We start from the raw sequence: 65,344 nt of genomic DNA on the forward strand, positions 1-65,344 counted from the left end.
CCATTGTTTCGTTTTTCAAAGAATATAAAAAGCTTTTGTTTGCTATTTGAATAACCTTGTTGATGTTTTGTGAACTTCTTTTGTATCTCTGTTTTTTTTTATGAGTTTGTGAGCCAAGAGCTAGGCTCTGTATTTATAACCGAGAGAAGATGTATGATATTGGATGATCTCTCTGCTGCTTTGTCATTTACCACTTCTTCCTCTTTTTCATTTTATCCATTTTCGGATATACAACAGCTAGCTTTTCATTTGTTTTCTATCACCATCATTCATCCTCTCTACTTCTCCATTGAGTAACCGTGTGTACTTGTGGTCAATAAAGCACTCACAATGTGCAATTTATAGTAATTAAGCATAAGGAAGATGCAAAATTTCAACAATCTTTTTCAAAACCATTGCACTTCTCCATGCTTTCTAGCTTTTTTTTGCTTCTGGAGGGAGGTTGAGTGATGAACATAAACGATCAACACTTTACTCATATTTTTACTATACTAAGAAATATTCCAATGAATTGGTTTCTCGCAGCACACACCGACACACAAGTTAACAACTTTTACGATGCATGATCCAAACCTATTATTAATTTGGTCTTAATTAGCTTTTCTTTGCGTGCTAGTGCTGACTTTACTTGTTCAAACTATATATAAAAAAATGTGACAATTAGATCGAAGAAGAAATGTCAAAAATGTGTATGGTGGAACGATCTAGACTTATTAATATTTTCAAGGACTCAAAAGTCCAAACTATTCTTTGTTCTTAGCTAATCTTTGGTGGTAGTCTTTGATTCTAGTAAAGACGAGTCATTTGTATGTGGATCAATTTAGAATTTTTTTTACTATTCTAAATATTTATAGTGGCACACAAGTTTCAGACTCAAAAATCCAACTAGTAGTATATGATCTTAATTTGCTTTTGTGATCCGAGTCTAGTGGTTCAAGTTGACCCTCTTTTATCAAATAGCCACCAAGTATTTATGATTGAGTAAGTTTAACAAAGTCTTTAATTTTAGACTATCTTTCTTTATTTTTTCCTTATATAAAATATATGTTAAGAACTCAAGAATTCATTTATTTACTCAAATTGTTTAGGTTATAGTCCTTTATTTTTGTGAACTTTGTCAAAAAGCACTGATGAGCGTCTTCTAATCTCCTAAACATTACTTTGTGTTTTTTTGTTTACTTGTTTCGCAAGAAACCAGCTTTGTTAATTAGTTCTTCTTGTGCGTTGAACAAATAATACAGAAATGGTTTTGTAACTAGACAGGGTTTTCACCATTGTTTTTCTTATAATTTGAAAAATTTAAAGTTAAGAATCTCTTAAAGTAGTTTTTTTTTTTAAATCTGTCCTCTTCCAATAGTTCTGAAAAATAAAGAAAAGTTTGTTTTGAAAATTATAACTTTGTGTAACTTGTAATACAAGTACGAACAAACTTCTGAAACGAAATGAACCAAAACAAAATCAAACAAAATGAAACTGGCACTGGTTAAACCAAATCTTTCTCTTCTTTCGAACATGGATAGAAAAATTATATTATAAACCTAAACTTAAGTAGTGCACACAATCAGACCTACTGAGGGTTACCCACGCCACTAAGGGGTCTTCGAGAGATTCTTACTGCTTACCCAAGCAGGAAAAGCCCTCGGAAACAGCTCTGAACGTCAGAAAATAGTCATTCCGGACAACTGCGCTGGCTGAATGGGAGAAGCACACCTATCAATAACTCGCCCGAGGGGTTCCTCCTTTTAGTCGAGTATGTAAACAACCTGAAACTATAATGAAAAACCATTTCGTACTTTTATTCTTAAGCTATAGAGTTTACATAACATACCTACAATGCGAATATCACATTCATCAAATCATCTTCTTAAATTTTGAGTAGTATACTTTTCTAGCTTCATTCATATAATTAGCCGTGCTGCAAAATACAACATCATATAATCAGAAGATAACACTTATGATTCCAATCAAATTTTACAAACTCTCAAATCATCATTAAACTTTATAATACAGAGAGCTCATGACAATATCATAATACCCCTTTCTGAGGTATGCCTTTGCCAATGTAGGTTTCAAACACAATGGCATTTGTTCGCATTGTAAACCACAACAGATAAAAGTTAAGAAAAATATATCAGATCACAAGAACCTTAGAATAACTATAGCAATCAATAATTTAACCTTAACACAAAACCCAAAAGCGTCAACAACGCAAGAGGAAGACGAATTGTCTAATAAAGCTTCAATCCTTTTACAATGGTTTCAGGGGGAAAGAAGAGTATTTTTCCAACCATTTTTCAAAAATACCCTTTTTATTTATCTTTTTTCAAAAATACATATCTAAATATGAAAGATTATAAAGTTTTATATGGGAGAAAAACCGAAAAATACGTCACTTATTTTTTATTTGGATGTTTAATACCTCATCTTTTTTGGTTGGAACAAAAATACTTCGTTTATTTTATTTTGTCATAAAAACCTTTGTTTATATAATGGTTAGAGAATTTATACCAACTATTTAACAGATGTTAACGCCGTTACAAAATTATCTAACAACCTTGTAATATCAAGTTTACCTTCACTCTATTAATTGAAATTTTAATCTGATTAATTTTGTTATAGAAAGGAATTTAATTGGCATAGGTAATTTAGAAAACAAAACTTTAATTCTGACCTAAATACAATAAAATCTCTATAAATTAATACTCGATAAATTAATAATCTCTACAAATTAATAATTTTCTCCGGTCCCAAGTTGGGACCAGTATAATTTAAGACACATTTCGATAAAATAATAAGATAATATTTTTTTGAGAATCCTTTGTAAATATATGGTCTCATCAATATTATAAATTAATAATTAGGTAAAATTTTCAAAATATATGTATATATAGACACATTATTTTTTGTTAGAGTTTATTTCTAATATTTTACTATATAAAATTTTTTTAGAATTCTCTTTCAAGACATAATAAATATTATTTTCTTTGTATTGATTATATAAAATACTAATTATCATGATTAAATCTTATTTTTAAATATTTTTTTGAAAACACTTTCCAAATTAGGAAAATCTCTATATAAATTAATAATTATTAATTTATCGATAAATTAAAATCTCTATAAATTAATAAATTTTCATGGTCCCAACATTATTAATTTATAGAGGTTTTACTGTATGTGTTTAACGGACGTTTCGTATAAATTAACAAAGCCCACTAACGAAATTTGGTTCCAAAGGAAAAATCAGAAGTTGGGGTTCCTAGATTTTAATAAATTTATTTTGTTGGTCTTTTTATCATTTGCCTTATGGCTCGCTCAAGGAGAGGAGAGTGTTTAGAAGAAACGATCTCAATAACATTTTAAAAAAAAAAAGACAGAGAAGCACCTAAGTCACATTGGGCAAGCGGCTTTACCACTTTGTCCGTCACCATGTGAAGAAGAAGAAGGACAAGAAAACAAAACCTTGAAGCAAGACAAAAGAAACCTATTTATTTTCTAAAAATACGAAGAAGGGGTAAGTGATATGGATCTAATTTTGGTGGATTGATATATACAAAATTGTTGTTGGATCTTGGATGAATAGAAAAGGTTATTGGCTTGGCCCAAGTTAGATCTATGTTTATGACTATTTACACCGACCTAGAGTTGGCTTTGACATGTATAGAAAATGTGATTGTGTTTTATACGACATATTTATAAACATGATGCTAAAATGAAAATATGATTTTACAGCTCAATATTAAGATGCAAAGGCATATATGGTTATTTGGCATCGCTAATTTAAAATTGATTTACCATAGATTATGATTTATGACAAATGCTATGTTTTATTATTTCATTCATATCACCACATACATATATTCTAAAGTCAATTATTACATGCATAATTGGTTATGATAAGAATAGTTGTATTTTTATATTACGGGCTGATGATAAAGAAATAAAAGCATGCACGTAAATCTAACAAGAGACATCGTCATGCACGAGTTTTTATTCCATTTCAGCTTTCGAAAAGAGAAAGCAAATATAAATCGCTTTAACCTTTTCTTAAATTGCAAGTTATTAATGCTCGTATTTAATCGTATTATTTATTTGTTCCTCAAAGAAGATGCAAAAACTTTAAAATTTCTCTGGAACATCTTCTATCCATATATTCGGAAGGGAGGTTGTTTACCTTAAATTCGTCATAACTGGGGAATTGATTGATACTTACTTAAAAGTGGCCATAATTAGCAATTTGGTTGAAGATGTACAAGACCTTCTGTATTTTTGGGGGCTAGGATTCATCTCTTTGAGACATAGATTCAATTTCAAATGGTTATTTTACCGTAAATATTTTACCGTTGAAGTTAAGAGATAGTATATCGTTATAGTTACTGTGTTTAAGAGTGGTAAAAATTAATAATATCAACATTTATCACTAAATACCAATGTGTGTCTAGATGTTAGGATATTTAGGAAAGATTTTTCGGGTTCAAATATTTTAGATCTAGAAATTTAATGATATTTTTGGAAAATAAACTTCATAATGAATCAATTTAGTGGTAATGTACTTTAGAGAATTTCCCAAACGAAAAATACTCTAAGTGAAAGTTTATTGTTTTAAAATCTTAAAATCTTACAATTTTCAATATTAGTGTACAATTAAACAATACTCTACATTAGTTTCACTAGTTTATCATAATTTTAATTCAAAACTCTCCTTTCTTTGTAGTATAAAACTAATTAAAAATTAAAATTTAACTATTTATCTAGTAAACCAAAAAAGAAAATTCTAAAATTTCTTTAATTAGAAAAGATATAAATAAACAAAAATAAAATAAAATAAAGAAGAAGACAAGAACGAATAAAATCACAGTGATTTTCACTTTTCAGTGTTTTTTTTTTTCTCCCTCATTACAAAACAAAACTAGTTCTGTCTGAAAAAAATTAAAGCTTTAACTCTCTTTCTCTCTCTCTTACACTGTTACTGTCGTCTCTCTGTCTCTCCAGTAATCCCCACTGCTCTAAAAAAGAAAAAATCATTAATTGCTGAAACCATCTCTCTCTCTCTCTCTCTATCTCTCTTCTTCATCTTTGAAGCAGCTTCTCTTAACTCTTTTACCGTTTCGTTTCCTCAAGATTGATAGATCTGATTCCTTTCAAGAAATGAGACAGAGAATAATGTCGGAATCAGTCAACTAGGGCTTTTTTAAAAAAACAGGGTCAGCGAGAAAAATGAAGAAGTATAGCAGAGAAGTGAGTCCAGAGAGAGCAAAAGTATGGACTGAGAAGTCACCAAAGTATCATCAAAAGATTAAGAAAGTCCCAATTGTTTATTACCTCTCCAAGAATCGTCAACTTGAGCATCCTCATTTCATGGAGGTTCTCATGTCTTCTCCCAATGGTTTATACTTGAGAGGTAATAATAATAGTAATCATAGTTTTTAGAAGATTTTGAAGAATTGTGAAGATTCAATTTGTGTTCTTTTTTTTGGAGTTTTGCAGATGTTATAGAGAGGCTTAATGTTCTTAGAGGTAGAGGAATGGCTTCAATGTACTCTTGGTCTAGTAAAAGGTATGTAACGTTCTTGATTTTGACTTCTTTTGAAGCAAGAAGAGTTTCAGATTCAATTTTTTTTTTTTTTATTCAACTCTGCAGAAGCTATAGGAATGGTTTTGTTTGGCATGATCTATCAGAAGATGATTTGATTTTACCAGCTCATGGGAATGAGTATGTTCTTAAAGGTTCTGAGTTATTTGATGAATCCAATTCAGGTGAAAATAATATTTTTTTGTTTTTGTAATCATGTTTGGTTTCAATGAAGAGGCTTTACAAAAAAAAACTATATTTGTGCAGATCAGTTTAGTCCAATTGTGAATTTACCTAGTCAAAACATGAAGCAAATAGTTGTGGAGCCACCATCATCTAGAAGTAACGATGATTCGTCTTCGTCTTCGAGTATGAATAATGGGAAAGAGACTAATAAGCATTCTCAAGAAGATGATGAGCTTTCTCCTGCAGCTCTTCGCTCTGTCTCTTCTGGTGTATCGCCTGATTCAAGAGACGCGAAGAACTCATCTTCTTGGTGTTTGGCTGAGTATAAAGTGTATAAGAGCGAGGGACTTGCAGATGCTTCTACGCAAACTGATCAAATTATGAGTGATTGTTCTAAGAAACCAATAGAGACCTTTAGTAGAGGTGTTTCAACTGATGATGATGGATCATCAGAACCTGAAACCAGCGAAATTAATCTAGCGAGCGAGGCTTCTTGTGCGGGGAAAGAGAGGGAGAGTGCGGAAATTTCGAGAAACTCTGTCTCGCCGCCTTTTTCCAATAGTGCTTCTTCTCTGGGAGCAAAGACTGATACTTTAGAGTCTCTAATAAGAGCTGATGTTAGTAAGATGAATAGTTTTAGGATTCTTGAACAAGAAGATGTTCGAATGCCTGCTCATTCGCGGCTTAGGGCTTCGAATATGCTTATGCAGTTGATATCATGTGGTTCAATATCAGTCAAGGATAACAAGTTTGGCCTTGTCCCAACTTACAAACCGAAGTTTGGCCACTCGAAGTTTCCGTCTCCTTTCTTCTCCTCATCGTTTATGATGGGAGATCTTGATCGTTTGTCGGAAACACCGAGTCTAATGGGCTTGAGACTGGAGGAGAAAGAATATTTTAGCGGGAGTTTGGTCGAGACAAAGCTACAGAGGAAGGATGCAGTGGATGGTAATGCTTCTCTTAAGCGTTCTTCATCCTACAATGGTGACAGGTAGATTTCTGAATCACTAGAAAACAAGTTCTTGATAGTGATTGTTGATTCTGTTGAATTGGATGATGTGTTATGTTTTGATGTTATGTCTGTTCTTGTTCTGTCTTTAATGTTTCCACTAAAAATACAACTTCAAGTGTGCCATTTTTGTTCTAAAGTTTAGTAAAGTCAATCTCTGTGAATTCTTGAGGACACATTTCATTTTGACTATTTCAGGGCATCCAACCAAATGGGAGTAGCAGAGAACGGAGTTTCAAAACCCGGTGGTTCGAAATACAATCCAGTATCGAGAAAGGCTTCTTCTATATTAAGCAAGCAACAACAGGGTAGTGAGTCCATGAGATCTCCTGTCTCAGAGAAGAAAAGAAACTCATCAGAAATTACAACCAAGAACATTCCATGTGCCACTAAAACACATGACGTTTGCAGTAAAAGAATAACCGAATCTTCGAGGAAGCCCGATTCGTTCAGAGAAGATGAGGAGAAAGTGATTGACGAAAGGTAAAACATTAACTTCTTGAATTCCTGTTCAATGTATTGATATGAACATATCATTCTTATTTTCATATCAGGTTTATGTAAAGCCTATCTGTGTATCTTGAACAGGCTTGCTTCAGGAGCTCGGGTTAGAATCGAATCGCAAGTGCCTTCAGAGGAGCCTTAAACCAAGTTTACAAAGAGGGTTTTGAAAACTAAAAGACCCTTTTGCTGGTTTGTTTTTGTGGCGGCAACTTTCTCCATTTTGATTGTAAATCTAGAAAGGTGTCATGTAAAAGAGAAAGGGGCAAAAAAGTTTCATAAAAAGCCTAAAAAGATCAGAGAAAGAGAGAACACTAAATGGTGGAATTGGACAGTCCCCAGAGAAAAAGTTGTAAGTAAATTGAGAGAAAAGAGTTTGGTAACAAAAGGTATTAATGTTTTGATGTGATGTGAGATGGAGAAGATGGACCACTGTTACTGTGATTGGTGTGGTCATTGTTTACTGATTGGTGTGGTCATTGGTAGGTTGGTTTTATTACTAATTCTATGCCGTTTCGGTTATCTGAATATATCAGAATCTGACACATGCCTTTATGATGTTCATGACTTATCCATTGTTGTGTTTCTTAAGATTTTGCTGATAGGTTACAGCAAAATTGAATTTGTTCCATGTCTGCATAAGTGAAGAAGACTGAAGAAAAGGTGCTGTCATATTTACTGGGTCAATAGACAATAGTATAAAGTAAAATAATGTTTATGCTAGTTGACATTCAATATTCATATTTTGCTTCACAAGTTTATTATAGACTGTATCTAGAGTTATGTTTCCAAAGATGTGATAGGTCACACCAATATTTAGTTTGTTCCATATGTGACATAGTCATCATGATGCATATATACTGCAAAGATTGTCACTGTAGTTGTGGAAGTTTTGTAAAAGTGGAGAAGTTGCATTAGTCAAGGGTTCTTGAGTTGTTGTTTTTTTTTTTTGCCTACGAACTCCATACACTAGTTTATCGTAATTGATTCTCTTCGTGAGAAAGCCAAACAAGTACCGACAAACCTACATGGGAAAAACAATAACTGCGTGCCCTTGCACATTTCGCGAATTTATCGGCACTAAGATTCTACTTCTGGAGATATGCCTAATGTTGAAATCAAGATCATATTATAGAAAAGCTTGAGAAGATTACAACACCAACGGTACATGATAAAAGACTCGTCAGCAGACAACATAATGTTTTCGAAGACAAAGAGATATCATAAACTCAAACAATGATATAAAGTAATAGTGATAAAAACTCGAGAAATGAAAAACATTAGCAATCATGCAGGTCATTTGTGATGGTCGGATAGAGATTTGTATGATTGCTAATGTGATTATATGAGTTAAGTAATTACTAATTAAGTTATCACAAGCTCTATAATGTTTGGTATAGATTTGTATGATTGCTAATGGTTTTTGACACTGCCATTGGGAATCTGTTCATGGATGTAGTTAGTATCAAATAATTTAAATGCATCCAATATAAAACCAAAATTCATAAATTTAAGTTAAATATTATAAATAAATTAAATGCGTCCGATAATTGAAATGCATCCACTTGACTAATATTATGTATGTTTATTAGTGACTTGTTTTGTTTTTGTCAACTCTGTCTACAATAGCTTAAAGTGGCATGATATTCCCTCTTTTCCAAATCAATCCAAATTTTTTTAAAAAAATCACACATATTAAGAAAACATATTAAAATGTATAGAAAATTTATTTTTATCTTTGTCAAACAGTTTACACAGATTATTTAGAAACAAAGTAAGTATATTATTATTAATTATCATTAACAAATAAATATTTCTAGAAAAAAAAAAATCAAATTTTTGGTTTTTGAAATAATTCATTTTAATAAAACATAGATTAATTAAGAAAATAGTAAGTATTTTTAGTAATGTCGGCTATGTTACTCAATCGTTTAATTTCTCTAATATAAGTCAACAGCTAGAAGGAATCTGTAAAATTGGTTGACCAATTTTATTTTATTTTACATTTTATATACATGATAAAATATGACAACTTAGTTTATAAAAATAAAAATAGTTAGTTATTATCCTCACCCGCCAAGACTCGATGTGTTTACTCAATATCATTTGTCTGTTTGTTGAGACAAGAACCAAAAACCGTGCATTGAACAGGCTTCTTCATAATTTAATTACGAGTATCCATAAATGATTAGTATTTGGAAATGATATACTCAGAACTGGCATAGACTGCGAAAGGTAATTTGATTTGGATGCAATTACGATTTGAATGTGAAAGTAATATAATTAGTTAGATTTATAAATGGAGATATGATTTAGATGCGATATGATTACATTATATTCTCAAATGACAAAACGAACTAAATGCGATTAGAAAACAAAATACAAATTAACCATTTATTAAATATCTATATTATATATTAAAATAAAATAAAAAATAAGAATGAAAAATCATCATTTTAATTTTTATGGTAATTCATATAAGAAAACAATATAATTGATAATCGAAAGGCAAAAAAAATGTATATATATATATATATATATATTTATATTCAAAATAATGACTCAAATGGTATATGTGAAACTAAAATAAACTATATATAAAATGCGCAGATATATATCCAAAAAAAAAAGAAGATGAAAGTATTTGTAAAATATGAGAATCATCAAATTACAATCTCGAATTTTGATTGACATTAACAGTTGTGATAAGCCGTTTTCAAATTTTATTGCTAACATTAAAATTAACCAACACAGACACTAATATGTAATCTATAATGTATAGACAGTAAATTATAAACAGTACACTGACATATGTACGACTAATAAAATTTTTGGTTTAATCGAACCCAAAACTAAACACTTTTGAACGATCTCTTTTTTAATACGGTCTGATATATTCAAATAAATATTCACACAACCAAAACTATAAAATAAAGTAACAATTAAATTAAAATTTAAAAATTATATATTTAGCAGGAAGTGGATGGATAAACTTCTATTCTGATTCCTTTCATACAATTTAGATACACAAACAAATAAATAATATATAGTTTAGTATTGTGAACCGAACAGCCTAGCAGCACCAATAATAGCATGTCGATGAGAATGTCAATTACTTTTTATATCTTCTTCTTGTCAACCACAATTTGGATAAATACGTGTTATATGTATATATATATATATATATATATATATATATATTTTATGTGATATATATGTTGTGATATACGACTAATGTTTTGTGTTTTATACTAATTGTTTTTCTAAATATTCGTTCAAATTTTGAATCTGACTTAATATTTTTGTAATCTACGGCAATAATATAGACCGAAACAAGCTTACTACATTACGTTACATTGAAAGCAATGAGAAAAAAAAAACTCTTAAATGTAAGAAAGAGCAATCTATCATGTCCAACATTCGCAAAGAAAAAAATATAATATATCTAAAACAAAAAAGAGGAGTTTGGATATGAAATATAATTTTTTTTCCCTTACTAGATAGAAGGTTTGAACCTTAGGCCATAATCCTTTTAAGATTTAGAAAAAACCGGATAAAAGTCCCTGATCCAAATGGAAATATCTACTAATTTCGTGTTTGAAGAAAATCGATCTCTGGCCTAAACCTATCAGACAATTCTTCATTCAAATAGAAACCACTGTACCAAAACCACTTAGTTAAATATAAAATTTTATAATGTTTAGATAGAAATTAGCACTAAACGTTTATACATGTCAAAAAGGCATACTAAATATTGAATATTGGTGAGACAGAAAATATGGGGAATTTCAAAAATACCCTTTATATTTATAGACACAAATTATCTTCATATGTGTGTAAATTTATATATATATATATATATATATATATATATATATTTCATAAATACTGTATAAATATCTTTTAAAAACCTTATAAAAACTTTATAAATGCCGTTTAAAACTTTTTAAAACCTTATAAATATTTGGATTTAGTCTTTCAGTAGTAATGATGATCTTGATGTACCTTATCAATCATATAAAAGTTTATAATATTTCATATTTGAAAAAGGTATTTTTGAAAATAATAATAAAAAAGAGTATTTAAAAAAAAAGGTACACCAAAAAAGACATTTCTCAAAAATTATCTAGAAAATAACTTTTTTATAAGCATTCTTGTTTCTATTTCATTTGCTTAAACATTATTATAAAAAAAAATCAAATGATAAGATGTGACGAAGTACAATTTTTAATATCGTTAACTAAAAATAAAAAAGAGTTGAACAATCTTTTTTTTTTTTTTGGACAAAAAATATAACTGTCATGCAACACGACAAATCAATCATTTGATAAAAGAAGTATAGCAAAAATTATATTAAATAGACAGGTCATGCATGACATTACGAATAAACTAAAATAATCTAAAACCAACCAACACAACAAGCCTATGTTAATGTTACTATCTTTTTTTTTTTTTTGATATGAGAACTAATAATTTTGTTAATCTACTAAAGCAAAAAATTTGATGATAAATATAAAACAAAAATATATACTGTATGTAGGCATGTCAATTAGGGCTAAACCCCGCGGGCTAGTTTGGTCCGGCCCTGAAAAACATCGGTCTCGGGTTTAAATATATATGTACATAAAAAACGGGGCCTTTCGGGCTAAGCCCATTCGGGCTAAAGGGTTTTTCGGGCTTAGCCCGGTTGGGCTCGGGCCGGCCCGAAAAGCCCTTATACAAGAATTTTTTGAATATTTTAGTTTGATTAATGTTATAGTTTTCATATTTACTTACTAGTCTTACTTATTACTTTTAAAATCTTTATACAAAGCTAAAACTAAATATATATAAGTATCATGATTTTGAAATCATCAAAATATCTATTAAATTTTGACTCTATCTTATACTTTAAAGTATTTTAGTTCCATTTCTTATTGGGTTAAAGTGTAAATAATTTATTTGGCTTTTATTTTTTTTCTTAAATTAAGTTAGTTTTATTGAATATTGATAAGTTATTTAAAATTTGATGCGTTATTTTTATAGTAGACCTTTAAATATAGTTTTTAAAAAACTATTATGAACTTAGAAATTGATTTTTTTATCGGTAAATAAAACCCAAAAAAGCCCGAAAAGCCCTGTAGTCCTGTTAGGGCCGGGCCGGGCTTTGAAATATAGGCTCGGAAATTTTTCGGGCCGGGCTCACATATATGAGGGCTTTACAGGTTTCGGGCCGGGCCGGGCCGGGCTAGCCCGATTGACATGCCTAACTGTATGTTACTCAAAACATCACTATCAAATTCACATTTTTTTATTTCTTTAATAGAGTTGATGATAGTAACATAACATAACACTCATGTGTGTTTATATAAACTCATTTTTGTGTCTCTCTCTTTCACAAGTACTTTACTTCATTACACAAACAAACAAAAATAAGACAATGGACGAAAGAGTCAACGCTCTTTCCAACATGAACGATCTAGAACTTCACGACTTCTTGGTCGATCCAAACTTCGATCAGTTCATAAACCTCATACGAGGTGATCATCATCAAACCATAGACGAAAACCCAGTTCTTGATTTCGATCTTGGTCCATTACAAAGCAGCCCTTGTTTCATTGACGAGAACCAGTTCATCCCTACACCCGTCGATGACCTGTTCGACGAATTGCCTGACTTAGACTCCAATGTCGCTGAATCGTTCCGTAGCTTTGACGGTGAGAGTGTTAGAGCTGGTGGTGGTGAAGAAGAAGAAGAAGATTACAACGACGGAGATGATTCATCAGCCACCACGACTAATAATGATGGTAGCCGTAAGACCAAGACTGATCGGTCTAGGACTTTGATCTCCGAGAGGAGGAGGAGAGGTCGAATGAAGGATAAGCTTTACGCGTTGAGATCTCTTGTTCCTAACATTACTAAGGTAAACCACAACATTTTCAGACGCAAGATTTGGTAATGAAAGTATTAATATTGAGTTTTTTTTATGTGTGTGTGTGTGTGGCGTTTAGATGGATAAAGCATCCATAGTTGGAGATGCGGTGTTGTATGTTCAAGAACTTCAATCACAAGCCAAGAAACTTAAATCCGATATCGCGGGCCTTGAAGCTTCTTTAAACTCTACTGGAGGGTACCAAGAACCTGCTCTTGATGCTCAAAAGACTCAACCTTTTCGCAGTATCAATCCTCCTGTTTCCAAGCAAATCATTCAGGTAATCTTGAAAAAGCTTTATATATTGATAATCTTGAAATATCAAGAATCTTGAAAATTTTAAATTTTGTTGTTTTGTGTGTTAGATGGATGTTATACAAGTGGAGGAGAAAGGGTTTTATGTGAGATTGATGTGTAATAAAGGAGAAGGTGTTGCTCCATCTCTATACAAGTCTTTGGAGTCTCTTACAAGTTTCCAAGTGCAGAACTCTAACCTAAGCTCTCCTTCTCCTGACAGATACCTCTTGACATATACGTTAGATGTAAACACAACACCAACTTGTACCCTTTTACTTTGTTTTGTTTCCGAATATATACGTCTTACTTACCGAGTTGGCTTGTTTGGTGGAAACAGGGGACATGCTTTGAACAGAGCTTAAACTTGCCTAACCTGAAGCTGTGGATCACTGGATCACTTCTAAACCAAGGTTTTGAATTCATCAAGCCATTCACTTGATTCTGTAACGCTTGCTCTAACGTGTGTAAACCCCGGTCCTGCATCTTCGTTGATCGTGTTCCTTCTTACATGTTTCATAACTCCCAACGATCTAATTTTAATTCTAGTGAAGATGTAATAGAGATTGTTGATTTCTCTATTAAATAAACACCATGTTATAGAGTAATTTAGAGACACAAATATATGGTTAAATGAAGTAATTTCATGTTATGTTTATAATCTCAAGTCTTAAGCTTCTCTTGCTTTGATATATTATGTTTTGGTTTATTATTCTAGCGGCTCGTAAGTTCTTGAACATTGGCTAGCTGCGAGACCATTCACATCTCCGATGGCCTCAAGTTCCTCAGACTAAACAAATCATTCAATATCATTGATTAGCTCTAAACTATAATCAAAACATACTATAAAAAAATTCCTTCATTTTATTTCTGATCTACAAAATATAATAATCCACAAGTAACAATGAACAAATGAAATGATATGTGCTCTCTTTTTTTCTGTTTTGTCTATACAAACTCTTTTGTTTTGTTTTGGATGCTACAAATGAGAGATATATGTAACAACAACCACCAAGTATAGTGTGCTTCCCCTCTTCTAATCATCATTGACTACTGCTCGTTGTTGTTGCACTACTAACACCGAAGTTTTGCTCGGGAAATCCGGCGAGGCCAAGAAATCGCCAAGAACTCCAAGCTCCTCAAACTCACACCAATCCTCTATACCGCTGATCGCCTCGTGTTTCTCACCGCATGTTTTTCCCACTACGAAAAGATCGTAATCGAAAGCCATGGAACGTAGAAGCATTGACGTATCCGCTCCATCCAAGATCTCTTGTTCCAAATAAATCGTTGAGCTTTCTTCTATTTCCATTCTTGAATCGTTTCTTTTCATCAACTCTCTTAGTTCCACCGTGTCAAGCATTTGATCCCAACCTGTCGCCTCTCTGCTCTTTCCCGATGCCAAGAGGCGTAGAACTGTTAATGTCACGTTCTCTTGACGGGCCATTCGCTTCGCAAAGGCTAGCGCTTCCCTATCATCTTTTCCTCCCACGAATATCACACACACCTTTCATAAAAATTCCTCTCTATGCTTAGTATCAAATCTTTATATATAGACATAGTTAAAGCATTGTGGATGAGACTCGACCACTAGACCATTTATAATTTGTTTCTAATACGGACAATAATAAAATGAAACTATAATACCTTAAGGTTTTGCTCCTCGTCTTGCTTTTTGCTAACGAGATGGCGTTCGACAAGGATACCGACAGAACAAGGAGCTTGTTTCAAGACATTGAAATTGAGAAACCGGATCATCTCAACATCGGACACTATAGATGTTCGGTCGAGTGACCAAGTACGGTGGAAAGGAAGAATGATAAGCGAGACAGCTTTATCAAGAGCTAGCCAACAAATATCATCTTGCATATGGTTGGAGTTTGCGATGCAAGTAAATGTGTCTATTGAAATGGAACTAGAGACATATCGATGGAAATGTTCGAAAGAGAGGATAACGTTTTCGGAATATTTTTTCCCTGTCCCGACTCCAAGTTTCTGAACTTTGTGTGAGATCAAAGTGGGAACATCTTGACCTTGTAACTCGACTAGGTGGAGCACGTAGCAAGTAAGAGGGCTCTCTTCTGATTGGTAAGAAGCTTCTAGAAGGTTGATCATGGAAGATATGTGGTCTGGTCTATGGATACAGACAAGAGTCTTTAGCTCTCCACTGTTCTTCATACTCGCTAAATTTCTCTTTTGGTAACACATGAATTGCTTAGATGGGTCGTAGAGAAACCCGACCACCACTGGTAAGACTAGAGAGTTGATGACAATGCACAAGACTAGGATTGAGAATATATCTTTTGATAATAACTGTAACATTAATATCAAACCATCATCAGTTAGAGAATAATAAATTTAAAAAAAAAATGAAAGAAACGATAATCATGATTGAGAGATGAGAGACTAACTTTAAGGCTGTGAGCGTAAAAGTAGAAGTTGAGTTCAATAACACCCTTATGAGCCATGATAAGGGAAAGGACGACAGAGTCTCGCAACGGCATTTTATAGATGTAAGGTACAATCACTGAGACAGAGAGCTTCAACAAGAAGATGAGCAAGACGAGGGACGCAACCGCGAATTTCTTTTCGTCGTTGCTATAGAATGTCAAAGCGTCTTTCCAAGATGCGATATCAGTTCTAAGCATAGTGGCTGATAAGAAGAGAGGTAATATGATACCAAAGTTAAAGCTCTCTAGGCGTTCGACCAATGCGGATCCAATAGGAGGTCCATTAGGAATGGCGAGACCAAGAAAGAAGGCTCCAAGTGCAGGATTCTGATCAATTAATTTCCAATACATACAAGATAAGCACAAGACGACGAGAATCCCGTAGATGTATTTGTCTTCTATCGGTCTCCCTTCTCGTTTCTGCTTGATTACTTTGAATAGTAAAGGCCTCACAAAGGCAAAAAGAATGACGAGAGAGAATGATATCTCTATCAGCATAAGCATTCCACCAATGAGTGAGTATGAAGCAAAAAACGCGCTCGTCATCATGAGAACTAGTCCAACCAGATCAGAGACCAAGGCTGAGGACAAAGCAACCCGACCGATAGATGAATGGTTCATGCCAAGGTCGCGCAATAGCCTTGCAATCCCGGAGAAGGATGTGAGGCTTTCCATTAGTAGCAATGTGTCATAATGTTGGGAAGAGAGCGGTCTATTTTCAACAGATTTGAACTTGTAAAGCATGTAGCCAACAATTATAGGGAAACTAACCGTTGCAATTCCAGTGACTCTTGCTTTTGACTCAGCCTTAAAGATTCTCTTGACGTCCATTTTCACACCTTTAAGGAACCAAAAAATCATGAATCCAAATGATCCAAGGCATCCTGGAATGTCGATTCTGTTTTTCGGGACCAAGATCTCCCCGATGATCGAGTTATTACCCGATAAAGTAAGTATAACATTCAAGAGTATTCCCGCCTTCAATGCAAAACCGGTTTTGTCAGTAGCAAAACACACATACAGTATTTTGAAGAAACATAAAAAGAAGAGGAAAAAGAACTCACAAGCATCATAGAGGAGAACTTGGGAACAGAAAGACCCAATTTCTTGAACATGATATTAAAAGCTTGCCAAAAGAAGAAGACGATCAAGATGACAATCTCGAGATTCGGAAGACGGTATTGCCAAATATTAAGACCTACACTTTTCAAAATAAGTCTCTCCCAAATACCATCTGAAGTCAGCTTAGGAGGATGCTCCTCACACATAGACCCATCCTCTCTTTTAGCTTCACCATACCAAGCCATATCAAATACCCATTGTATTTCAGGACTCATCTCCATAATATCACCACCTCCCATTACTGGCATCCCATCGCCGCCACCCTCGTTGCTACCTCCCGACATCCCGTCAGTAGCTGAAAATTCGCCACCTCCACTAAAATCCCCTGACATCCCAGGTCCTGTCCCATTCCCCATTTCCATGACTTCAAGAAACTTATGAGAGAGATTTTGTAAAAAAAATGGGAAAGAAAACAACAAAGAAATGTTGGGATCCTTTTTGAGTGTAAGCCATTTGTAAAACAAAGGGCACACAGATGTATATGTTATTAATAGGTTATGCTGTTTTTAAAAACACACTTTAGACATCTATAGACATATGTAGTTTTAGACAGTTTTTGAGGTTTTTCTCCACTATAAATAGTATATCTTCAGCTTCTTATTAGTTAAACCATAGAAGATGTCACCTAAAACTTAACCTGAAAAAAACCTTAGCAAATCATTCAATATCATTACATATATGACTCAATATCAGTCACTTGGATTCCCATTACATATATGACTCATTACTAAAAATAGCTTATAAATGTGTAAATTAGTTTGTCATAAAAATAGTGAAGCTTATATTTTGACTATAAAACATCATTCTATTTAAAGAACCCATTCCTTCACCTTAAGCATGAATATAATCCATTCTATAAACGTTGTAATGCAACTCATAGAAAGCAAAAGAGACATAAGCCTGACATTATCAACAAACTAATCTACATGTGCATCCCAAATATGACTAAGGGACAAGATTGGCTTGTGTATTCTTTTTTCCTAATCAAAAACTAAGCAATAAAATGAAAAGAGTAAAAAAAAACATGTGAGTAAAGTTGGAAAACTGGTAAGATCTATCTTAACATTTTTGAAGTACATTTTGCTCAAAAATCTATTTTTACATTAAACTGCCCAAAAAACCAATGTCTAATCTCTTATCTAACAATATTCATTAAGGATACGTATGTCTTTTAATTCTTGAGTCGGGTTATGTGTCCCTCTCGGGTCAAAATTAAATTGTTATGACACTATCAATTATCCGTTTAACTATGGGCCTCTCATAAAATCGAGTACTAATTTTGTTGGGCTGACAATCAGATTTTAGGCCTTAAATACAAACATATTTATTACACTCTTCTTCTCCACGTCAAAACTAATAAACGAAATAAATGCAAAACTTTACATAATCTCACAATAATATTCAATCGAAATCTTTGGCCTTAAATACAAACATTTATTACACTCTTCCTTCTCCACGTCTAAATTAATAAACGAAATATATTCAAAACTTAACATAAATTAACAAAATTTATAATCGTATATATTCACATTCAATAACGACATCCATATCTTCATAGCGAATCAATCAAACAATCCAGAAATATTTTCAATCACGTATTATTCCTCAAATTTAGGCCTATATTAACTCATATGGTAAGACAGATTTATTATTAAACGCATTTATAATGAATATAATTTTATACATACCAAAATCATCTAATCTTGCCAATCAAGCTAAATCACATACGTATCATACGACTCTTTATACCATCTCACACAATATATATATATCTAGCTATCACCATCACAGAAATTCATCGCAACACATACACCTATAGCATACAAACCTAAAAAGTCATTACTATTTCTAATAATATGTCTGCTTCATTTGCATACTTAAGAGACGTTCGTCCGTACAAGACAGCTTGGAGAGTCCAAGTTAAGGTTCTACATTCGTGGAGACAGTACACCAACATAACTGGAGAGACTCTTGAATGTATTTTTGCTGATGACCAGGTCAATATCATACACTATTGTGAATTTGACAATATAATCCGATTTTGTAGCTAATATGTATTGCTATTATGTCTCAGGGTGCTAAGATCCATGCAACGGTTAAGAAGGATTTGGTAAACCGTTACGTCAATAACCTTGATATTGGAGATTGGAAATTCATTGAGAATTTCCAATTGACTCATGCTTTTGGTCAGTTCCGAACAACAAGTCACCTCTACAAGATGGCTTTCATTAATGGCACCGTCGTAACAACATGTGCCCCTGTCTCAGACTCAAACTACTTAACGTTGGCTAAGTTCGAAAGCATTCAGAGTGGCGATCACAATAGTTGCATGTTGATTGGTAACAATAATTTCCTACACAAATCCAAAAATATATTTATGCACTGATTTTATATTTATGTCTAATGGAGTCATTTACATTGTAGATGTGATGGGACAAGTTGTGAATATAGGAGAGATTGAAATGGTTGAGGCCAATAATAAGCCTACTAATAAGATCGACTTCGAACTGAGAAATGAAAAGTAAGCATGAGTCATTTGTATGATTAATATTATATTTCAAACTAACATTTCTCTAAATCTAACAATAATAGGGATGAGAGAATGCCATGTACCTTATGGGGATCATTTGCAGAACGAATGTACAGAGCTTGTGTTGAAGCCGATGGCAACATGGTTGTTTGCTTGCTAAGGTTTGCCAAAATTAAAATCTACAAAGGTACACAGAAAGTCATATCTCATTTGTTATAACCAGCATACATATATAGCTAAGATGTTTAAACTATTTAGGTGTTTATGTATCAGGGATCAAGAGTATCTCCAATTCATTTGATGCATCACAACTTCATGTCAACCCACTATTCCAGGAAGTTGACCAGTTTATTCAATCGTACGTTTAGATTAGTACATAGAAACAAAATCTTTATGTTACAAATTCGACTATGATACTATTCATTTATTGACAGTCTTCCTGAAGATGGACTCACCCTTACCATCCGTCAGAATCACAAACGTTTACAACTTCAAAGTGTCAAGAGAGATGATGGATGTCTTGAACATCCAAGGAAAACAATAGCAGAGATTGTGGGCTCTTTTGAGGTAATGTAATCTAATGGATACTTTAAAGTAAGGATATAATATAGAAGAGAGGAGGGTTGTATTCTCAAACAGTTAATTTATCTTCGGATTTGCAGGTGGGTAAGGCGAGACTACTTTGTACAATTTATGCTGTTGATACGGATTGGTCTTGGTACTACTTTGAACACCGTAACTGCAATAAAAAAGTTACTCCAATCCACACTGGAGGTAATAGTGTCAATTCGAAGGAGTCAAAACCAAAATTCTGGTGTGACAATTGCAAGTCAGTTGTTACTAACGTTGCTCCAAAGTAATTAAGCATAACCTTCCAAATTTTTCTACTTATATGTCATGGTTTATTAGTATTACATTCTTCTCAACATTAGTTTGTTTATGTCAGGTACATGCTCTATGCCAAGGTGATGGATGCCACTGGTGAAACTAAATGCCTACTCTTTGATAGCATTGCTCATGATGTTATTGGTGAGTCGGCAACAGCTGTACTAGGTGGATCACTTCAAGAGGTAATGTTAGTTTGAAGTCGCTAATAATAATATAAGACTGTAGTATAATGTAAATAAAACTATATAACCCACTTGTAGATTGAGAACCCAGAAGACCTCCCCGATCAACTGAAAAACATTGTTGGGAAAACATTTCTCTTTCTCGTGAATGTGGCTTCAGAAAACATTTTCGACGGAAAAGACGCTTACCGTGTTTCAAAGGTCCTTTGTAAGAATGGACTCTTACCAGAAGCTGCTTCTGAGGCATCTTTGGAACATGTAGATCCAGCTAGCATTGTGTCTGGTGATCAGGTAATATAGACACATCAAATAACAAGTAGAGCAACTACAATGTTTACCATCATCTCACATTTATTTTTGTTTCATGACTTAGCTTATGTTGACATACACTGACGACACAACAGACTCCTCAACTCCATCATCAAAAAGAGTATATCCACATAACTCTGAGTTGTCTGAACAAGCTTCCACATCGAAGAAGATGTGTACTTCGGTAATAGACTTGGATGCAGTTGAAGCTGACAAGGAATGTTTGAAATCTGCAAGTCTTAATTTTGATGAGCTTGCAACTACAGAGGCCAAAAACCCCAAGGAAGAGACTGTCACGAAACAAATGGAATCCATCCCAAAGAAGACCGTCCAAGTTAAGATTGAAAAGAAGGAGTGAGTGACGTACCGGTTGAACAATAATTGTTTTTTTCCTATTTTATCATTTAAATTTACTTTCACTTAAATACATGCCAAATTGTGGTATGATTTCTATCAACTTCAAAAAATGTTTTCAATAATTTAATAACAATTATAGCGTTATCTTTAAAAACTCCTTGAAGTCCACGATAAACAAAACAAAAATAAACAAAATCGGTGGTATAGTCAAAGATATTAGGTCTATGTAAAAACGCAATTAGATACACTCGTGTTTAGACCAAATGTTTCTTATATAAATTTGGTTTTGACTTTTAATGTAGTACCCATAAATAAACATTGGGCCTTTTTATATTACGTAGATAGAGATTGATTGGATTATTTAAGAGATAGTGAACATACCAAGTTATGATGATGCGCTCTTACTCTAAGGAATGTCGTATGATATGCGCATATTTCTACCTGCAAGTTAAAATTACATGAGAAACACGTTAAAAGCATAATTATACAACAATAATAAACGGTAGAAATAAACACAATAACCGGAAACTGAAAAGCTGATTACCCGTCATATAGCGTCAATGGTACATTCGTATATTTCTATATTCATTCAAACAATAATGATGAGACAGACGACCAAATCAAATAACTTAGACGAAATAATATACAGTGAATGAAAGGAACCAACTTATAAGGAAATAAAATATCTAATTACCCCTCATTTAGTCTGAATGAACCATTTAAAGTATATTGAAAGATATAATCACCTCAGGTCCAATAATTTAGCAACTAATGTAAAAGACGTGGACTACCAATAAAGTTTAGGTTTTTAAAGAAATCAACACAACAGAGTAGCCTACCAAATTGGTTTTATTGCTGTAAAGTTAATCTCTCTGCAGACAAAGTCAATGAAGAAGAAATTAGCAAGTGCAGAGCCAATGCCGCCTGAATTCAAACAACCTAAAAAAAAATTGCGTTTAGATAACAACGCAACTAGGGGCAAATCTAAGAGTCCAATCCATAAAGTTTCTGTACCACTAAAGCAAGTCTTCTTTACAATTTTCCAGGATGTTAACATGAGAAACATTACAAACAGAACCTCAACACAATATACAACTATGCACCATACTGTGTCTCCTACTGTGAATGCGTCTGGTAAATGTCTTACTCTAGAGTGAAATCTATTTTTATTTTAGCTGTTGTTCTAAACGTTTATTATTATTGCAGATTTCATCTCAAGAACTAGCCTAGCTCAACCATTTATCCTTAATGACATCACCAACCTACATGGTCACAAATCAATGCTGAGTTCACCAGCAAATTTAAATTCTCATTTCAGAAAGAAAGGTATTGTGATGTGGTTAATATTTTGAGAAGTACATGATGAGAATCGTCAGGAGAAGAGTCAAAAATCAATGCTGAGTTTTATTTTTCAATACAAAACAACTACAGTACAAATAATTATATGTTCCACATGAATTTCAGGAGAAGAGTCCAATAAGCATACCTATGCAAACCAAAATCTCCATCAATCTCCATTCACACCCAAGCCTGTTCCTTCACGCATTCCTACAGGTCAAAGTAATTGTCAGAAAATCATCAAATTTATAAAAACTATTGACAAGAAGCTTTTCCAAACACATTTTTGATAGTTGTTGCTTCATTAAAGTTTATTTACAAAGTAAAGTACTGTTATATTGTACTTATCCTGCTTAGTTCACAGTCCTAACAGGAAAAAATAACCGAACACCATCAACAAGTACACCAGCCATATCAAGCAATTTGATCATCAGAAATATGACAGCTATTGGGAGCAATACAGATAGACAACCTAAAACTAAGCCCAGTAACATTGTGGAAGAGCATACATCAAAAGGTACTCAGCAAAGGACTGAATTTAACCTCAAATTATGGATATACACCTATGCGTAAACAAAAAAAATGCTTGACCTTCGTTAATCAATCTTATTTTACACTACAGGTTGTCTATCGTGTATAACTCAAGACAAAGTGTTACTCCAACGTTCTTTACACACAGACCTACCCCGTAAAAATCTCAATGATGATTTTAGCCATGCAATTCCTTCTGCTAATATACAAGGTAAAAGACGTCTAATCAAATAATGGGAATTTATATATAAACTCCACTTTTGTGTTTCACAACCATTATTTTTTGTCTACAGAACAAGTTATAGATCAAAGCCAACAAAGTTCAGACAGTGAATCAGATCAAATCCAACACCACTTTACTGATGTTTTCAGTGAAGATGATGTAGTGGAGCAAGTATATGATGATAGTAGTACTGAAGATGATGAAACACAGTCCTCTCATGAAGATGAACCAGTTGTCATAAACGAAGTCTCAACAAGCCTTCTAAATCATGTTTCTCCCACAGCTGATGTTACAGAACAAAGTACAAAGAGAAAAAGAGGACGACCACGGAAAGTGGATAGCTTATCTAGACAGAGACAAACAATCAGTCAAGAAAAGAGACAAGCAAGAAAAGATGCATCTAAACTTCCAGATGGTGGTATGATTCTTTCAATACGTCATATTGTTTTCAGATTTATATATTCTCAACTGAAATCTAACAATATAAAATCACTTCACTCACAGCTTATCTTGATCATGGTGACCCAACATATACATGTTATTATTGTGGTGCAATAATGTGGTACGACGAGCGTATCAACAAGAGAAGAAATCAAAAGAATCCTACATTTACTCTCTGCTGTGGTCAAGGTACTGTAAAAATACCATTCTTAGAAGAATCGCCGGATCTTATCAAACGCTTGCTCTCTGGTAATGATAAACTTTGCAAAAACTACCAGCAACACCAAAGAATTTATAATATGGTTTTTGCCATGACATCACTTGGTGGAAAAGTGGACAGATCAGTCAGAAAAGGAAAAGGACCTAATATGTTTCGTTTGCAAGGAGGAAATTATCATAGAATTGGAAGTTTGAAACCTGACGATGGAGATTATGCAAAGTATTCACAACTATATATTGTGGATACTGAAACTGAAGTTGACAACAGAGCAAATGTTATAAGGTAATTTCTTGAAACCTATACTTTACGAGTATTGGCATTACTAACAGCTTAATGGCCTTATATTTTTGATTCACCCAAATGTAGCAAAGGCAAAAACACAAACCAAATAGGGGAAACAAGTAAACTGAAGAAGGAAATTATACAAGGAATAATGGAAATGCTCAATGATGTCAACCCTTATGTTCAGAACTTCAGGTCTGCCAAAGAAAGGTTTGAAAAAAATACTGATGAACCCTTTCACATGAGGATAGTTGCAGATCGTGTTGGAGTTGATGGCAGAACTTATAACATGCCTAAAGCAGCCGAGGTTGCAGCACTAATACCGGGTGATTTCAGGAAAGAGATGCCTTCAAGAGATATAGTCATTCAAGAGAAAAGTACTGGTCACCTGCAGAGGATAAGTGAAATACATATTTCCTATTTAGCTCTACAGTACCCGCTGATTTTTTGCTATGGTGAAGATGGTTTTAGGCCTGGTATCGAAAAGACATTCACAGGGATAAACAATAAAGAGAAGAAAAAATGCATCAGTATGAGACAATGGTTTGCTTTTCGTATACAAGAGAGGGAAAAGGAGAGTCAGACACTACTACGTTCTAAAAGACTATTTCAACAATTTCTCTGCGATGCCTATACAACTATTGAGACAAATAGGTTGTCTTATATCAAGTATAATCAGTCAAAGATTAGGCGTGAAAATTATAAAACCATCAAAGAAGCAGCTGCAACTGGAAACACAAACATGAGTGAACAAGGTAATCAAATTCTGATACCCTCATCGTTCACTGGAGGACCACGGTATATGGTGCAAAGCTATTATGATGCTATGGCCATATGTAAACATTACGGGTTCCCGGATTTATTTATCACATTCACCTGCAACCCAAAGTGGCCAGAAATAGTCCGTTATGTGAAGAAAAGAGGATTGACAGCAGATGATAGGCCAGACATTGTTTCTAGGATTTTCAAAATCAAGTTGGACTCACTAATGAAAGATTTAACTGAGAGAAAACTCCTAGGGAAAACAGTTGCAGGTAATCATATATTTTTACAGTACATATTTACACTGTCTAAAAGGTTTATTTCTCGAACCGTGTTATAGAAACTATACTCATGCAACTTCATGTTTAAACTTGCAGCAATGTATACTGTAGAATTCCAAAAAAGAGGACTGCCTCATGCTCATATTCTTTTATGGATGGATGCAAAAAGTAAGCTACCCACTGCTGATGACATTGACAAGATAATTTCAGCCGAGATTCCAGACAAAAATACAGACCCGGAACTCTACGAGGTGATAAAAGATTCTATGATTCACGGTCCCTGTGGTCCAGCAAATAAAAAATCCCCATGTATGGTTGATGGCAAGTGTTCAAAACTGTTCCCCAAAAAATACGAAGAAATCACTAAAGTCGGTAGTGATGGTTATCCTATTTATAGAAGGCGGCAGCAAGAACATTACGTTGAGAAGAGTGGAATCAAGTGTGACAATAGGTATGTAGTTCCATACAACGCTAAGCTATCTCTTCGATATAGAGCTCATATAAATGTTGAATGGTGCAATCAAAGCGGCTCAATCAAATACCTATTCAAATACATCAATAAGGGTCCAGACCGCGTCGCAGTCATTGTTGAACCAGTTAATGCAGAACCAGTTAATGCAACTGAAGCCGGAAAGACAACATCTTCTGGACCAAGTACTACGAACCAGAAAAAGGTTAACGAAATCAAAGATTATTTTGATTGTAGGTGGGTACATATTTTAATTATATATAACTCACACATATCACACTATTATACGTATGAGCAGATACGTATTGCTGAATTTATAAGTCGGTAATATTATTGCTCTAATAGTTATTGCTGATTTTTAAAATCGTTAATATTTTTTAGGTACGTTTCGGCATCGGAGGCAATATGGAGGATCTTTAAGTTCCCAATCCAGTATAGATCAACTCCTGTTCAGAAATTGTCTTTTCATGATGAAGGAAAGCAACCAGCCTATTATGATGAAAACGACGATATCGAAGACGTTTTGGAACGAGTGGAGAATCAGGATTCACAATTCATGGCTTGGATGACTTTGTGTAGGCAAAATGCAATAGGAAAACATGGAAAACGTGCTAGAGACCTGACATATGTTGAAATACCAGGATATTTCATTTGGGATGGAAAAAATAAGCAATTCAAGAAGAGGAGTCGTGGCTTTTCGTTAGGTCGAATTCACTATGTTCCTAGGAAATTAGAAGATGAGTATTTTCTTCGAGTGTTACTAAATATTGTCAAGGGTCCAACCTGTTATGACGACATCAAAAAATACAAAGGAGTTGTCTACAAATCATACAAAGAAGCATGTATGGCGCGTGGGATACTGGATGATGATCAGTTTTGGATTGAAAGTTTGAGAGACGCAAGTTTTTGGTGTTTTGGAGACTATCTACGAAACTTCTTTGCAATGCTACTCCTATCTGATTCACTTTCAAGACCTGAGCATGTGTGGGAGGAGACATGGAAACTGCTATCAGAAGATATTGAAAACAAAAAGAGAGACGTCTTCAATAACCCAGGTTAGGAATTTACACATATTTCAGTTCATGTTTATTAATAGCATATATAAATATTTTATATAACTAAATCGTTTTTTTTTTCAGAATTAAATTTAACAGAGGCACAAATCAAGAATTTTACACTGCAAGAGATAGAAAATATTATGCTCTCTAATGGTGGATCTCTAAAAAATTTTGGAGACTTTCCTCAACCAACTGTAGAAGGACTTGATGCGTCGAATCGTTTAATAGCTGAAGAAATGAGGTTTAACACTCCGACTTTAAAAGAAAAGCATGATGAATGGATTGGAATGATGACATCTGAGCAGAGAGATGTGTATGACAAGATCACAGGTGCGGTTTTCAAAGATATGGGCGGCATGTTTTTTGTTTATGGATTTGGAGGTACTGGAAAAACGTTTATGTGGAAAACATTATCAGCTGCAATTAGGTCTAGAGGAAAAATAGTACTTAATGTTGCATCAAGTGGGATTGCTTCTTTGTTGTTAGAAGGTGGACGGACTGCTCATTCTAGGTTTGCTATACCTCTGATAGTGGACGACTATTCGCTGTGCAGGATAAAACCTAATTCTGATCTTGCTAACTTGATTAAAGAAGCATCTCTTATTATCTGGGACGAAGCACCAATGATGAGCAAGTACTGTTTTGAGTCATTAGACAGAAGCTTCTCTGACATAATGGGTAACGTCAAGAACAAGGTTTTTGCAGGTAAAGTGGTTGTTTTCGGTGGTGATTTCAGACAAATACTTCCAGTAATAAATGGTGCAGGTCGAGCTGAAATAGTCTTATCATCTCTAAATGCTTCTTACCTCTGGGATCACTGTACAGTTCTTAAGTTGACTAAGAATATGCGCTTGCTACAAAAAAACATCAGTGTTGAAGAAGCAAAGGAGATACAGCAATTTTCAGATTGGTTGTTGGCTGTGGGTGATGGTAGAATTTCAGAACCTAATGACGGTGAAGCTATCATTGATATACCAGAGGAGTTTTTGATTAGAGAAGCAGATAATCCTATTGAAGCTATTACAAGAGAAATATATGGTGATTCAGCATTTTTAAAAGAAAACAGTTCAGCTGCATTTGTCCAGAAAAGAGCAATCTTGGCACCAACCAATGATGACGTCAACATAATAAATCAGTTTATGCTAGAGAATTTGGACAGTATGTTTTTCAAACCTTATATTTATTACATTACGACACTATTTTTAGTTATTATGTTTCAGTTAGGTGCTTTTTACAACTTCACACTAACCCTTCACTTCTTACAGGTGAAGAAAGGATTTACCTAAGTGCTGACAGTATTGACCCGTCAGATGTTGACTCGCTCAAAAATCCAGTCATTACTCAAGATTTTCTAAACAGTATCAAGCTATCAGGTTTGCCACACCACAATTTACGTTTGAAAATTGGGGCTCCCGTTATGTTGCTTAGAAATATTGATCCTAAGGGTGGCTTATGCAACGGTACTAGACTTCAGATTACACAGATGGCTAATCATGTTGTAGAAGCAAAAGTAATAACTGGAGATCGAGTAGGTGATATAGTCTTGATTCCCCAGATAGTTCTGACACCGACCGACACCAAACTCCCTTTCAAAATGCGTAGAAGACAATTCCCGCTATCAGTTGCATTTGCTATGACAATTAACAAAAGCCAAGGACAATCTCTAGAGCATGTAGGTTTGTATTTACCAAAACCAGTTTTCTCTCATGGTCAACTGTATGTTGCATTGTCTCGAGTTACTTCAAGAAAAGGTCTGAAAATATTGATTGTCAACAAAGAAGGAAAGATAGGAACGCAAACAACTAACGTCGTTTTCAAAGAGGTTTTCCAGAATTTGTAGTAATACAAAAAGGTACGTATGGGCTAATCTGCAACAGAGTTCAGACAACTAATAATCCTGCTAAATGTTTTCATGCTATACTAATTAATTACTTCAAACACATATAGGTGGCGATATCACTTTATGATGGCCCGGAGAAGAAATTTACAGCAGCTTTGCTTTTACTTTGTTGGTTTTTCCATCTGTTGTTTGCCAAACCAGACTTCACTATTTGTGTTCTAATAGAAACATAAATTTGAATCCCTTCGTTTACAGGATCCATTCTATATAACAGACATGCTTATTATTAAGATTTAATTAACTTATTCATGTTTGTTTCAGTTGATTTTTTTATTTTATTTAGCAATGTCGTTTATGTTTTATGCTATGGACTTGATATTGGTAATTCAACTAAATCTGAAACATTTTCATGATCATACTACATAAATGTAACGTGAAACTTAAAAATAGAAAACAAACTAAGAAAATACAATTACGATAATCATTATTGCAGTAACAATTCATCATAGTTGTTATTGTTTCATTTAATAACCAAACATCTGATTATGCCTAAAGCAACATCCACAGCAAATTAAATCAATCAAAGGTGTCCAAAAATAAAAGGAAAAACAAGTTCTCACAAACAAAATCACTTTTGAAACAAAAGAATTGATATAAAAAAAAGGTTACAGAACAAACCTTACACCGAAATGAATTTTGACTGTTATATATCTTCCTCACTACATTTCTGTAAACAAATTGGGGTACCAAAAAATTGTTACACGACTGGAAAGATAAAATTATGAGAGCTATGATTGCTGAATGTTACGAGTCTGTGATGAGTACAAAAATAAACCAACCTTATTACTGGGAACGGAAGGAAGATGAACAGATTCAATCAATTGAGGTTAAGAACAATATTCAAATCAAGTGCAAGCTTTTGAACAGTAATTCTAGGAAAAATCAAGTATAGCGAAGATTGGAAAATAGAATAAAATTAAAGGGAATAGTAAGAAAATATATTGAGGTTCAACAAAGGAAGAGTAAGAGTAGAGATGAGGTCAAAACTGAGTCACGACTATACCCAGATCTGTTTCTAAAAGATGATAAATAACCAAATGCAATACATAGTTTCCTGAACTTAACAATTGACAACTTAACTTTTTTTTTATCAAATAAACCCACAACAAAATTCTGTTTGGTATCTTTCAGTGATAAAGTTTTCTAATAATTTAGAGTAAATTCTACTATAAACTTCATTGTAAAATATGGATATATCTATATATTTAATTTAAACATTTACAAAATATACGAATATAATAATAAGATGAAAAGAGTGTTTATTGAAGTTGAATCTAATTAAGAACAAATACAATACATAAATTAAAAAATAAACTATTTTGAAATTTTGTCACACAGATTCATAGCTCCACAGTTATTCAAAGAATTCTTCTCCACCTCCCTTATCTTAAGAAACTTGAACAAAGTCTTTATTTCCAAACCAAGTTGCCCTCTTGGAGGTGGTGATGAGATAAGATGCAGTGGCCTAAGATAACTTCTTATGTCAATTAGGCTCCACCTTGAAGGCCTGTGAAAAAAGAAAAACCACAAATACATATATATATATATATATATATATAACATCAAACGTGTATAAATGTAATACTCTGCAACATATGAAAATAAATATACAAAAAATAGAAGAAAATTAATACAAGACGAACCCATTGGCATTGGGTTGATAAAACATTGTCCATTTTTTTGTTTTACAATTGTAAACAAACTTCTTAGGCATATCATCGTCAAAGTACACCATGGTAACTTCTTTGCTAACTTTGGAATCTTGAAAGGAAGTAGAACTATCCATTTAGAAAAAACCAAATCAGAACAAGTAAGTAATGATGTGCTAACGAGTATTGAAAAATGATAGGCAATGGAGTGGTCAAGAATAGGACATAGGAAATAAGCTATAAATTCCAAAACAAAAAATTAACAACTTAACAAAATAAATAAATGGACCCGTGGTTTACCACGGGGTAAAACCTAGTTGAACTAATAAAACAACAATTTGTAATATATTTTGTGTGTGGGCCGAATTGAGAAACCAAAAAGGAACACACAAATATAAAACTAAACCTCATCTCTCAGTTCACATCATTGCCCACTCACTTCCTCCAAACGTCAAAACACATCAGCCAAGCCATGGCTGCAGCCAACACCATCCTCGCATTCTCATCTCCTTCTCGTCTTCTCATTCCTTCTTCCTCCACTCCCTCTCCTTCTTCTTCTTCTTCGACTCTTCGTTCCTCTTTCCGTGGCGTCTCTCTCAACAACCTTCACCGTCGTCCCCAATCCGTTTCCTTCTCCGCCAGAGCTCCTTCGAAATCGTTGACAGTTGTTTCCGCCGCGAAGAAGGCTGTTGCTGTTCTTAAGGGTAACTCCGATGTCGAAGGAGTTGTTACTCTGACCCAAGATGACTCAGGTCCTCTTCTCTGATTCTCTATTGAGTCTCTCTCTCTCTCTCAATTGCTTAAAGTTTCGATTTTTCTCATCTGGGTTCTGGTTTGATTGATTTGGGCATGATTAGTGTTTAATCTTCTCAAAGTTTCATACTTTTTGTCACATCTGATTCTGCGCAGTTTGGTTCTCAGTCTCACTACTCTGTAAATGTGTATAAAGGGATTAGCTTTAGAATGTTTACATTGATAAAGGCAGCTCCTTTTTGTCACATTTGATTCTGCTCAGTTTGGTTCTCAGTCTCACTACTCTGTATATGTGTATAAAGGGATTAGCTTTAGAGTGTTTACATTGATAAAGGAAGCTCCTTTTTGCGTTTTCTTGAGGGCATTTAACTGTGAAACCTTTGCTGATGCAATGGCTCTGTGAAGTTTGCAAAAGTAATCTAATAGGTGTGATAAGATTGGTTTTGACTATGTATGTAGATTGACTAAATGAATGGTTGTTAATGGGAAACAGGTCCTACAACTGTGAATGTTCGTATCACTGGTCTCACTCCAGGGCCTCATGGATTTCACCTTGTAAGCGTGTTTCTCCTCAGATGAATCGATCATGTGTTTCTTCTTATAGCTATAGTGGTGTAATTGTGTCTTCTCTTTGATTTTAACAGCATGAGTTTGGTGATACAACAAATGGTTGCATCTCAACAGGTTTAATACCAATACTAATACCAATACCAATGGCAGTTTCATTTGATACCAATATCAAGATTTGTGTTTTAGATCGATATCGTGTCTTGTATTCTTGTAGGACCACATTTCAACCCTAACAACATGACACACGGAGCTCCTGAAGATGAGTGCCGTCATGCGGGTGACCTGGGAAACATAAATGCTAACGCCGATGGTATTACATCCTCAATTCACACTCCCATATATTTAGGCTGGCATTTTTAATGATTTAGAACTTGTTTGAACTAAGTACTGTATTTGTAACAACAGGCGTGGCAGAAACAACAATTGTGGACAATCAGGTTGGTGTTATCGCGTGTTTTTCATTTCAAGTATCTTATTCTCGTATAAGTAGCTTTGGTTAACTGTTAAATCATTTGTGTAGATTCCTCTGACTGGTCCTAACTCTGTTGTTGGAAGAGCCTTTGTGGTTCACGAGCTTAAGGATGACCTTGGAAAGGGTAAACGTTATACTTAATTTTCGATTCTCGTTACATCAATTTACACTTCTTGCACAATTCATGTGGGCTGTGAAAATTTCCCTGCTCTTTGGATTAAGTATCTTAATTTCATAGACTTGTTAAAAAGAAAAGGATGTCACTTTCTAAGTTTGTATAAATCTATAAAGCCAAGTTGTGATCTGATTGCATCTCTTTGTTGATATAACGAATATAGGTGGACATGAGCTTAGTCTGACCACAGGAAACGCAGGCGGAAGATTGGCATGCGGTATGGTTAAACAACCCTCGATATCTTTATACTGTGATTGTAGTTTCATTTGAAGAAACACACACTTTAGTATAACAGTTTAAACGCGAATTTGGTTTCTTTGTATCTTTATCCTCACGAGTTACATTGGTTCTTTTGCAGGAGTGATTGGCTTAACGCCGCTCTAAGTTCTGAGCTAAGTAAGTACTCTTATGTCTACTGTGTTTGGTCTTGTCTGTTGAATAAGAAGATGTCAGATCATAGCAAATAATGTATGGCTGAATAAACTTTTGATGGTTGATGTTCATTGCATCAATTTCTCTTTTCGGATTTGTGACAGTGATATGTTACTTTTGTTATAAATCTTCGTTTGACCGATTTTAGTATATTGTTTTAGTGGTTTGATTCATGCTTTTGATTTTTGTATTTTAGATAAAGTGGCTTTATAACATAGTTTTAAAGAAGCTTATGATAAGCATAATTATCTTAACAACTTGTTATTGTAACAAAACTGAAACTAAAACACGTGAAAAATGATTAAAACAAAGATAGGTGTAAACAAATTATGTTAAGCTATATAGATGTGACATGAGTGATGTAAATTGGTGGACATTGTGAGAGGAAAGTCTTTAAAAATGGTAAGAGTTGTTATTTAGAGCTTAGAACATGTGAGTTGTTAAGTGTTAACTACGAAAATTAAATGGTAAAGTTGTTAAAATAATTATTAAAATTCTAGTATTTAATCATTGCAATTATGTATATAGTATGTGATTTTAGAGTTTGTAGTCAAATGGTGAATTTCTAATTCGATGATGCAAATGTGATTTCTTTATATATCACGAGTTCACGACTCAAATATTATTATTTTTTTTGTTTTAAAGCATATTTTTGTGATTTTGGAGTAAAATATCAAAAATTCTATCACAAAGTTGTGATTCTACGTTTCGATTTGATATACTCAGAAAACATAATTCATAATTTTATTATAAAATAAGAGAAATATGTGAGTGTTTTATAAATACAAATGATCATATTACCTAAATATGGATTTTGAAGATTCATAATGGATTTGATTGTAGCATAGCTTTTGCCATTACAATATGTTTTGCCAAAAAGAAAACCAAAAACCAGATGAACTACAAATAAGTAGAAATTCGTATAAATTCTTTTGAGTTTTAATCAATCATAATTCTCAATCTCAACGATGGAACTGTTAAGTATAAACTCGAAATTTTACATAAATTTGTTATGAAAATAAAAAAAAACATGGAAAATTGTAGAATCATTGATATAATTTTGCTATCCCCCATATATAATGATTATAAAATTGTATCTAAAGTTTTATTTTTCATATACAAACACAATTAAAATAAGAGAAAATAATTTATAAAGATGTCGTAGTAAGAGGGCAGAGCAGGATCAGTTTACCCACTTGGTTGGTCCAATTTGTATTCGTCTTCCGAACTGTCTCTCTGTTACTTCAACTACCTTTATTAATAAATATTAATACCTTCATGTTTCATTTTATATAAGTTTGCTTTCTCAATTTTTTTCTACTCTCACAACTTGTAAATATATAACACCAAAATAATATATATTGCTTTTCTCCATTTTAGATAATTTCATTAATAAAATCTATGTCGACTTTTTTCAACTTGCTAATAAGTTGAAAGTCATTACCCAAATGGCATATAGTATCATGATCATCCTATGTTTTCTTTTTCTGACACAAATGATGTGACTTCTGAAAGTTTCCAAATTGGAACACTTCAAACTTACAATAGACGGATGAACCTAACCAGAGTCCAAGTCTTGGTTTAGCTTGTAATGTTCTGTGTATCACATAACCAAACCTCACTAACCCTTAATACAAAGTGGTTACAAAGAGGCTTAATGGTTAGGTTATAACCAAGAGAAAACTTTAAAGTAGGAGGGAGAAATATATAGTTCTAGCTAATTTTGACAGCTACATAACATGAGATATACACATGCAATATATACATATACAATGCACATTTCATACGTATATGCATACACACTCATATGTATTTTATACTAACACTCAAGACTCACCAAGTAGACGACGTAGAGCCATAATTTTTGCCTTGGATTTTAGTTGCATTACATTATCCTCTTTATCTCTCTTTTTAAGTTATATATATCTTTCTGTTATTTATATTAGGTGTCAAGTATATATATATATTAGGTTCTGATTATGATGTGTTTCTTATCTTTCAAGGACTATATAAATTGATTGATAGCAAAGTAACTATCTTACTATTCCAACTATATTAATCAAAAGAATAGTTTTTTTAAAAAAGTTCTCGAAAAGACTTAGACGATATGATCTAAATGCTTATCCTTGTGAGTAGTAGTAGATTAGATAATTAACTATTCAAAGATAAAACTCATCAAGAGATGAGCAACTTGAAGATAAAACTTAGCAAACTAAGTCTCGTCTTCACTATAGTACAAACTTTTAATAAAACTGAAGTGTTGAATCTTGTTTTTCTTTACTTTAGCTCAATACAATTTGTAGTTTAAAAGAATATGGGCATGAATAAAAAGTCGAAAGACATAAATGAAACAGCTAGTTAGGAAGTGTGTGGTGAAGTGGAGTGAGTAAGAAGTAAGAGAGTGAGGTGTAGTTGTAGTGTTGAAGTGTGGTGAGGTGTTGTGTTGTGTTGTGTCTATCCACTCCTTTATTTTGGACAGAAACTTCTTTTTTTTTTAATATAATGTCTTAAAGCCCCACCACCACTCTCTCTTCTCTACTAATTTGGTATGCCACCCATTTTCTCACCTTATATATATTAATTTTAAAAAATATACATATATTTAAAGAACTTTTCTTCTTCTTTTTCATGAGACATACATGAATGTATATGTTTTGTTGTGTGTACAATTTAAAAGTAGAAGTCAATACTAAAGGCACTAACCAAAGTGTAATTATGAAAGAATCAATAAATATATAGGAACTTAAAAACCACTAAGTTGTTGTGGATGGTTTTGAAAAAATTTGAAGAACTGATTTTTAACAATAGTTCAAAAATAAGGTAGTCTTTTCTAAAGTTCACCATATTTAGAAAAAATGAAATTAAATGAGTTTATGTACACCGGATCTTAATATATTCTTTTGATTAATAAAACCTAACACATCTTAACAAAAAGTGATGAGAAGCTTTATGCTTTCGACAAATCAAGCAATGGTAGTATTTTAGGTGACTTTATATATCTCTTTATCATCATTAGGTTAACTAATAAACGATTTTGAGAATGTAAAAGATAATATATTTTGTATATGGGAGTTGTAAGAGAAAACAAACAACCTGTGCAAGTGAAGTAAAGCAAGCTAAAGAGTGGGTTGGATCTGGTTTTGTAGAGAACAAGATCTTCTTCTGGTTAATCCTAACTTGGAAGCTATGTCACATGTAATGCCAGAGTACTCATACGTACCCACCAATTATAAATTAGATAAAAAAACAGTTTTAAAAAATAACAAAGCAAAGAAAAAAAAAAGGAGTTGGCATTTAGAATTAACGTTCAAATATGTATATAATTTTCATTTTAAATCTGAGAATTAAGCACTTATAAAATGCAATATGTTTTATTAAACAATGGTTGGAATGAGTTGTGTAATTGGTGGTACAACTAAAGATGCGGCGGCGGTGCATCTTAACCCTTACGTGCCTCACACTTCCTTCTCCTTTGTCTTCTTACGCTAAGTATTCTTTTTTTCTTCTTTCTTTCTCTCTTTGCTTACTTAACATTTTTTTGTTTCTTCTACATCGAACCTGATTATGTCATGCTAGAGAGTTTGTGTAGTATATTACAAATGTTAGAAATTGAAAAAAAAATATTAGACTTTCTTAAGCTGCATGCACCATAAACATATATCTATAGTTACTTAGTAATTTTGTATATATTCTATACAAATGTTTGTCTTAGTATGTATCACACTATCACTCATTGGTTATTTTCACATCCAATGTAAAAATATTTTACTTTGTGATGGGAACATAAAAGTATCTTCTCGCAGCAAGCAAGAATCAGGGCATCACAAATCAAATGTCTTTTAGGACTTTTCTCTATCTATGGTGGCTCCTAAATTATGTGGCTTCTTACAAAAAACAATTTTTTTCTTTTATGGTTAATATATAGTTTTACTACAACGACAAATATAATTCTAAATATTGTTCTTTTGATAAACTTAAAAAACAATACTTATTTTTCAGTGAAATTGGTATAGCATTCAAGCTTAGTTTAAGATCTTTGAACTCATGTGTCACTTGGTGTTGTCTTTGTTTTATTTTGTTCTTATACTTTATTTGCCAAAATTAACTACGTACTATACATGTTAATAAGTTTGTAGAGCTCTATATTAATTAATTATAAAATATTTTTAACATTTCACAGAAGAAAATAATTTAATTATTAACAAGAGTTAAAACAATAAACATGATAATAATTTATGTTTTAGGAAAATATGACGCGGTGAGTAAAAAATTAGTAGCTTTTAGCCACACACATCTGTTGGTGTCGTTGCTTTACGCAACATCATGCATCTCTTCTTCTACTGTTTATTAATTTTTTATATACGTTTTTTTTTTAATTCTTATTCATGATTAGCAACCAAATCATTTCAATAATTTCCTCATTATGCATTATTATCTAAACACATACATACAATTGTGTATCGTCGTGACTGTAAACTATATATATCATTAGTTTTGTTAGGACCACTAAATAAATATTGTTTTGTATATGAAATATCCATGTGTAAGTGTATCTATTAAAATTGTTCTGTGTAAAAGGATGTGAGGGCCACTTTTAAGTACAAGACAATAAGGTTTGGAATAGCTCAACGTGATTAAGAGTAACTTCTTCCAATCATTTCATCGTGTTATAGAATTATTGTGCCTAATCAAAACTTTTAATTAATAAAAAAATAACTAGGTCTTTTCTTTATATAATGTATAGCTTAATAGTAGTACTACTACTATTACTTACTACTAATTAATATATGAAGATTAAAAAAAACTTAATAGTTGCGGCTATAGAAAGAGTAAATATAATGCAAAGATCGTAATCATTTTAATTGGGTATAAGGTTGGTATATTCGAGTGGCAAGTGGTAAACACTTTAGTTGCATTGCATACACACACATCGATATAAAAACAAAGAAACATGAGGATGTATATTGTATAGTCTATAGTGGCGTAACAACATATTATTTATATAGAAGGCAGCGATCCCTATGTAAAGTCAAAATGTTGCATGAAATTAGCAAAATATTCCGGTGAAGGAAAGATCGAAGTGATGGGTTTTGTGTATGTTACATACTTGCATCCCACACATATATAACCTTTCCTTAGCCCAAAAATTATGTTAATGTATATATATATCCACTTGAGAATTGAGATATATATCATTTTTATTCTTTAGTCTAAATAAATATTTCTTACTTGCAAGAAAATATATATATCTCAAGGTCATGGTTGGAGAAAATGTTATGTAATATCTATACAAGTTTCATTTTGATATTTTCCCAAGTGGATTAAACTTTATTATTGTCCCCTTTTGAATAAATTGACTTTTTTTTAAAACTATAGTTCTTGAATTTTAAGTAGGGACAACTGTTTTCTACAAGTCAAAAATAATATTTGACTCTTAAAAAAATATTTATTGTGAAGAATTATAATACGAAATTATTAGGAAATGGTGCGAGTGGTATGTAAATCATAATAATATACATAAGTTGTTAAAAATATTTTGTGTGTTTATATTTTCTTTTATTTTGACATGGATTTTGTGGGGTTGTTTAGCCACTATGCCTTGTACCTTATGCATATATATGGGTTCAAGCATCAATTTCCCATTAAGAGACTTAGAAAGTATGTCGATAAAATAAAATGTATAATTTTTTTTGCCAGAATAAATTATTTTTGACCAAGCTAGTGTTGTCTAGTTAACTTAAATAATTATTTTGTGGTACCCAAAATTCATAATTTTCTTGTCTTTCAATAATTTCTTTTTTGTAGAATGCAAACTTATTAATAATAAACGAAAATGTTTCACAAACTTTGAAAAATAAGTTGTTAACTGTTTACAGGTGAATCGCAAATTAATATATCGTAAAAAAAAATTTTATCGTAAAGACAAAACCATCATTTATTGTGTAAAACCAAAAAAATAGTGCTGCGACACTACTTACTCTGTCTATCGATCGACTATATAGTATAATCTTTTCTAAACTTAATAATGCTGCGATATTACTAATTAATTCTGAAATGTGTACGTAGAGTATTTTTTTTTTATAAATATTCGGTAATCTTATCGAATAACAATCTAGAGTATTATATAGACTACTTATAAATTTATAATATAGACTACTTATTCTAAAATCTATAGATCATTATATTTTTATATGTACCATAAGCAATTCTTTGACATGCAAGGTTAGTAAGATGTTATATTTCTAAATTTAGTAATTAAGTAAGTTTATACAAAACATTTATATAAATTAAACATTTACACAAGAAAAGTAAGTTTTTATTTAATTTTAATGTATTGTAATAAAGTTGTTCATCTCAATAAGCCCATTATTTTACTGCAAACTGTTTCAAGTCTTAAGACAAGTAGATAACCAATTAATAACTAGCTTTTCAACTCTCTCTCTCTCTACATATATATAAACAAATGTTAATCAACTTAGTAATTATCATTATTAAAAAATTAAAGAGAGAAGACAAATAATAAAAAGTCGTGGTGTTGTCTCTTCACATTAACAAAGACTATGCTTACAATTGTTTTTAGCCTAACATGCCACCGATGAATGCACCTAATCCTATAAACACCGGCCACTGCATGTTGCCTCCTAATTATGAACCATATGTATATCTCTCTCTATCAATGCATATCATTATTATTATTTCCTTTCATTAATCTAAAACTTTTCTATAGTCGTCACGACCATTACTAAGAACAATAATGTAATATTATTATTTGCTGTCGTGAACATTTTTATCTTTAGTTCTTCTATTTCGGTTTACATCGTTCTGATGAATGACGTGGAAGCTAAAGTGCGTGAAAGTAAAAAATAAAAATAAACAAATCTTTTTTGCTTGTCCATATGAAAAAAAAAAACTAAAATGTTCACACTATCCAAAAGAAAAATACAAAATAACAAAAACGTGAATTGGTGGCCTAAGTGCCACTCAACACTAGTAATGAACCTTTGCCTAATTCAGTGGTTAACTCTTCACGGGTTTCACTTTCCCTTTTATTTCTCCTACTTTTGCTTCGGAATTATAAACACTAGACATGATGATAATGATAATAATAATTCTTATGTTTATAACAATTATTCAAAAATTATGAATGATTCAGTTCAAGATCTAATTAAGTTTTTGATTAATTATAAGACCAAAAATGATATTAATATGTTTGTTATGAGAAGTTTGTAATGTACTAGAAGAAGATATAATTTATAATACTAAGTATAAAAACGTCATGAAAGGGTTGACTTCTGGTACATAGATCTAGGTAGAGATCAGATTTCGAAGATATGGATTAAAAGTAGATACAACAGAACAGAAACTACAAACTAGAAAACGATATAGATTACTATTTTTTTATATTTTCCTTTCATGTTAGTAAATATATACAATTTTGAGTTTTTTTTTCATCATTTGATTTTATGGTTATGGAATTTGGCAGAGAAAACGCAGAAGTGTCAGGTAATGGGTATAGAGTGAACCGTCAAAATGTTATTGGTTAGCTATAAAACACAAAACATTATAATAATGTAAAGTGGATCGTATGTGTTATAAAAATCTTTTGTATGGAGTAAACTAAAAAAGATTAACAACCACCAAACTTATAACCTCTCTCTTTTTTTTTTTTTTTTTTTTGCCGATAAATATATATATAAGCAGCCCCACCATCGTCTTCTTCACTGCCTCTCTTCTCTCTTCTTCTCATCTCTTCTCTCTTGTTAGTTCACTCCACATAATAAAAACACCAAAAGTCTCATTCTTTTCATTATACTTTCGAGTTTTCTTGAATTTGGTTTGTTTCTTGATTGGTTTCTTGATTTTCTTGAATTGTTCTTTTTTTTTTTTTTTGTTACTATATTTGGATATGATGATGGGTCAAGATGAGGTTGGGAGTGATCAGACGCAAATCATAAAGGGGAAGCGTACGAAGAGGCAGAGATCGTCTTCGACGTTTGTGGTGACGGCGGCGACGACGACGACGACTGTTACATCTACTAGTTCATCGGTAGGTGGGAGCGGAGGAAGAGCTGTTTCCGACGAGTACAACTCGGCGGTTTCGTCTCCGGTGAGTACTGATTGTACTCAAGAAGAAGAAGACATGGCGATTTGTCTCATCATGTTGGCTCGTGGGACAGTTCTCCCATCGCCGGATCTCAAGAACTCGAGAAAACCTCATCAGAAGATCTCGTCGGATCAGAATTCTAGTTTCTACGTTTACGAGTGTAAAACATGTAACAGAACGTTCTCATCGTTCCAAGCACTCGGTGGACACAGAGCAAGCCACAAGAAGCCAAGAACCTCGACGTCGACTGACGAAAAGACTAGATCACCCCTGATGCAGCCGAAGTCTAGTTTGTCCGAAGAAGGGCAAAACAGTCTTTTCAAAGTTTCCGGCTCAGCCCTACCTTCACAGGCAAGTAACATCATCATCAACAAGGCAAACAAAGTACACGAGTGCTCAATCTGCGGCTCGGAATTCACTTCCGGGCAAGCCCTCGGCGGCCACATGAGACGGCACAGGACAGCCGTAACCGCGGCTAGCCCTGTTGCCGCTACTACTACCGTAGAAGTCATAAGCAGAAACAGTTCAGAAGAAGAAGAAGAAAATATTGAAATCAATCTAAGCCGTTCGATGGAGCAACAAAGAAAATATCTACCGTTGGATCTAAATCTACCAGCACCAGAAGATGATCTAAGAGAGTCAAAGTTTCAAGGGATAGTGTTCTCAGCCACACCAGCGTTAATAGATTGTCATTACTAGTTTTGCTTCATTTTTTCATTACATAATACAATGAAATATTTGTGAATTCTTACTTACTTACTATATTGTTGATCATTATTTTTCAAATCAAATATTATTTTTTTTACTTTCTTATAAAAGAAAGAGGAAAATGAAATGTGCAAGTTATATATATGATGATGAATATAAATATAAAATATAGTGGGAGTTAAGTAAAGGGTTGTGTGATAGTTAGATGATCTACTTGTTGAAGTAAGAATAGTTTGAGTAAGCAAGTGGTTATAGTGTTCTCTTCTTCTCTCATCTCAACTCTCTCATGGGGTTGCCTTTCATTCACGAAAAGCAAGTGACTTCCAAGGCATCTTTTCTTTCCCTCTTTTTAAGGTATATTTTGTTTTTTTTTTTTCTTTTTGTTTTTCTAATCTTTTTAACGAAATTGAGATATGAAGTAATTGAATTCGTTTTTTAAAAGAAAAAAAGAAACATGTGAGCAAAACTATTCGTGTATATTGCTTGTAGAAGCCTCTTTCTTTTGTTTTCCCACGATTACTTTGGTTATGCGTTTTGTAGCCAAACGCTTAGCTATTATCGTATTCGTGGTGTTGTTTATACGACTTTTCCTAACAAAATATGTCGTCATTGTATTAAAAATATATATACTAAAACTCACTTATATAGTAACCTACTTTGAGTAGTTCAATAGTTAAAATGATTAAGACTAAACGGTTTAAAATCTTTTTTACAAAGTTTGTCTGATTTTACGAAGTTTTGAAAATTTAATCTAGATTTCGGTACGAAAAATTATGGTTACATATTTTAGAAAGAGATGTTAGGCTTCTTTAAAAGTTTTATGATAAAACAAATTATGTGATTTAAAAAAAAAGTATATATACTAAAAACTCACTTATATAGTAGTTCAATGGTTTAAAAGATTCAGCTTAGAAGACTAAGGTTTTAAAAAAAAAATTACCACAATTTCAAGCATGAGTTGAGGAAGTTTATCATCTTTTACAAGTTTCGAATGTTAGTCTAGATATCGGTACGAAAGTTTATGGTTACATTATGTATCTATTTAAAAAAAAATTAAGTTACAAAAAAGTATGCAATTTATTATAGTTTAGACTTAGAATCTACCTTATTAGTATATATAAAAAAAGGAAAAACTCTAATTTATAAAATACCTAAATTTGTTTTTGTATTTTTGCTTTTCTTTATGAATTTAAAGCAGTAAGGACCAATGCTATCTTGCCCTCCTTCCAAATTCATAACAAACATTATGAAAATATGCTTATAGACCATATTTTCCAAAGGTTAATATTAATTAGAAGAAAAAAAACATTAACATGTAAATAAATGTGAATTGATAAAAAACAGAAAACAAAAGGCAGTGGACACACGAGATGGACGTGGTGATGACCAGCTTAGCTTAGGGTTTGGCAAGAGAATCACCACCACAACTAATAGACGTGGATTAGGTTCTTCTTTGGTTTTGAGTTGTTTTGTTATTTTTTCTGGTCACCACATTTACACTTTTGTTTTTTTAAAAAACAATAAATTGTAAATATAACAGAACATATATAAAAATAAAAGAAACAAAAAATGAAATAATTAAAGAAAGGGGAAAAAGATAAAACAGTGACAGCAGAAACACTCACAAGATTCACTCACCGCTTCACTCCCTCTTGCTTCCTAATGCCTTCTCTTATATAAAAAATTATTCTTGCAGTTGCATCCATTATTATTTTAATTTTGTATAAATATAAATTATTCTTGTCCTCTCACGATCTTAGTTTCTCAATCTTAACTTTATTTATCTAGGAATATATATTTTTATATATAAGTTGGAAAAAATATAGAGCTACAATGAATAAGGTAGATACTACTCTAGCTAGTTGTTGTGGTTGCTGATCACTCTCATGATTCTTTAAATCACTAATGTTCATGTGTATATTATGAAAAAACGATTTAGTAAACATATATCAACATAGTTATATGCAGTTCTTATCTTCTTTATTCGAATTCTCTTCTCTTTTCTCAAAACTGTTATAGTACACTTTAGCATGATTATGATGCAAACATAGATCACTGATCAGTCCTTTCAACCATATACCCTTTTTCGCAGCTAAAACTCATAAGTTATGTCAAATCTTGACATTTCTTTATAAAGAAATATCTACACAATTTTCTAATTCAATTAGGTAATATAACATATTTAGATAACTCCTAAACATGTCTACTCTAATCTCTTTATCACACCATCTCTCGGTTGACATGTAGTTTATGCTTTCTTCAAGCTCATATGAGATTTTTTTTCAAGTTCATACGTTTTTGTAAATCTCTGTAGAAGCTTTTGTTCCAGCTCAATCATTGTTTGAACTCCATCCCCTTTTGATCTCTCATTCAATCTTTGAACTTCTTACTTTTCACCTAATTAGTTTCTCAACAATTGTGTTTAGCCTCAATACTTTTAAACTAAACAAGATATACCCATTTAGATATTGGGCCTTGACTAACATAAAATGGCCCAAAAACCTTTTCGTTTTTTCATTCTTCTTCTTTCGACGACAAAGGCTTGACTCTTCTTCTCTCTTTGTTGCAGTCTCTTGTCACCTTCATCACTTCTCCACTCTTCTCTAGTTCTACAAAAATTTCTGTCTAGCTTTTTTAAATGTCTACAGGACACAATGACTAGTTCTCAACTAAACCTCTTTCCCATTCAAATACTCTGGACATGTTGAAACTTTCACCATGCAATAACAGTGGCGTTTCTGCTCCAAACATATCAGAGAATATCAGCAAAAGCTCGTGGCACGCATAGAGTTCAGAAATCTTTTTCGGATCTGTGGCTGAATCTGAATGATCCTTCCACGCCTGATGATATGACCTATGGAGTAGGATTCAGGTTAAGGTTTGGAGTAATAAACAATGCAAAGCTTTGTAATGATGAAACAACACAATATAAAAATTAATCGTTTACCATCTCCAGACCGGAGTAGCCTCAGGAGGACTACTAATTCTAGAACACAAAGATTTGATGAGCTCCAATCGTTTACCTTCTGACTCGGTACCTACGCAGAAAAAGAGAGTAAAGTTTCAATCTTTTTAGATTGTAGACTGTTGATTTGGCTGAAACATGCAGCTTCACGTCTAAACAAAACCTGTATAAAATTCTATAGTTCCAGCAGATATAATTCTAATGATCTCTCCAACCAACCTGAAAATTCTCAAGTAATCCTGGAAACCAGAGTAGAGTTGTTCAAGTCAGGGAAAGAAAAATATTGCATACCTGTAGCCTGGAGGCCGTTGCGAAGAACCATGAGAGAAAGTGCAAATACAACAGAGGGAAGAAGCACCCTGTAGTTCTTAGACAGAAGATGTTTTTGGAGATACACGATTACTTCCCCTATTATGTGCTCCGAATTTGTCATGCTGCCTTTGAGATTCCTTTTCTTGAAGTATTCTAACAATTTTGTTGGCAACGTTTCTGCCTTTGTTTCACTCAAGACTATCTGTTCCGAATCATTGGCTTCAGCGTAAAGCTTCCCAAGTATCACTGAAGCCAACAGCCACCGTAGAAACTTTGCTACATTAGTCTCTTCAGTGTGTGTTTTAGTATCTTGATGAGACTCACTAAGATTAGATCCCTTCTTAAGGTCACTCTTCATGGCTGTGGAGGATCCCCACAAAAGAAACCTTCTCAGCCTGTCCACGTCCTGAGAAGATATTGTATGATACAGAAAACTTATTAAACTGTTTCAATAGTCAAAGAAAGAGAGAGAATGAGGGGAAGAGAGATACCATACCATGCATATAATCTCAACTTGCGGAGTGCTCATTAATATAGTATCAAGCCTACGCTCTGCACTAGCTTCGAGTTGAGGAGAATCGCAATTAGCAGCAGCCTCAAAGAGTTGGAATATCCCCTCCATGGTAATGGTGAAATGTGGCTGGTACTTTTTTCGTTTCTGTGATATCTTTAGAGTAGCAGATAGTATCTGCAAAATCAAATCAACTGAAGTACTATTTTCTTGCATGGATACTAATCCACTACCTAAAAGTGTGTATAAACGAGATGAGATTTCCATTAGCCCGTCGAAGGCAGAACTTTGCGACCACTCTGTCTCATTTCTGGAGTGGAGTGCATCAGTTATGACCTGATACACAACGAAAGAAAATTCAATTAACAAATGCAATATTCAACACAAGGACTCTTGATGCGAATCAGACAAAGAAATATGGTTGATTATTGAGGAGTTGATTCAATTTTGCTTTCATCATCATTTGCAAAAATGTATCTATATTCTTAATCAGTGTGCATGTTTGACCATGACTAATACTGTACACACCTCCAAGACAAGTAAGAAGCGCGAGCCTTCATCGCTAGTTAGCTTTAAAGTAAACATCGAGATAAATGATGAGCACCATGACAACAGACCGCATTTTTCAACTAGATGTCTGGCCATCTTATGGAATTTGACAGACTTTCTCACTACCTGAAAAGTGAAAGAAAGATGGATTTTGTTGTGTTGGTTTACGAGCTCAAAGGTTAAGTACAGATACCCCCATTATGCAGAACGAGCAAAATATATTCTCAGAATTAAACTTATATTATAAATAATGAAGACACTACTGCATATAGGTGCAAGATAAACACTAAGTGGCACTAAGGAAAGAAAGTATCACCTGCAGGATTAGTCCTTTAGTTTCATCATCAGCATGAGGAGATGAGAAAAAACCCATCACTGTCTTAAGGATGGAGTTTCTAAAGTAAATTTGAGCATCGTCTTCTGATTCCAAGCCTACACACACTAGGCGAAGTACCCAAAGCCTCTGTGATCTAAAGCGAAAAGTGCTACTCCCGAAAAAATCATGAAACAAAGGTATTTCCTAGCAAAGAGGAAAATCAAAAACAGTTTAAATGCTGGGAAATAAAGGTTTAAAGACAAGAGTTTTACAGTTTTCAGAGAATAAGTACCCTCAGCTTCGGTGTAGATGAGCTATTCAAAAGTTTAATTATGGGAACATAATGTTCTTGAGAAGAATCTCGCAATATCAGAGATGCCTCAGCGGCAAAAACAGCATTAACAGTTGGGATTCTTTGCCATTGTTCCTTAACTCCGTTTTGCACATACATCAGTAGAAACCTAAGCACCGTTACATGCGTATTCTCCCTACAACTCTACATCAAAAAAGAGTTAGCTAAACAAAGAAATTCCCACATGAGACCAATTAGTTAAAGAAGCAAATTTGACCTATGAGACCAATTAGGCTTACAACCAATAACTCCAACAAAATAAATACTTTTGCTAGCATAAATTACTGAAAGTGCCATTTACTACTAAAGAAATGATAATATCTAAAGATTTTGAGGAGAACTTTAGTAGACAGTAAAAACAGACCAGGCATACAGGTAAGTTAAAACATAAAATAACTATTACCTCAAGGACATCCACAAATATCTCTAGAGTTTCATAGCCGAGTTTTCTCATCCCAAGATCTGCTGAAGACATGCTCGCAAACGCAACTGCAAGCAATCCTAACCTGGCGAACTCCACAGGTTCAATGTACCCCATGGACAGTGAGTAAACCGAGAATCGCAGGATGAAAACCGGATCATATCGTTCAATACCAGGTGAGAATTTCTACACAGGGAGGAGGGATTAGTTTGAAAATGCAAGTACAAGGAATTTTTAACTGAAAGTTAAAATAAAAGAGGCGGGTACCTCGCTTATTGGATCATCATACAGGTAACAATTATCTGATGCCTCTGCAGTTCGTTCATAAGGAAAATACAAAACAGTTTGAGCACATATTTTGGGATCAACACAAAGATTCTCTTTGAAAAGACTTGGCCGGAGATCTTCCACTAAATCAGTAGCACCACCATCGGATGCATCTGGAGAGAAACACAGTCCCTCTCTTATTTTCAAGGCAGCTTTACCCCACAAATAATCTTCAGAATCATTCAGCGTGTGCTCACCAACAATCAACTTGATATCCTGCATCAGCTTGTAGATCTCCAAGTCGATTTCGCTCAGGGTTGCACCATAAGAACACAAAAGAATAAAGTGCAGCTCTTTCAAATGGATTCCTGAATCTTTTCCACATTTTGAGAGCAATACTCTGAGAATTTTGAGAATTTCGAAGTGCTTCAAATAGTTAGGTGCTTCGAGACAACAATATCCAGTTCTGACAGAAACTGGATTTGGAATGATAAGATGTTCTAGAATGCTGGATACAGGCCTGAGTTCTTCACCAGTATGTGAGGATGACATGGATAGAGAACTGATAGTCTGTGTAAACTGAGAGTGAGATACTAAAAGCTGGAGATATGGTGCATACGAGTACTTTCCTCTAGACAATAAGGAGAAAATTTCCCTCAGTATCTTCAATGTCTTCGAGTCCTCAAATCTATACCGAAGAACTGAGTTCATCAGCCTCTCCAGGAAAGGAAGAGAAGCCAAGTGACAAAGCTCCTCACACATGCCTTCCAAAAACATTAAAATACTTCTCAAAATGAAGTTTTCAAGGCTTTTCCACAGGAACCAACATTTATCTTGTTTCCCTTTAAAAGAATCATCAGAACTCTTAACAACACATTCCCAACTATTTACTAAAGCATTTATTAATGGCTGTAATAAACTCTCTCTGTCGGATCCCACTTCTGGAGAACTTTCCTTAGGAAACAAACAGATCCTCGAAAGTTCTACTTTTGCAATGATACGGATAGCAACATTAAATTTTTGGTCTATTGACAGAACGTCCACTTCTTTTATGTGGGCATCCAACATCTCTTTACCAGCACTGTTGTGAGGAAACAGGGAACCGAATAACTTCAAGAGAAGGTCTGTTTTAGTTGAACTTTCAATCAAGGCAAAGTGATACTGAAACATACGTACTGCCTTCCCAAGAAGACTCGCATTGAACATAGTTTCGATATCCTCAGATGTTGACAGAAGAATGTCTTCATACTTCTCTTCAAAGATGCACCCCGATAAAAACTTTGGCCACTGAAGAAAACCTTTGATTAGTATATTTGAATAAACTGAAGTTATATCCAAACATCTACTACGCGGCTTCTCGAGTTTTGCAAAAACTGATGCTAGATATGATAGCACAGCAGGCAGAAGCATGATAAACTGAACATCTGTAAGCGCGGAAGAGTCATCCTGTTTCTTACTTAGATTACTAAGGAAAAAGTGTCCAAAGATTGACAGATGTAAGGGACTAGACTCTACAAGATAGAAAAGTATCTTGGCTTTGGTCATGCTTAGCTGGTTACAGCAATTGGTAATTAAGGCTATAGGAGTTCTCCCAACAATCTGTGACATTATCAGCGTCAACGGGTGAACATTGCAGTGTTGATTATGTTTCCCCATGAAAATGCCACCCACAACTTTCAGCAAACAAATATCTGCTGAAACCAAACCAAAAGAGGTAGAGAACCTGCATGCCATGCTATAGACTTCCTCAATGATTTTACTGTCATAATTTTTTTCGTCTAGTTCCCACAGCAAATCATATACAGCTCGCTCAGCAGCCGGCTGGAGTGAATACAATGTAAGCATGTCCAAAGCTCCACCAGCAATATCCATTCCCATACTGAGAATCATACTCGAATATGGGCTAGTCATTTCTTCCTCGTCAATTTTACTCATTGTGGAACGGACAAGAGATAAAAGTTTAAAAGGTGATATAAATCTCAACAACGCATGAATTAGTTTTGATGGTTGGAGAAGCGGGGCGTAACTTTGAGAGCCAACACAAAGCTCAAACTTGTCACTGAATAGTAAGAGAAGCCTTTCGACGAAGTCCTTAAAAGCCATAACTGACTTGTATTCCCTGAGGTCCCCTTTCTGCACAATGTGTCTCTCATTTAACAAAACGTTTTCACAAGTAGAAGCCAATAGATCAACGATGTGTTGATCTATTTCACTAATAACTAGCCTCCCCATTGTCAGTGACGTTTCTGAAAATATTTCAGGATTCTGCGCTCGAGGTAATGTTTCACAATCCAAGGGACTCTCCAACAGTGCCATCACAACTGGGTGGCAAAGAACTGTCTGAGGCACTTGATGCTTCCAGTTATCTGAAGAAGATGTAGAAACAAGATCCCGCTCTGATACTTGAGAGAACATGTGCTTAATGAGACGTAAGCAGATCTCAGATTGTTGACAGAGTACCGAAGTTGGTTGAACCTTGTACGATGATCGTATTTGGAAGAGCCAGAATAGTATTAACCGGATATCTGATTCAATACTGTCACTTTTAGGTTGAGAAACTTCTAGCAGCAGTAGCTCTGTTAATCTTGGAAACTCTGGTAAGGAAGATATATCCATGCTCATAATTTCGTTAAGTAAAATTGGAAAAGGAGTCTGCTCTAAGAACATGTAGAATGCAAAAGATTCAAAATCAATCATACTATCTACTGTTCCTTCACCGAGATTCCTTGATACAGCAAGTTCCAAACCTCGCACAAATAAGTCAGGTGATTGCTTTGAAAGGGTTCCAAGGAAGTTTTCCTCTAAAAAGAGTATGGACAGTAAAAATGAGAATGGTGTCCCGTAGAGATCCCAAGAAACAACCATCACAGAAGCAAAATCCTTCAAAACTGATTCAGGCGTTGCACATATCAATGCAGAAGAAAAGGCATTAACGACTCCTGCAACTTCATCCGGAGAAATACTTCTCATTAGTCGTTTTGTCTCATCAAGAGTCGCAGCAAAACAAGTGTCTGCAAGTCGATCAGTTGTCCTTCCGGAATGCAAGATAAACGGTTTATTATCTGACAAAGATTGTGTAAAATTCAGCAACACTCTCAATGGCCACCATTCACATAAAGAATCCTTAGATCCATCCACCACCGCAGACAAAACTGACTGAACCAAACATGAGAGTGGTCTGGAATCTACCTACAATATTCAATTTACAGAAAAGCTATTGGCATCATAAGCAATTTAAACGAGAATATAAACATATCGGATGGTAAGAATTATAAATACATATATGAAATATGCGGAAGTATGGACCTGAGTTTGCAAAAGATATTTCAATGTGCTGCAGACGTACAGAGATATTGCTGACTTCTCGGGTAAAGAATGTGCTTTAGATTCAGAACTTAGTAGCTTCACACAGTTCTGCAGAATACATTCAACTAGGGGGCTAAAACCAATTGATACACCTGCAACAAATACAGAAAAGATACACCAGTCAATATATTCCTATAGGCTAAAAACAAAGACCATACATCTTTGTGACGACAATAAAACTGCAACTCATAATCTAAAACAAAAACGGAAAATAATGTATAACTAAACAAACATATATAGGAGCGCACTGTATTATACGTCTCAGAGGATAAACAGAAGCAAAAAGAGTACACAGGTGCAATCTATACCAACCAATTGATTTGAGGGCACAAAATACCAATACCATTTGAATGGGAGAAGGAGCTTCTGACAATGTTCCATTGCGTGACTAAATGATTTCCAACAGTTGTAACAGCATCACATAAAAAGGAGATGACAACTGATGATATGCTCTGAACTTTAAGAGGTTGTTTAATCTTTCCAACACTTGGTAGAAACCGGAACCATGCCTCAATTTCACTTGCATTTACGTCAAATGCACCGGTGCGGCTCATAGATACTCGTGCTAAATTATATGATAGAACTTTCACCTCGTCGTGCTCTGAAAAAAGAAACAATTTTATAAATAAATCCAAATGCTTGCACATAAGTGGTGGCATTTTTCTAGGAACTCTCTCAGATTGAGACTTTGGCCTCCAACTGATGTACTCATTCAGTAAAGACAACAGAGCTCTCTGCAATTCAGCTGGCAAACTTGAAGAACTGCTCAGATATTTCATGAAGACACTAAACAACCCATCAGGCACATTAGGCATAGAACGCTGCAAAGATGAATAACATGTAGTCGTCAAGAACAGATGAGTAATGTCCAAGCCTACTACAATTGCCTAGACATAAACAATAATATAATAAACGAAATCAAATTGACAAAAGAAACAAACAATTTGGACCAAAACTGGGCAAGCAAAGCAAAACCATTTGCTCGAAAATCAAACTACAGTGCAAAACAATAAGAAACCCTGGTATTATTAAATATCAATGGAGTAAAAAACTGTAATGTGTTTTTATATATCAACAACAATACAAGAAAAGTAATAATGTGAAAGATCAACGTACCACATAAATCCCGAGGGCATCCAGGAGCTTTATGTGAAAGAACATCTTTGCTTCATCCGGAGAAAAAAACTCTGAAGCCCAAATTTCTGAAACAATCCCAAGATATTCGTTCTCAGCATCTGCCTGATCTTTCATCTGAGCATCCCCAGTATCCTCTTCTAAAAGGATACTTTTATCAGAACCTATCCCACCAATGACAATATCACCAGCCTCTTCTTCCAAAACATCCTTCTCAGATCTCTTAAAGCGCTTTTTTCTATCTACTAATCCACTATCCAACACAAATTTTCTCTTCAAAGGCAGTTTTTGAGAAAGGCTAGAATGGCCCATAGACTCCTGTAGTACGGTCAATAACACCTGGAAATCTGGAAAAAAGCTTATCACTTCACTTATGACATCATGCTCAAGAGAAGCCTGAATTTGGTCAACAGAGCAGCTATGAGAGGAGTAAAGTTTCAAAGCGGTAATGAAAGAATCCCAGAGCCTCAATGTCTCCCAGAGAAATCTCAAAGTCCCATGTTTCACAAGTAAATTAGTATGGAGCATCCCTCTAGTGATCAACGACCGGCTAACTGGTCGGGGGCATATGCATTTCATGATAGTATGGACCTCTGAAAAACCAGAAGGTGTAGCAAGTTGAACTGGGTTGAGAAAGTCAAAAGAACATGAATTTCTTACTGACGATACCAAATCTGCTGCCAGGGAAATAGAAGAAACCCTACAATGACTTCAGTTACTATGCAGAAAGAATGAAAAATAAAAACAAAGACAGATAAAATCTGGTACTCTGAAGAAGACTAACCAGGAAGGTGATGCAAAATTTTCCACATTGTATGGAAATCCTTCCAAGAAAGCAGAAGCTAAAGACGGTCTAACCCTAACAATGGCTAAAAGCAAATCCCTGTGATAACCAATTTCTGAAGCTTTCAAGCTCTTCATGAGCATTAGAAGTCGTTCTACATTTCCTTTTCTCTCTGCATCTGGCATCAATCCATTAGAGGGGTCTGTACAAACTTTAACAAGAACATCATAAGCCAACTCATTCACGATCCCACCATCCTCTCTTTCTGAAATGATAACTAGCTGGTTTAGTGTACTATGTCCAAAGAGAGCACTCATTAGCGCAGGACTAATCGATGAATCTTCAACAAGGATCTTGTCCTTCAAGATAGACAAGACAGAAGCCACAGTGTCTTCATCATCATCCGCAAGGCTTTGTAGGAGCTTAGAATACATTTCCTTCTGCTCTAAGATAGACTTTAACAATGTAGGCTTCCCAACTTGAAGGAATGATATAGCAAATTCAACAAACTCCCGCCTTGGTTTTTTCTTTGCATGTTTAGCGAAACCCTGAAAATCAAATTTCCTAGCCATTTGTGATGCCATGCGTGGACCACGTCTAACGATAGAGGCCAACAGTGAGAGTGCTCCACACTGTTGTTTTCGCTCTTTGCTGTTCGATAATGCTTTGTATACATCATCCAGTTTTTCTTCAATAAGTAAACAGCCAAACTGGTCAACAGCTCTTCCAATATCAGTTGATCTACATCTTCCCTCCGGGTGACTCAAAATTGTCTGGATAAGCGAGAATATATAGGAAATCCCTTGATTTCCATGTCGAAGCTTCCATGCCTCCAGAAGCTCAGCAAAGTTGGGTGAGCTCTGGAAATAAAGACGCAACAAATCGCCACCAGTTTCTCCCTTTAGTAACTTAACAAATTCTTTTGCAGCATCAGAGCAAAGCTTAATCTCAGGTAAGCAAATATTATGCAACAATTCCCTAAGTTTAGCTTCAGGGGATGGTCTGAAAACCATCACAGGGTGCTCCGGGAAAAACTCATTATCTCCATCAGAATTCAGAAACACAGCAGAACGTTACTTTAACCTCCTCACTTACTGGTATCTACGTGAGTCTTTCCTCACATAAACAAGATATATAATTGCAATGCAAAATACCTTCCTCAACGCCGATACTGGATTCAAAATACTCTTGCTGCTCCAAGTCTTTCTTTGCTCGCTCTGCCTCGGCCAGTGTTTTCAACGTGTCTGAGTTATGATGCTCTGCAAGAGCTTCCTGGTAAGTCTCAACCACAGGTCCATCGTCATTTGAGCATCTAGCAAGCTTCCTCAGAGCAGTTCCTTTCCTAGTCGAAGCTTTAGCTACCATCCTGCAATTAGACCTCAAGATTTTGTCCACCTCAAGATCTCTATTCCCTCCATCCATTATCATTCCTGAAACTAATAGGACAAAATTATTCAATGCAGCCCACATTGTCACGTTGAGAATCAAAGCTAACCAAAAGACTAAATAAATCTTTAAGCTAAGGAATAATCAAGTTCATTCATCAGCTAGAAAGTAACAAAATTGACATAGATATTCCACCAATTAACCAAGGTTTTTTTTTGTTTTTTTTTGGGTAGGAAAGTCAAACAGAAAGTTTCTAAACCAGTCTGCACAGTTCAAAATCTTATCTCGTACCTTGATCTTCAACGTCTGATGTTGATTCCGCTATTAAAGGAATACTACGAGAGCTTCCTCTTCTCTCCTCTCCTCACAGGGGTTTAGGACAAGAAGTCAGCTACTTTGTGTGTGTCGGGGCTAAAAAAGTAGGTCATATGATATGAACAAGAACCATTAGCAAAGAAAATTTCAAAGGCATAAACTTTACAACAACAACCACAACTACATTATCAATTAAAGCTGCAAAAGAAATCATTAAAAAACTGAGGTCTAAGCTGCAGATGATGGTCTAAGAGCAAAAAGCATCAAACACTCACGGACCAGTGTCACAAAACCAACACAAACCATTGCAAAATCAACAAAGAACCAGAATTTTATTTTGTTGTCATAGAAAAAGCAGGTGAAAAGAACTCAAAGTTGAAGCTCAGGTTTCGTTTCCTACTTGTGTGTAATCTAGAGTCTAGAGTCTAGCCGAAAGGTTCTCACTTTACCAAAGAATCAAACTTTATCAAAGACTCTTTTCATTCTAATCCCACCCTTGATCAAAAAAACCAAAGTTGAGTATAACAAAAAAAAAATACAATGACCCAATTGGCTCGTAACAAAGTTTTGGTTTGCAGAACTTGTAGTTGGCAAAACATGTTAAATAACACCCCAAATAAACTAAGAGTTCGGACAAAGATGATTCAATCTTTACCTGTCAGAGTTTATTTGGAATCGAGTGTTTGATTTTGTTAGCGGAGGTCGAAGAATCGAGTGGCGCTTTGGCGGAGGTTAAATACAAAAGAAGAATCGTCATATGAAACGATGTCGTTTCTACTATATGCCGAAATCGAGTGTTTGATGTCGGAATCGAGTGTCGTGTTTTTGTTGACGAGCGGCGGAGGTCGAATACAAAAGAATGAATTGTGATGTGAAACGGTGTCGTTTAATTGATATTATTGAAAACCTTTTTTTCTTTTTTTTGGACAAAACTATTAAAAACCTTTATTTTCTTTTATTTTAAATGAAAACCAGAATTATTTCGGTAGTATTCCTTTAATAAAACTTAAATAAAAAATATACATATAGCTATAAAAGCGAAAAAATAATAATGAGAATTAGTGAGATGTTCATACTTATATTAAATTTTTGTTACCCATTTTATTATTTTTCCTAATATGTAAAATGAAAAATTTTAATCAAAATAAAAAATATATGGAAAGCGGTTCCGAGATTATTCCATATCTTTACAAGTTCGAATTACCTTTAAAATTGGAAAAATATTTTAATATTACTATAATTAATGCAAAATTATAAAGATCCATGTATACTTAGAAATTATATTTTTATGAATGCAACTTTTTACGAGTTGGTCTGTCAAAATATACAATGTGAATGTTTATTTTTCTATGAATGCAATTTCTTACAGGTTAGTCTAATAGACTATTTAAGGTGAGTGTGTATTTTTTATAAAAAAAACAAATTATTTTACAAATGTAGTCTTTTATGGGTTGACGTCGAAACACACATTATGAGTGTGTAATTTGATAAAAATATGAAGGAGATATGTATTATTTGGGATTCAATATGAAAAAAAAAACTCATTAGCAAATATCTAACTCATTATGTGCCTATTTTGTTATCAATTGTCAAATCTGATTTCCACGATCTGCATAATCCCTAAGTAACAAAAGATCTGCATAATCCCCAAGTAACAAATAATTTGCAGCCAATGGGTTGCAACTGTACTCAAACAAAGTCACCATGGTTCCAAAATATCCAAGAATTGAAAATTGTCAAATTTGTGTCTATTAAAATTTTATTCTACTCTAATACAAATTCTATTATATTCTTTTAAAAATAATAAAAATATAATTATTAGAATTGAAAAGATAGTACAATAAATGAAAATCTGTAATTTATCTCTTTATTCCATTCATATAGATTCTAGTAAATTCTTTAGTCTAATACCCCATCCTAAATATTTACTGAAATTGTGTTTCTAAAGTTATGATGCAACTGTAAACGAGTCTTCTATAATACATAACAATTAAAACTAAACTATTTCATAACAATTATAATTAATATTTACAAAAAATTAAATTATATTTTTATTGGTGTGATGATAACACAATACTCTTATGTTTATAAACAAAAGGTCTCATAACGTTAAAAATTCAATTTTGTAAACATAATTTTTTTTAAAGAAACTAGTAGTTGCGACTACAAAATGAAAGTTATATCGTTGATTGCTATTGCTGATGGCTATTGCTAGCAACTGCGAAACTAACGTGGTCCATGCATGTATAATCATATTCATTTTCTTAAAGTCATACAAAGTCACCTCATATTTTCTACAATATTAGACCAACTTATGTGTTCATATTAAATAGTTTTCTTTTATAGGTTTAGCTATGATAAGATAATTCGTAATTCATTTGCTTATCATAGATGAAAATTTGAACCACTCTTTTGACCTTTCTTACGAAAATTCTCTTATATAACTTCTTTCTTATTTTTGTCAAACATCTTCTATATATATTACTTCATGTTTCATGTGTCTATATAAATTGGTTTCACATTGTTTACATGCAAGTTTGATTTTCTTATTTTGGTTTTCCCATAGAGTAAAGTCGTTGAGAAATTGTATGCATGCATGCAAAAAAATCGGTTTTCTTGGTTTGGAGAATTAAACCGAGATCCAAGACACTACCTCTACGTTTTATTACCTCTCGATATCTTTCTGTTTCTTGTCTTACGAAATCGAGCATTCTCGAACACAAATACAAAAAGTCAATATTTAATATAACTATAACTCTTTATTTAATAATGTGATGTACATTTTGTAAGACTTTTTGCTTCGTGCATTTAAAGATTCTGATAACCAAACCAAGCGATATGAAACGTACACGTAGTGCTTCGTAAACTATATGTAGTGTATGTGTTCATTAATGTGCACTTACATAAACTAAATGTGAGTCATTTAATTTCAGATCCAGTAATATGTACTATATGTTAGTTTTAGGAATTTAAAAGTGAAATTTTAGTGTAAAAACGAGATCTCTTTTTGTGTTCTGTCCTATTTTTTTTTTTATCGAACCAAATTATACAGTCCGTGAAATGCTTTGCCATATTATGAACTTGGTCGACATACGTTCACACAAAAATTGTCTTTTGACAAACTGAATAAACAATGAATGTGAATAAATCTTTGCGAATCCAAGAAAAAAATCTATACGAAAGAGAGTTTGAGAACAAAATAACGTTGAAAAGGAAACGAAAACATGTTTTCAACAAGAGTCAAACATGTTGTCTCAATCAGCATTAAACCACCAAGAGGAAAAAAAATGTGACGATTAGGCTGACATATCTAGCTAGTCCTAATATGCTCTTATATAATCATACTACTATATATACTTCTATTTGAAACCAAGTTGTATTCAACAAAACAATTAAAACTCCAATCATCACCTCTCTCTCTCTCTCTCCCTCTCTCAAAACCAAAGATGGATAAGTTATCTATCCAATGCTTTTTTATCTTCTTAGTTCTCACCAGCTTCGTCACTACCGTCTCGTGTTTGAGTGCTACAACAGATTCAAGAGAAGTTGGTAAGCCGTCACACAAGTGACCGATCTTGGTTCTTTTTTTATGTTCATATATACTTACATTTTGTTACATTTTGAGAACTAATAGATCATGTATATGAATGTAGAGAATGAAAGGGAGTTCAGCTACGAGCAGAACAAAGAGAACGGGCCATCGAAATGGGGAAAGATAAAACCGGAATGGGCAATGTGCGGGAAAGGAGATTTGCAATCACCAATTGATCTTACTAACAAAAGAGTTACCATTGTTACTCATTTCCAAAAGCTTACTAAAGATTACAAACCTTGCAACGCCACTCTCATTAATAGAGGCCATGACATGATGGTATATTACTCAAATTCTAATTATATGTATACACATTCCTTATTTATAAGTTTCAAAATTCTATATATGTATACTCATAATTACTTATTTTTTTGTCGCAGCTGAGATTTGAAGGAGAAGGGCCAGGAAGTTTTATGGTAAATGGAACTGATGAATATAAACTTCTACAGCTTCATTGGCACTCTCCTTCAGAACATACTATAAATGGAAGAAGGTGTGCAACATCTAATTAACATCTCATAAATTTTACGTTAAACGACTAAATATGAAAAATAAAACTATAGTATAGATCAAATATATATGCTTAGTACACATGTACAACAGAGGAGGGGGGGGGGGGAACATACATGCATGTAAAATATTAAGTTTATGATTGCATTATAAGAAGAGTTGTTTTCCATTGTTAGTACTTAGTACATATCAAGACTTTAATTGAAGCTTTTTGCAATTAAAAAAATGGTTGATGCTATTTATCAAAAAAATGTTGTTATCCTTACTTATATATATAGTACACATCAAAACTTTAGTTGACACTTACAATTATTAATTTTGGATGATAAATAATTTTCTTATTGTATAAATATATTAAAATCCTTAGAAGGCAAGAGTTTTTTTTCTGAAAAAAATATGTAATCTTAGTGTTTGTAAACTAAAAGTTTTTTTTTTCATAAATGGCAGGTTTGCTCTTGAGCTTCACTTAGTTCATGAAAACATTAACGGAAGCTTGGCTGTAGTGACAGTGCTCTACAAAATTGGAAGGCCAGACTCTTTTCTTAGATCGGTATATAAAACTCAAGAATTTTTGATTAATTAAGCTTTTAATTAATTTTCGTATTAATTAATGCATAATTATTGTAACCAATCTTTATTTTTGTTTTTGGTTAGCTGGAAAAGAAACTGTCGGTGATCACAGATCAAAGTGAAGCAAAGAAAAATGTAGAAATGATTGACCCAAAGAGTATTAAGATTGGGAGCAGAAAGTATTATAGATATCTTGGATCACTCACCACTCCTCCTTGTACACAAAATGTCATTTGGACCATCGTTAGAAAGGTTTTACTCATCTTCTTGTTTCTTGGTTTTTTTACTTAAAAACATAACATTAACAAAATCATATACCAAGTGCAAATACTACGAATGATGCATTCATCTACGAGTTATTAATTTATAGAGGTTTTACTGTATCTCTTTTATTTTTTGTGACCAATTATATTATATCCTTTCATTTATATTTATTTGTGTAATTTTTAGGTACGGACTGTGACAAGAAACCAAGTGAGATTACTCCGAGTGGCTGTTCACGATGTAAATTTATTTAAATTATAAAATTATCAAATGTTACAATTATAGACTATTTTTTATGAAATTTGTATATAATTGATTTTTTTAATTTTTTTTTGCAGAATTATGATACCAATGCTAGACCGGTTCAACCTATAAATAAGCGTGTGGTAAAGTTATTCACACCAAAAATTCGATGAATCAACGTACCAAGCTCACAAGTCATATATAAGTTTACAATACAATTTATTTCATTTTTTCCCAATTCAAATTTGTAATGTTTATTTATTATGAAATTATTGATATTTATGTTTTCTGATTAAAAATTATTCACAATCAAATGTCCCATCATCCTCTTGTATTTTTCAAATTTCTTTTAAAATTAATATTCATAATTTGACCAAGTGCTAATATCTCAATTGGTAAAAATCTCTGGCAAAAGTTTATAAGTCACCGGTTCGAGTAGCGCTTCGGACGAGACTATATAACATGCTTTGGTATCGGGCATGAGGAGATTTATGGACTTCACCCAGAAAATTATTCCAAAATAATAATAAGAATATTCATATTTTGAAGTGTGAATTTGTGTAAGTGGTAAAAGACGAAGAAGATCCTATAAATGGGTCTTAAAGTTGTAATCATATATATATTAGGCTCCAACCATTCCACTCCTTTTCGTTAGTCTTAGTTAGGGTTTAGTTTGGTTCTGTCAAAGGATCTTCATTGAGATTTGCTTTTTTTTTTTCCAGTATAAGCATAGAACATGAATATGCTTTAACGAAATAATATGCGAATGAGTTATACGACATGTATCAGAAAAATAACAGTACAAGTATATGGTTGGAAGATTCAAGATTCACAATGTTAAGATAAACAAAAACGATGTGAAAAAGAGAAACATATGTGTACCAATGGGTTATAGTGAAGGGTTATAGCGTTCATTTATGTTCTGCTATGGTTAATTTTTGAGTAGCGAAAATTACAAAATGGTGATACTTAGAATGCATAGCATAAATAATTTTAAAAACACTGTCTAAAATAAAAGCGGCAAAACTAATTAATTAGTTTTATTTTGGCCTGCTTAAATACTTAGAGAACTACTCTCATGCATACTTACTCTCTCTCGTCTCAATATAAGTTTTTTCGATTGAATTGAAAAACTTCTCTATGCATTCTCACTCCTTCGCTATAACCCATTAGTACACATATGTTTCTCACTCCTTCACTCCAAGACTAACATTCAATTCAATCAAAAAAACTTCTTCAGCTTTGGAGGATTCCTTCAAAGATACTTAGTTTTCTTAGTAATTGGAGGATTCTAGTTTTTTTATATATTGGGTTTTAGTTGTTTTGTGTGTTTCCTTATTTGAATTATAATAAAACTAGTTGATTTTGTTCTACCTAATGTTTTTCTTTAATATGTACGTTGTTCATGTTGTCGTATTTGAATAACCTCGTAATGTTTTCTTATTATTATAGGACGTTCATATTTTCTCAAATTAAAATCATTTAATGAATAAGCTTGTAAAGGATTCTAACCATAAGATATTATTAAAACCAAATAAGCTTAATTTGGGAAATTTGGCAAAGATACAATTATTTAATCTCTTCAAGTTAATGTTCCGATGTTTATTATGTCATTTGTTTTTAGCACGTAATCAAAGTTTTCCAAGGCATAAACTAGAAATTTATTGTCTTGATCTTTTATTCTCTTTTACAGTCGTTCCGACAGCAAAAACAATGGGAACGAGTGGCAAAATCAGTTTACAAATGCAAACAAAGTACGTACATGCATCTATTAATATGTATAACCCAAGCAAGTTTCAAAACTGTGACGCCAATAACAAAAGTTTTGGATAATACCATTACATCACTTGGATCACGTACGGCATTATCTTGTTTGTTAATATTTAACACTTGGCCCAATGCAATTACCGTTTCTATCTTTTTTTTTTTTTTTTTTTTTTGCTATGGTACTCTCTTAAGCAGACTTGAATCTTGATGATTCCATGATGCATCAACTAGCTAGTGATGATGAGATGAATGTATCATGCACCAAGCTAATGTCTCCTCTCTAACTTATATGCTCATACAAAAAAAAAAAAACTTATATCCTCATGTATGTAAACGATTTATTTATTGTAAATTTTTTTTGGGAAAATAATTTATTTCATAATACAAATTTTTGTGGAGATTTCTGATTTGATATGGGAAATATTTGATATGCAATCTCATTTTCGGTCCATATCGTCTGTGATATCACTTCGGTGGACGTATCATTCATCAAGATTTTATGTGTGTGTGTGTGTTTTTTTTTTTTTTGTATGATATGTATTAGAGAAGTGTTAAAAAAATTAATTACTAAAAAAATAAAAAGTGAAGAGAGAGATAATAGTCTCTTATTAGGAATAATAGCCTAATACAAACAAATGATAAACTTTGTAATAATCTTAGTGGAAACTTCCCTTAGAAATATGTGTATAACCATAATCACAATACTAACATTTATACAACATTTCGAAATACACACAAGTAATAATACTCAAAAGAAGAGAGTGATGATTTGGTAATTTGGATTGAGAGTGTGTACAAGGAAGGCCAAGTTGGGTTTTGGTTACTTTCCTCGTAAGTCGAACAAAAAATATTCGTGTGTCGGTAGAAGGTAACGAGATGAAGCCACGTGTAAGATCGTGTAGCATATAAGAAGAAGTGTTTTGATCGATCTTTGTCGTCGTGAAAACCCAAAGGACCCACACCGCACCGACGACTGATCAATCTAAAAATAAGCTCTTAAGGCTGTTCTGTTCCAATTCCATTGTCCTATCTTCTCTGGACCCCTTTGGATTTTGCATGCATCTCCTAGTGAACCCCACCATGTTTTACCTCTTGTCATTTCTTACGTTATGTCAATTGCTCTCCTTACATATATACATATTCTTCTTCTTCTAACACTCGCATCTCTAAACTCTAATCTATGTTCTTGAGTTTATTACATCTAGTTTTTGTTTTGCTCACCATGCATGCAAAGCCTTCCATGTATCTGAAAAGTTTAGTTAGAGTGATAGTCCGATTGGGTAATTGATAACGGTATATATGACCCGTATGAGTAAACCCTCTAGTGAGTTAAAATAAAATAGTAAAAATAGTAACAAGGGTAAAAAGATTTGAGATAATTTATGATTATAAGGTTTTGTACCATTATTATAAAACATGTTAGAATCCATGGATTCAAAAAAATGATACAATATTTGCTTCACTTATTAAAAAGTAATTTAAAATAAGATCACTTAAATTTATGATACAATTTAAGTGATACAATATACTCATTTTTTTGTAGTGCCAGTATTTTGGACGTCTATAGTGATCAATCATTACTAATCATAATATAATTATATTCTACTCCATTAATCAAAGAAAACATATTAACAAGTCTTATAAAAGAACAAAGAGTGTATTTAATAATAAGTCTATTCTTCGCACAAGCTACTTCCCCACTTCAGAGAACACTGAGTGGCCCATTCTTTACATATCATAGAATGTGGAGAAATATACAATATAATTAATTATATTATCAAATTTTTAAAAATATAATCTTAAATAAATAATTAAAAATATTTGATGAAAATCTTAATTAAATTAATAATTAAAAGTTTGTTTGTTAAAATCATGTGAAACATTATATATCACATAAAATCTCTTATTTTCACATAAAATCTTCATATTAAAATAATCAATTTCGATATATATTTTACAAGGGCATAAATAAAGGAGACAAAAGATTTGATATATTCATGTAGATCCATCCACACCTAGAATTCAGGAGCTATACTAAACAACTTATCACCTCGTGAATTCAGGAGCTATACTAAACTTATCACCTCGTCCCCCCCCCTATATATATATTACAACTTTAGAAGAAGCCCTAATACAATAAAGTCTCAACAATGAAGTTTCACGGCCAAAGAAGAAAGAAGAAAGTCTCAACAACAACGAAGAAACAAAACAAAACACTACCTGAAGTGATCCACGAAACACCTGATCATGTGCAAGTCATAAAGTACCCTTGTTTAACGACGATGTTGTGGGAGAGTTTGGAGAAAAAGAAACTGAATGGTGTACGTGTATTCACTCGTGGGGTTTGGTACGCGTTGTTAACTTTCTCAGTCTTTGGCTCACTCATATCCGGAAGCCAAGTTTTCTATACCCCGATATCATTTGGCGTCACGGCCTTGTTCGCAGTGATGCTAGTCAAGTGTTTGTTCTTCGACGTGGGCTATCCTGATCCAACTACAATGCCGGTACTAAAGAACATTAGATTTGTAACATCGTTGATTATATTACCGGCCATGTTTTATATCCCTTTCTATTACCCTACCATGAATGTTCTTGTTTCGGTCTTTTCGTTGCTCGCTGGAGGAGTCTCGATCTATCAACTCACTTGCACGATTGACATTGGACATGGTCTCAATATTCTCCTTCTTGCCTTTATTAATGGACTCTTAGGTATAGACTTTGCTGGTCAAGGGCATGATCCAGCCGTTGGACTTTTTCCAAGTCTCTTCTTCCAATACATTGTCTACGTTTACAATTTCGAGTTCTTAGCTGATGTAGTTTAGTTTTCTTAGTAATTGGAGGATTCTAGTTTTTTTTTTTTATATTGGGTTTTAGTTGTTTTATGTTTTCCTTATTTGAATCATAATAAAACTAGTTGATTTTGTTCTACTTGTTCATGTCGTCGTTTTTGAGTAACCTCGTAATGTTTTCTAAAATTAATAAGTTGGATTAATTTTTTTTCATTACAATTTATGGAGGTATATTTTGATTTGATTGGAAAATATTTGATATGTAATCAAATCTCATTTTCCGTCCATATCGTGTATGGTATAATTTCGGTGGACGTATCATTTATCAAGATCTTTCGTGTTTTCTATATATATCGTTTGTATTGGTGTTAAAAATATATATATATATATCGTTTGTATTAGGGGATAATAATAGCCTTATACAAACAAATTATAAACTTTGTAATAATCTTAGTGGAAAATTCCCTTAGAAATATGTGTATAACCATAATCACAAATACTAACATCTATACAAAAATGCGAAATACAAAACCAATACTCAAAAGGAGAGAGTGATGATTTGGTAATTTGGATGAGAGTGTGTACAAGGAAGGCCAAGTTGGGTTTTGGTTTCTTTCCTCGTAAGTCGAACAAAAAATATTCGTGTGTCGGTACAAGGTAATGAGATACTAGCTACTCAGACCTATAACTTCTTTCACTTAATTAGGAGAAACAAAGAGTATATATCAAGTTTTGTATTAATCTTTGATTGTTGCAAAAAGAAATTATCAGACGTAAAACTTACTTTATTGCTTGAAAATGTTTTTCTCTTTGTGTTCTTATTATGCTTGGACGATGATTAAGAAGAAAAATTATATATAGCAAATGTGGCAAAGAGTACAATTATTTCATCTCGATCAAGCTAATGTTCCGATGTTTAATATGTTATTTGTTTTAGTACGTACGTAAGTAAAGTTTTCCAAGGCATAAACTATAAATTTATTGTCTTCACTTTTTACGATTGGAACGAGTGGCGAAAATCAGTTTAAAAATGCAAACAAGGTACATGCATATATATATTAATTTGTATAACCTAAGCAAGTCTCAAAACTGTGACGCAAATAACAAACGTTTATCACTCTTCTTGACTTTGTTCTATCTAAAGTATGGTGTTATAATTTTAGACCAATGTAAAAAAGGTTTAAACAAAAATAATGATGTGGCAGATGATGTGACGTTGATATATATATATATATATATATATATATATATT

The 65,344-nt window shown here is 33.3% G+C and overlaps 8 protein-coding genes and 1 long non-coding RNA gene across 21 annotated transcripts in view; 5 read left to right on the forward strand and 4 right to left on the reverse strand.

Annotated features, from left to right (window-relative positions):
• Positions 1 to 4, reverse strand: part of LOC17889231 — a 1,404-nt gene extending 1,400 nt beyond the window's left edge. The window contains exon 1 of the mRNA XM_023784600.1: positions 1 to 4. This exon is cut by the window's left edge and continues 85 nt beyond it. Coding sequence (XP_023640368.1) covers positions 1 to 4 — 4 coding nt within the window.
• Positions 5 to 5,002: 4,998 nt separating this feature from the next.
• Positions 5,003 to 7,798, forward strand: LOC17887707 (protein UPSTREAM OF FLC). Its single transcript, XM_023784075.1, has 6 exons — positions 5,003 to 5,401; positions 5,488 to 5,557; positions 5,642 to 5,757; positions 5,840 to 6,749; positions 6,966 to 7,250; positions 7,356 to 7,798. The coding sequence occupies exons 1-6, from the start codon at positions 5,218 to 5,220 to the stop codon at positions 7,411 to 7,413; spliced, it is 1,623 nt and encodes a 540-aa protein (XP_023639843.1). The 5' UTR covers positions 5,003 to 5,217; the 3' UTR covers positions 7,414 to 7,798.
• Positions 7,799 to 12,613: 4,815 nt separating this feature from the next.
• On the forward strand, positions 12,614 to 14,134 carry LOC17889967 (transcription factor FER-LIKE IRON DEFICIENCY-INDUCED TRANSCRIPTION FACTOR). Its single transcript, XM_006294554.2, has 4 exons — positions 12,614 to 13,170; positions 13,259 to 13,459; positions 13,545 to 13,721; positions 13,814 to 14,134. The coding sequence occupies exons 1-4, from the start codon at positions 12,688 to 12,690 to the stop codon at positions 13,913 to 13,915; spliced, it is 963 nt and encodes a 320-aa protein (XP_006294616.1). The 5' UTR covers positions 12,614 to 12,687; the 3' UTR covers positions 13,916 to 14,134.
• Positions 14,135 to 14,489: 355 nt separating this feature from the next.
• LOC17888637 (cation/H(+) antiporter 8) lies at positions 14,490 to 17,299 on the reverse strand. The gene is made up of 4 exons (XM_006293353.2): positions 16,988 to 17,299; positions 15,885 to 16,901; positions 15,121 to 15,786; positions 14,490 to 14,980 (listed from the first exon to the last, which is right to left on the reverse strand). The coding sequence occupies exons 1-4, from the start codon at positions 17,291 to 17,293 to the stop codon at positions 14,510 to 14,512; spliced, it is 2,460 nt and encodes an 819-aa protein (XP_006293415.2). The 5' UTR covers positions 17,294 to 17,299; the 3' UTR covers positions 14,490 to 14,509.
• A 1,592-nt stretch (positions 17,300 to 18,891) lies between these two features.
• LOC17889852 lies at positions 18,892 to 29,789 on the reverse strand. Of its 9 annotated transcripts, XR_002834438.1 has the most exons (9): positions 29,596 to 29,789; positions 29,435 to 29,483; positions 25,120 to 25,222; positions 22,798 to 22,859; positions 22,151 to 22,250; positions 21,693 to 21,752; positions 20,031 to 21,244; positions 19,659 to 19,754; positions 18,892 to 19,398 (listed from the first exon to the last, which is right to left on the reverse strand). It is a non-coding gene; the product is annotated as an uncharacterized LOC17889852 (long non-coding RNA). The 9 variants fall into 9 exon arrangements; XR_002834436.1 differs by lacking the exon at positions 25,120 to 25,222 and having other exon boundaries at positions 20,031 to 21,184; XR_002834433.1 differs by lacking the exons at positions 22,151 to 22,250; positions 25,120 to 25,222 and having other exon boundaries at positions 18,893 to 19,398; positions 20,031 to 20,925; positions 21,034 to 21,244.
• A 1,088-nt stretch (positions 29,790 to 30,877) lies between these two features.
• LOC17890108 (superoxide dismutase [Cu-Zn] 2, chloroplastic) lies at positions 30,878 to 33,040 on the forward strand. The gene is made up of 8 exons (XM_006294903.2): positions 30,878 to 31,217; positions 31,712 to 31,773; positions 31,863 to 31,902; positions 32,003 to 32,098; positions 32,194 to 32,225; positions 32,309 to 32,384; positions 32,599 to 32,652; positions 32,794 to 33,040. The coding sequence occupies exons 1-8, from the start codon at positions 30,938 to 30,940 to the stop codon at positions 32,817 to 32,819; spliced, it is 666 nt and encodes a 221-aa protein (XP_006294965.1). The 5' UTR covers positions 30,878 to 30,937; the 3' UTR covers positions 32,820 to 33,040.
• A 7,527-nt stretch (positions 33,041 to 40,567) lies between these two features.
• Positions 40,568 to 41,779, forward strand: LOC17887562 (zinc finger protein ZAT5). Its single transcript, XM_023784169.1, has one exon. It carries the CDS (start codon positions 40,774 to 40,776, stop codon positions 41,668 to 41,670), a length of 897 nt encoding a protein of 298 aa, XP_023639937.1. The 5' UTR covers positions 40,568 to 40,773; the 3' UTR covers positions 41,671 to 41,779.
• A 2,276-nt stretch (positions 41,780 to 44,055) lies between these two features.
• Positions 44,056 to 55,134, reverse strand: LOC17890382. 5 transcript variants are annotated; one of them, XM_023784147.1, is made up of 16 exons: positions 55,013 to 55,134; positions 54,334 to 54,453; positions 53,811 to 54,086; positions 52,657 to 53,698; positions 51,855 to 52,572; positions 51,082 to 51,559; positions 50,679 to 50,830; positions 47,373 to 50,561; positions 47,088 to 47,291; positions 46,625 to 46,828; positions 46,333 to 46,536; positions 45,996 to 46,142; positions 45,453 to 45,803; positions 44,936 to 45,362; positions 44,627 to 44,717; positions 44,056 to 44,533 (listed from the first exon to the last, which is right to left on the reverse strand). In XM_023784147.1, exons 3-16 carry the CDS (start codon positions 54,082 to 54,084, stop codon positions 44,338 to 44,340), a joined length of 7,677 nt encoding a protein of 2,558 aa, XP_023639915.1. In that variant the 5' UTR covers positions 54,085 to 54,086; positions 54,334 to 54,453; positions 55,013 to 55,134; the 3' UTR covers positions 44,056 to 44,337. The 5 variants fall into 5 exon arrangements, with proteins under 5 accessions (XP_023639915.1, XP_023639913.1, XP_023639914.1 ...); XM_023784145.1 differs by having other exon boundaries at positions 53,811 to 54,092; XM_023784146.1 differs by lacking the exon at positions 55,013 to 55,134 and having other exon boundaries at positions 53,811 to 54,092; positions 54,334 to 54,887.
• A 2,669-nt stretch (positions 55,135 to 57,803) lies between these two features.
• LOC17888775 (alpha carbonic anhydrase 2) lies at positions 57,804 to 59,719 on the forward strand. Its single transcript, XM_006294769.2, has 7 exons — positions 57,804 to 57,906; positions 58,011 to 58,228; positions 58,330 to 58,442; positions 58,907 to 59,009; positions 59,114 to 59,281; positions 59,480 to 59,533; positions 59,632 to 59,719. The coding sequence occupies exons 1-7, from the start codon at positions 57,804 to 57,806 to the stop codon at positions 59,707 to 59,709; spliced, it is 837 nt and encodes a 278-aa protein (XP_006294831.2). The 3' UTR covers positions 59,710 to 59,719.
• Positions 59,720 to 65,344: the final 5,625 nt, after the last annotated feature.

Source organism: Capsella rubella, unplaced genomic scaffold (assembly GCF_000375325.1).
Source record: "Capsella rubella cultivar Monte Gargano unplaced genomic scaffold, Caprub1_0 scaffold_4, whole genome shotgun sequence".
NCBI classification, from domain to species: domain Eukaryota; kingdom Viridiplantae; phylum Streptophyta; class Magnoliopsida; order Brassicales; family Brassicaceae; genus Capsella; species Capsella rubella.

What these genes read in the sequence shown, in the direction of transcription:
- LOC17887707 (XM_023784075.1), top strand. Translation starts at nt 5,218, where the DNA reads ATGAAGAAGTATAGCAGAGAAGTGAGTCCAGAGAGAGCAAAAGTATGG. An exon ending in CAATGGTTTATACTTGAGAG is followed by an intron (nt 5,402 to 5,487) that starts GTAATAATAATA and finishes GGAGTTTTGCAG; the next exon opens with ATGTTATAGAGAGGCTTAAT. An exon ending in ATTTGATGAATCCAATTCAG is followed by an intron (nt 5,758 to 5,839) that starts GTGAAAATAATA and finishes ATATTTGTGCAG; the next exon opens with ATCAGTTTAGTCCAATTGTG.
- LOC17889967 (XM_006294554.2), top strand. Translation starts at nt 12,688, where the DNA reads ATGGACGAAAGAGTCAACGCTCTTTCCAACATGAACGATCTAGAACTT. An exon ending in TTGTTCCTAACATTACTAAG is followed by an intron (nt 13,171 to 13,258) that starts GTAAACCACAAC and finishes TGTGGCGTTTAG; the next exon opens with ATGGATAAAGCATCCATAGT. An exon ending in TTTCCAAGCAAATCATTCAG is followed by an intron (nt 13,460 to 13,544) that starts GTAATCTTGAAA and finishes TTTGTGTGTTAG; the next exon opens with ATGGATGTTATACAAGTGGA.
- LOC17888637 (XM_006293353.2), bottom strand. Translation starts at nt 17,293, where the DNA reads ATGCCAGTAATGGGAGGTGGTGATATTATGGAGATGAGTCCTGAAATA. An exon ending in AGTTCTCCTCTATGATGCTT is followed by an intron (nt 16,902 to 16,987) that starts GTGAGTTCTTTT and finishes TTTGCATTGAAG; the next exon opens with GCGGGAATACTCTTGAATGT. An exon ending in ACGAGGAGCAAAACCTTAAG is followed by an intron (nt 14,981 to 15,120) that starts GTATTATAGTTT and finishes TTTTTATGAAAG; the next exon opens with GTGTGTGTGATATTCGTGGG.
- LOC17887562 (XM_023784169.1), top strand. Translation starts at nt 40,774, where the DNA reads ATGATGATGGGTCAAGATGAGGTTGGGAGTGATCAGACGCAAATCATA.
- LOC17890382 (XM_023784147.1), bottom strand. Translation starts at nt 54,084, where the DNA reads ATGATAATGGATGGAGGGAATAGAGATCTTGAGGTGGACAAAATCTTG. An exon ending in CAGTATCGGCGTTGAGGAAG is followed by an intron (nt 53,699 to 53,810) that starts GTATTTTGCATT and finishes ATTCTGATGGAG; the next exon opens with ATAATGAGTTTTTCCCGGAG. An exon ending in ATGCCCTCGGGATTTATGTG is followed by an intron (nt 51,560 to 51,854) that starts GTACGTTGATCT and finishes TCATCTTTGCAG; the next exon opens with CGTTCTATGCCTAATGTGCC.
- LOC17890108 (XM_006294903.2), top strand. Translation starts at nt 30,938, where the DNA reads ATGGCTGCAGCCAACACCATCCTCGCATTCTCATCTCCTTCTCGTCTT. An exon ending in TCTGACCCAAGATGACTCAG is followed by an intron (nt 31,218 to 31,711) that starts GTCCTCTTCTCT and finishes AATGGGAAACAG; the next exon opens with GTCCTACAACTGTGAATGTT. An exon ending in GGCCTCATGGATTTCACCTT is followed by an intron (nt 31,774 to 31,862) that starts GTAAGCGTGTTT and finishes TGATTTTAACAG; the next exon opens with CATGAGTTTGGTGATACAAC.
- LOC17888775 (XM_006294769.2), top strand. Translation starts at nt 57,804, where the DNA reads ATGGATAAGTTATCTATCCAATGCTTTTTTATCTTCTTAGTTCTCACC. An exon ending in CATACTATAAATGGAAGAAG is followed by an intron (nt 58,443 to 58,906) that starts GTGTGCAACATC and finishes CATAAATGGCAG; the next exon opens with GTTTGCTCTTGAGCTTCACT. An exon ending in TCCGAGTGGCTGTTCACGAT is followed by an intron (nt 59,534 to 59,631) that starts GTAAATTTATTT and finishes TTTTTTTTGCAG; the next exon opens with AATTATGATACCAATGCTAG.